This window comes from Nicotiana tabacum, chromosome 13 (genome assembly GCF_000715075.1).
Source record: "Nicotiana tabacum cultivar K326 chromosome 13, ASM71507v2, whole genome shotgun sequence".
Taxonomy (NCBI): Eukaryota; Viridiplantae; Streptophyta; class Magnoliopsida; order Solanales; family Solanaceae; genus Nicotiana; species Nicotiana tabacum.
Window position 1 is genome coordinate 9,401,130 of NC_134092.1, and position 72,089 is coordinate 9,473,218.

The 72,089-nt window shown below is 38.4% G+C and overlaps 4 protein-coding genes across 5 annotated transcripts in view; 3 read left to right on the forward strand and 1 right to left on the reverse strand.

Moving 5' to 3' along the window:
* Positions 1 to 33,100: 33,100 nt before the first annotated feature.
* Positions 33,101 to 36,678, forward strand: LOC107828319 (proline transporter 2). Of its 2 annotated transcripts, none has more exons than XM_016655596.2 (7): positions 33,101 to 33,307; positions 33,775 to 33,999; positions 34,129 to 34,223; positions 34,708 to 34,897; positions 35,118 to 35,242; positions 35,583 to 35,798; positions 36,205 to 36,678. In XM_016655596.2, the coding sequence occupies exons 1-7, from the start codon at positions 33,208 to 33,210 to the stop codon at positions 36,580 to 36,582; spliced, it is 1,329 nt and encodes a 442-aa protein (XP_016511082.1). In that variant the 5' UTR covers positions 33,101 to 33,207; the 3' UTR covers positions 36,583 to 36,678. The 2 variants fall into 2 exon arrangements, with proteins under 2 accessions (XP_016511082.1, XP_016511084.1); XM_016655598.2 differs by having other exon boundaries at positions 33,107 to 33,297.
* A 1,459-nt stretch (positions 36,679 to 38,137) lies between these two features.
* On the forward strand, positions 38,138 to 40,804 carry LOC107828320 (large ribosomal subunit protein eL33y). Its single transcript, XM_075227715.1, has 5 exons — positions 38,138 to 38,266; positions 38,370 to 38,405; positions 38,500 to 38,740; positions 38,822 to 38,852; positions 40,548 to 40,804. The coding sequence occupies exons 1-4, from the start codon at positions 38,235 to 38,237 to the stop codon at positions 38,849 to 38,851; spliced, it is 339 nt and encodes a 112-aa protein (XP_075083816.1). The 5' UTR covers positions 38,138 to 38,234; the 3' UTR covers position 38,852; positions 40,548 to 40,804.
* Positions 40,805 to 65,402: 24,598 nt separating this feature from the next.
* Positions 65,403 to 69,573, forward strand: LOC107764628 (putative sugar phosphate/phosphate translocator At3g11320). Its single transcript, XM_016583238.2, has 4 exons — positions 65,403 to 66,412; positions 67,309 to 67,412; positions 67,537 to 67,765; positions 69,047 to 69,573. The coding sequence occupies exons 1-4, from the start codon at positions 65,963 to 65,965 to the stop codon at positions 69,191 to 69,193; spliced, it is 930 nt and encodes a 309-aa protein (XP_016438724.1). The 5' UTR covers positions 65,403 to 65,962; the 3' UTR covers positions 69,194 to 69,573.
* Positions 69,574 to 70,731: 1,158 nt separating this feature from the next.
* LOC107819250 (LIM domain-containing protein WLIM2b) overlaps positions 70,732 to 72,089 on the reverse strand; it is a 4,048-nt gene continuing 2,690 nt past the window's right edge. The window contains exon 6 of the mRNA XM_075227716.1: positions 70,732 to 71,174. Coding sequence (XP_075083817.1) covers positions 70,965 to 71,174 — 210 coding nt within the window. The 3' untranslated portion in view covers positions 70,732 to 70,964. The remainder of the gene's footprint in view (positions 71,175 to 72,089) is intronic.

The window sequence follows — 72,089 nt, forward strand, 5'->3', positions numbered from 1 at the left end:
GTCCACTCTTGTGGGCGATTCTGTTGTTGTGGATCGGATCTACCAGTCCTGCATTGTTACATTCTGTGGTTATGAAACTAGAGCAGATTTTCTGCTGCTTGAGATGACCGACTTCGAGATCATCCTTGGCATGGACTGGTTATCTCCATATCATGCCATCCTAGATTGACATGCCAAGACTGTTACCTTGGCGATTCCAGCATTGCCTAGGTTGGAGTGGAAGGGTTCGTCGGTCACCGCATCTAATCAGGTTATTTCCTTTCTGAAGGCTCAACACATGGTCGAGAAGGGTTATTTGTCTTAGCTAGCCTATGTTCGAGCCACTACTACAGAGACTCCGGCAATTGATTCAATGCCTGTAATTCGAGAGTTCTCCGATGTATTTCCTTTAGATCTTCCAGGCATGCCACCAGATCTTGATATTGATTTCTGTATTGAGTTGGCTCCAGATACCCACCCTATATCTATCCCACCATATCACATGGCTCCGAAATAGTTGAAGAAGTTAAAAGAATGGCTTGAGGAGTTACTAGCCAAAGGGTTCATCAGACCGAGTGTGTCGCCTTAGGGTGCACCGGTATTATTTGTGAAGAATAAGGATGGAACTATGCAGATGTGTATTGATTATCGACAATTGAATAAAGTTACCTTTAAGAACAAGTACCCGTTGCCGCGTATCGTTGATCTATTTTACCTGTTACAGGGTGCTAGGGTGTTCTCTAAGATCGACTTGAGGTCGGGGTAACATCAGTTGAAGATTCGGGATTTGGATGTTCCGAAGACTGCTTTCCGGATGAGATATGGTCATTATGAGTTTCTGGTGATGTCCTTCGGTTTGATTAAAGCCCCGGCGGCGCTTATGGATTTGATGAACATGGTGTTTAGGCCATATATTGATTTGTTTGTCATTGTCTTCATTGATGACATCTTGATCTACTCACGCAGTAAGTAAGAGCACGAGCAGCATATGAGAGTACTTCCCGTATGTGCTTCTACGATTTTATGACTTGCGGGGATGGTTAGTTCAGGATTTGGAGGGGTTCGGGTTGAAATCGGAACACTTGGTTCCTTAGTTGGCTTTAAAAAGGCTAAGTTTGATTTCGGTCAACATTTTGAGAAAACGACCTCGGAATCGAGATTTGACGGTTCCAATAGGTTCGTATGATGATTTTGGACTTGGGCGTATGCTCGAATCGGGTTTTTGGACGATCCGGGAGCGTTTCGTCGCCTAACAGTGAAAGTTGGTTCTTTAGTAGTTTTAAAATTCTTTAAATTTGGTTTGGAGTAGGTTTCGTAGTAAATGAGGTCCATTTGTAATTCGGAGCATAGGAATAGTTCTGTATGGTGATTTAAGACTTGCACGTAAAATTTTATGTCATTCCGAGTAGTTTAAGTATGTTTCGGTGCGTTCGGAATAAGTTTGAAGAATTTGAAATTTTTAAGTTGAATCAATTTGGTTTGGGGTATGATTCTTAGTTTTGATGTTGTTTTATGCGTTCTGAGAGTTCGAGCGAGTCCGTTTTGTGATTTCAGACCTGTTGTTATGTTCGTACGGGGCCCCGGGGGTCTCGGGAGTTAATCGAACGAGGCTCGGACCAAGTTCGGACTTAGGAGCAGCCAGCTTCCGCTGCAATTGCACCTGCGCTTTGCTAGCCACAGGTGCGAGCCACGAGCCGCATAAGCGAACCAATAAGGCAGCCCAGTCATCCGCAGGTGCAAAAATTTTGGCGCCCGCAGGTGCGAAGGCAGCGACCGCAGAAGCGAAAAGGGGCGCAGGCGCGGAGGGTTGGTCGCACACGCGGACGCGCAGCAGTGGTCCTTTTGTCTGCAGGTACGGTGTCTGGACAGATGGGAAAATTCGCACCTACGAGGAGTTTTCCGCAGGTGCGGTAGTACCTCCGCAGGTGCAAAAATCACAGAAGGCAGAACCTTCATATAAGTTCGGTGTTGTGTAATTTTTGCCCATTTTTCTTCATTCTTGGGCGATTTTGGAGCTTCTCGAGAGAGTATTCACCTAGAAACTTGGAGGTAAGTTAATTCTACCTATTGTGAGTTAAATATATAGATTATGGGTAGATTATAACATGTAAATTGTGAAAATCAAGGGATTAGATGAAAAATCTAGGTTTTGACAAAAATGAGATTTTAACCACGAAAATGGTTATGGAATGGGATGAAAATTGTATATTTGAGTTCTTGAGATTATGGGTGATGATTTCCTCCGAAAATTTCCGAAATCCGGGTACGTGGGCCCGGGGTAAATTTTAGAAATTTTACCAATTTGGGTTGGGTAATTAATCTAAAACTTTAATTTCAAATTGTTAGGCATGTATTAATTATTTTATATCACATTTGGCTAGTTTCAGATTTTTCGGCACCAAGTTGAGGCTTTAACGCTAAATTGTGATCGGAAAGTGAACTTTGAGACGAGGTAAGTCTTTTGTCTAACCTTGTAAGAGAAAATTTACCCCACAGGTTTTGTAAATAAATATTTGCTTCTAATTGTAGTGGGCTACGTACGTACGAGGTGATGAGAGTCCGTGCGTAGCTACTATTATGCTATTGTTCGGGTAGTTTTAGGACCCAATTCATGAACTATTTGAAAATTCTTGTACTATACTTGTTAAATTAAAATGCCTAATTTTATTAATATTTGTTGGAGAAATTGTGAAAGACTACTAATGAAATTCCTATTATTTTTTGTATAAAACCTCATTAATATTTAAGTCAAATGCTTATACAATATTTTTTCTCTTCTTGTGGAGCGAGCTGAACGCCTCGACAGTAGATAGATGCATCTATGGATCGTGTCGCACGTCCCTCGCCAGTGTACACGATACTCTAGATCGGGCCGTACGACCTCGGTATAAATCGTGCTTAATAATAATAATTACACGATGCCTTGACATTTTATTGTAGCTTGTGAAGATAAATGATTAACTGAAAATTTTTGAAATTTGAAAGAATTATTTATCTCCGCTTGTGAAGAAACTTTTTGTTATTCACATAAACCATGTTTATTCAAATAACTCTATTTTAATATTATTAACCCATAGTGAGTGTCAAAGTCGACATCTCGTCACTACTTCTTCGAGATTAGACTTGATACTTACTGGGCACACATTGTTTACGTACTCATGCTACGCTTGCTTCACCTTTTGTGCAGGATCTGAGACAGGAACTTTAGGCAGTCCCACCGATGCGCATCCACGTTATCCTGAGGCCTAGAGGTGAGCTGCCTTTCTGAGCCGTTCTTCAGCAATTAGTGCCTCTTATTGTATTTGTATTCTATCTATTTTATTTCAGACAATATTTAGAATTTTTGTAAAAACAAAATCTACTAGATGCCCATATACTTGTGACACCAGGTCTTGGAACACACACTAGTAGAATTATCGTTTGAATTATTTTCTTGGTTTTTATTTAATCAGAACCTTTTATATTTTTCTTAAATTTTGCAAGTAAAAAGAGTTTAATTACTCTGAAATTTATTAAATGAGGAAATATATATTTAATTCACTAGTTGGCTTGCCTAGCTGTGATGTTGGGCGTTATCACGACCTATAGGTGAAATTAGGTCGTGACATTATGGCCATAACATGCTATGCTTTATGTGCTCGTTTATGTGAGATGTGCAACTGTGGATGCTAAAATTCCACAAGTTAAATAGAAATACATCAACAGGGTATAACTATATTATTTTGTGAACAGTCCCCCAACCTTTATAAATTACAATTGTGCGTTGTAGCAGGAAAGATCACTACACCAGCGAAAGAGCATAGTTTTACTACCATGGTTGTTAGACTTGTAGTGGCCCAAATTTCAGGCCTGGCTATTCAATTTTTCAGTTCCAGGACCATGTATAGTACATGGTAGGATTTCTATAGTAGGTAGTTAGCTCTTTTCTTTTATGTTACATGGTGCACGTTCTTATTTGATGATTTCTTAGCTTTAGCTTGGTTATAAGAATCTTTTTATATCATTCATTGATGCCCAATTTTTTCTTTTTTGATTTGTACTTGTATACTTTATAGTTTTCTTTTATAAAAATTATAATTATAATTTATCTTCCTTTGTAGGATGAGGATGAGTAAACCAACATAGCTTACAATATGGTTCATCTAAAGGTCAAGCTACTGGAAGAAGATTTACTTTTTGGGTTGTTATTAGATTTGAAATTATGACCCTGTAGATGCTCTTTTTTAAAAAAAAGTAAGAACATGTGTTTTAGTAGTATTTAGTTTTTAAAAGTATGTAAATACTTGGTGCATCAGTTGTATTGACCTTTGCAAATATATATCATATATTAATTTTTATATATATTTGTGATATTTTAGAAGAAAATGTGAATTGTGTATGTAACAACTACACATTTATTATTGCTAATTGTACAACAGAAAATATAATTGTCACGACCCAAACTAACCCTCTGTAAGGTGCCGTGATGGCACCTAGTCTTTACAAGTAGGTAAGCCTAATATTACGAAAAATATAAAGAAAACGCAACATCTTAAAGATAAACAGCATATTATGAATAGCCAAGAGTAGTACCACTCGGCATATATAAAATAATTTTTCCAAGACCCGGAATATCACTAAGTCACAAGCTGCTATAATCTATGTAGCTCTATACAAAAGTCTGAAGATAATAAAAAAAGTATATAGGCGAGGGAGTAGAAGGGGACTCCGAAGATCTGCGGACGCAAGCAGAAGTACCTTGACGTCTCCTAGAATCAGCAGCACGCACTAACCCCAAGGCTGATAACTCGTACCTAGATCTGCACACGAAAACATGTGCACGAAAGGGAATGAGTACACCACAATGGTACCCAGTAAGTGCCAAGCCTAACCTCGGTCGAGTAGTGACAAGGTCAGTCAAGGCCCTACCAGAGTAAATATAATAAATTAAACAGTAAAAGATATAAGCAAATTTTACAGTAACGTAGTTAAAGAAATTCTAGAAAATTTAACAGTTAAGGGAGCCCTCGGCTCAGAACAAAGTAAACACAATGGGGAATCTCCCGGGATACCGTCCCGTAGTTTCGAATGAATATGCAGTACAAGGGGATCTCCCGGAATACATCTATAGTCCCAAAGTAAATATGCAGTGCTGGGGGATCTCCCGGAATACGTCTGTAGTCCTAAAGTAAATATGCAAGACAGGGGGATCTCCCGGAATACGTATGTAGTCCCAATTTAAATATGCAACGCAAGATGAAATGACAGGTATGGCATCGAGTTATACAGTTTATACTGAACATAGACAAGGAAAATAAGGATTTAACTAAGCATGGCGCACGGAATGTCAAATAGGCAGTTAAAACACATAAGCATGCTTTTCTAGTCTAAACTAAATAATTAAGCATATTAGTGCAATTTAATAAGGGAAGCAATTTATGATTTAAAAAGGATAAACAGGATTTTTGCAATAACAGCCCGTGTACGTATTCGTCACCTCACGTACATGGCGCTCACACACCAAATAATATCGAAATATCCTAAGGGAAAAGTCTCCAACACAAGGTTAGGCAAGCCACTTACCTCGAACCACTCAAATCAACTCGATATCACGTTCTTGCCACGAGTATCCGACTCCAAATGGCCTGAATCTATTCAAATAAATTGTATAATATAAATATAACTACATGTAACTAATTTAGCTAATTAATTCGAAGCTGAAGCGTGAAATTAGGGAAAACGCCCAAAAAGTCACCACGGGCCCACGTCCCGGAATCGGGTAAAAATTACAATTTATAAACACCCATTCACTCACGAGTTCACTCGAATAAAAATCATCTAAATCCGACGTCAAATTCCCATTCAAATCTCAGATTTTCAATTGGGGAACCTTTTCCCCCATTTTCAAACTTCTACCCTCAATTTTCTTAATTAGACGAGGAAAACAACAATAGATTATTGTATTATAATCAAAATAGAGTTAGAATTCGTTACCCAATAGTTCTCCTTCAAAATCCATCGAGAAATCGTCTCCCACCGAGCTCCAAATCGAATTTTGTGTTATGAAATTTTAAACCCTCGAAATCCCCTTTTCAGCCCAACGATTTCCGCATTTGTGCTCATGGGGCCGCATCTGCGGTCTCGTACCTACGAAAAAATCAACGCAGGTGCGGAAGTCACTTATTGGGTTGGGTCCGCATCTGCGACCCCTGGGTTGCATCTGCGGCTCCGCTTCTGCGGATGACCAGCCGCACCTGCGAGCCCAGCATGCCCTGTCCATTTCTGCATCTGCGAACTCTCAAACGCACCTGCAAGTCCGCACATGCAGACTCCCCTCCGCAGGTGCGAAATACCAGAACCAGCAATGCACTATATTTTCTTAAGTCCAAATTACTTCCCGTTAAGCATCCGAAATATACCCGAGGCCCCCGGGACCTCAATCAAACATACCAACCACTCCTAAAACACCATACAAACTTTATCGAGCCTTTAAACCATGTCGAACAACACCAAAATCATGAATTAAGCATGGATTCAAGCCTAAGAATTTAAAATTTTCCAAATTCTACAAACGACGCCAAACCACATCAAATCTAGTCCGAATACCCTCAAATTTTACAGACAGGTCACAAATGACACTACGAATCTACAGCCACTTTCGGAATTCCATTCCGAGCTCGATATCAAAATTTCCAATATCGGCCGAAATCGCCGAAAAACTAACTTTCGCCAATTCAAGCCTAAATCTACTACAGACCTCCAAAACACATTCCGGACACGCTCCTAACCCCAAAATCACTCAACGGAGCTAACGGAGTCGACTAAATTCCATTCCGGATCCGTCTTCACTCAGTTCTGACTACGGTCCAAACTCTAAGGCTTAAACTCATAACTAGGGACTAAGTGTCCCAAAACTCCTCGAATTCCATAACCAAACACTCCGGCAAATCCCAAAAGCAGAAACAAATATAGGGAAGGCAGATATTAGGGGATCAGGGTTCTAATTCTCAAAACGACCGGCTGTGTCGTTACATCCTCCCCCTCTTAAAACAATCGTTCGTCCTCGAACGAGTATAAAGACATACCTGAAACTGTGAAAAGATGAGGGTACTGGCTGCGTATATCCTGCTCGGTCTCCCAAGTCGCCTCCTCGACCGGCTGACCCCTCCACTGGACCTTTACTGATACAATGTTCTTTGACCTGAGCTTTCTGACCTGCCTGTCCAAAATGGCTACTGGCTCCTCAACATAAGATAGATCTTTGTCCAGCTGGACTGAGCTGAAATCCAATACATGAGTCGGATCACCGTGATACTTTCGGAGCATAGACACGTGGAATACTGGGTGAACTCCTGCTAGGCTGGGAGGCAAGGCAATCTCATAAGCAACCTCCCCAACTCGCCGCAATATCTCAAAAGGACCAATGTACCTCGGGGTCATCTTGCCCTTCTTCCCGAACCTCATGAAACCCTTCATAGGCGATACCCGAAGCAAGACCCGCTCACCAACACTAAATGCCAAATCACGAACCTTATGGTCTGCATAACTCTTCTGCCTTGACTGGGCTATGCGAAGTCTCCCTGAATCACCTTCACCTTATCCAGGGCATCCTGGACCAAATCTGTACCCAATAATTGGGCTCCGTCCGGCTCAAACCATCCCACTAGGGACCGGTACCATCTACCAGACAAAGCCTCATAGGGTGCCATATGAATGTTGGACTGGTAACTGTTGTTGTAGGCAAACTCTGCAACTGGCAAGTATTGGTCCCATGACCCTCCGAACTCCATCACACAGGAACGGAGCATATCCTCAAGAATCTGAATCGTGCGCTCGGACTGCTCGTCCGTCTGAGGGTGAAAGGTTGTGCTCAACTCCACCCTAGTACCCAACTCCTGCTGTACGGCTCTCCAAAACTGTGGTGTGAACTGTGTACCTCTGTCTGAAATGATGGATACTGGAATATCATGAAGGCGGACAATCTCTCTGTTATAAATCTCAGCCAATCTCTCTGAAGAGTATATAGTCAATACTAGAATGAAATGGGCTGACTTGGTCAGCTGATCCACGATCACCCCAATAGCATCGAACTTTCTCAAAGTCCGAGGAAGTCCAACCACAAAGTCCTTGGTGATATGCTCCCACTTCCACTCTAGGATCTCTAACCTCTGAAGTAATCCACCCGGTCTCTGATGCTCATATTTAACTTTCTCACAGTTGAGACTAAGGGTGGCAAGTGAGCCGGGCCCGATCCTAAGTGGGCTTCGCGGGCCCGGTCCTAAGTGGGCCGGTCCTATGCGGTCCGGTCGTAAACGGTCCCGGGCTTCGCGGGCTTATTGCTGGAACCGGCTCGGGACCGGGACCACGAACTAACGGTCCCGGGTTAAGTGGGCCAGTCCCGGGCCTAAACGGGCCCAAACGGGCCTAAACGGCCCAACAGAAACTTTGTATTTTTAATTTTTTTTTATAGAAATTAGAGAAAAAAATAGTAATAAAGATATATAAGCTATATTCGATTTATATACTATATATACATCTTAATATATATATATATATCTTAAGATGTATATATAGTAGATCTTAAGATATATATACATCTTAAGATATATAAGCTATATATATATATATATAGTAAGATGTATATATAGTATATCTTAAGATGTATACTATCGAATATGACTTATAAACTATGTATATATATATTATAGTATATATATAGTATATTATAGTATATATATACATCTTAAGATATATATATATATATAAAGCAATGCGTTATAATATATATATTATACTATACTATATATACATCTTAAGATATATAAGCTATATTCGATTTATATACTATATATACATCTTAAGATATATATATATATATATATATATATACACACACACACTATACTATATATACATAGTATATAAGTCATATTCGATAGTATACATCTTAAGATATACTATATATACATCTTAAGATATATATATATATATATATATATATATATATATATATATATATACACACACATACTATACTATATATACATCTTATATATATACACACACTATACTATATATACATAGTATATAAGTCATCTTATATTTATATACTATATATACATCTTAAAATATATATATACTATATTATATATATACATAGTATAAATCTTAAAATATACTATATATACATCTTAAGATATACTCTATATATATAGTATAGTATAGTAGATCTTAAGATATATATATATACATCTTAAGATATATAAGCTATATATATATATATAGTAAGATGTATATATAGTATATCTTAAGATGTATACTATCGAATATGACTTATAAACTATGTATATATATTATAGTATATATATAGTATATTATAGTATATATATACATCTTAAGATATATATATATATATATATATACACACACACACACACACACACACTATACTATATATACATAGTATATAAGTCATATTCGATAGTATACATCTTAAGATATACTATATATACATCTTAAGATATATATATATATATATATATATATACACACACACACACACACACACACACACTATATTATATTTTTTTTTTTAAAAAAAAAATAGCCGTTGGGCCCGCTAGGCCCGCTAAGGGACCGGCCCACGAGACCGGACCAGGCCCGCTAAAACCGGACCAAACGGTCCTGGACCGTTTAGCCGTTTGGCCCGCGGTCCCGGGCCTGAACCGGCCCACTTGCCAGCCTTAGTTGAGACACTTATCTACAAACCCAACTATATCCTTCTTCATCCTCCTCCACCAGTAGTGTTGTCTCAAATCCTAGTACATCTTTGCGGCACCAGGATGAATGGAGTACCGCGAGCTGTGGGCCTCCTCGAGAATCAACTCCCGAAGCCCATCTACATTGGACACACAGATCCGGCCCTGAATCCTTATCACACCGTCATCACCAATAGTCACATCTCTGGCATCATCTCGCCGAACCCTGTCCTGAAGAACTAGAAGATGAGGATCATCATACTGGCGCTCCCTGATATGGTCATAAAGAGAAGACCGAGCAACCACACAAGCTAATACTTGGCTAGGCTCTGAAATATCCAATCTCACGAACTGGCTGGCTAAGGCCTGAACATCCAAGGCTAAGGGCCTCTCAGCTGCTGGAAGATATGCCAAACTCCCCAAACTCTCTGCCCGGTGACTCAAGGCGTCGGCCACTACATTGGCCTTCCCCGGGTGGTACAATATAGTGATATCATAGTCTTTAAGTAGCTCCAACCACCTCCGCTGACTCAAATAAAGGTCCTTCTGCCTGGACAAGTACTGCAAACTCCGGTTGTCAGTGTAAATCTCACAGGGAACACCGTACAAATAATGGCGCCAGATCTTCAGGGCGTGAACAATAGCTGCTAACTCGAGATCATGAACAGGATAATTCTTCTCATGCACCTTCAATTGTCTAGACGCGTAGGCAATCACCCTACCGTCCTACATCAATACCGCTTCAAGGCCAACCCTCGAGGCATCACAATAGACAGTGTAGGACCCCGAACCTGTAGGCAATACTAATACTGGGGTTGTAGTCAAAGTTGTCTTGAGCTTCTGAAAGCTCTCCACACACTCCTCGGTCCACATGAACGGAGCACCCTTCTGGGTCAGCCTGATCATAGGTGCTGCAATGGATGAAAATCCCCCCCACAAAGCGACGGTAATACCCCGCCAAACCAAGAAAACTACGGATCTCCGTAGCTGATGACGGTCTAGGACAAATCTGCACTCCCTCCACCTTCTTCGGATCTACCTTGATCCCATCACAAGACACTATGTGGCCCAAGAATTCCACTGAATCAAGCCTGAATTCACACTTAGAAAATTTTACATACAATTTCTTCTCCCTCAAAGTCTGAAGCACGGTCCTCAGGTGCTGCTCATGATCTTCCCTAGACCAGGAATATACCAGGATGTCGTCAATAAACACAATGACGAAGGAATCAAGATAAGGCCGGAATACACTGTGCATCAAATGCATAAAGGCTGTTGAGGCATTGGTCAGCCCAAATGACATGACAAGAAACTCATAGTGACCATATCTGGTCCTGAAAGCAGTCTTCGGGATGTCCGGCTCCTGAATCTTCAACTGATGATAGCCAGAACGCAAGTCAATCTTGGAAAACACCCTGTTACCCTGTAACTGATCAAATAAATCATTGATGCGAGGCAAGGGATACCTGTTCTTCACTGTAACCTTGTTCAACTGCCGATAATCAATACACATACACATAGAACCATCCTTCTTCTTCACAAATAAGACCGGAGCACCCCAAGGTGATACACTGGGCCTGATGAAACCCTTATCAAGTAACTCCTGCAACTGCTCCTTCAACTCAGGAGGAGCCATATGGTAAGGAGGAATATATATAGGGTGAGTGCCCGACAACAAATCAATGCCGAAATTAATATCTCTATCGGACGGCATACCCGGAAGATCAGTTGGAAACATATCTGAAAAGTCCCTCACTACTGGAACTGACTCAACTGTAGGGGTATCAATACTGACATCTCTCACATAGGTCAAATACACATCACACCCCTTCTCAACCATTCGCTGAGCCTTAATAAATGAAATGACCCTGTGGGGAGTATACTCTAAGGTACCTCTCCACTCTAATCTCGGCCAACCTGGCATAGCTAGCATCACGGTCTTAGCGTGACAATCAAGAATAGCAAAATAGGGCGACAACCAGTCCATGCCCAAGATAACATCAAAATCTACCATACTGAGTAATAACAAATCGGCTCTGGTCTCAAAACCACTAAGAGCAATCAAACACGACCAATATACACGGTCCACAATGAGAGAATTTCCCACGAGAGTAGATACATAAACAGGGGAACTCAAAGAATCCCGAGATATCCCCAAATGTGGAGCAAAATAAGAGGACACATATTAATACATGGAGCCTGGGTCAAATAATACTGATGCATCCCTATGACAGACAGGGACGATACATGTGATGACTGAATCTGAAGCGACGGCCTCTGAACGGGCTGGAAGGTCATAGTACCTGGCCTGGCCTCCCCATCTAGGGTGACCTGGACCTCCCCGACCTCCACCTTGAGCTGGCTGCGGAGGTGGGGTGGCAGCTAGTGCTGGAAGAATGGCCGGAGGACCCGATGGAGCATGTGGAGGCTGATAAATCTGTGGAGGTGCACCCCTCCTGGCTCTGGGCAATCTCTAACCAGGTGACGAGTCTCACCACACTCAAAACAACCTCTCGAAAAACGTGGCGGCTGAGACTCACTCGGACCTGGCCTGCTGGACTGGCCGGTAATAGCACCTCGAGTAGGAGGCATGCTGGATACTAGCGGTGCATAATAGGGCTCCTGAGGTCTAGGAGGAGCTGGAACACCGCTGGCTGCTCGAAGAGCTGAATGAACAGAGCGACTCACAAAACCCCTACCATAGTGTGTTGCTGGTGCACGAGCTCCTGAATAATGACCAATTTCTCGAGACCTCTTGGCCTCTCTCTCCTCTCTATCCCGGGCAAGCATGCCCTTCACCCTCCTGGAAATGCTCACTGCCTGCGATAAGTGATGTCCATCTCCAACTCCCTAGCCATACTGGTCCGAATACTTGGGTGGAGTCCCTCAATGAAGCGACGAACCCTCTCTCCGACTATAGCAACCAAAGTCGGTGCATGGCGAGCTAGCTCACTAAAATGGACTGCATACTCCGACACAGTCATAGCACCCTGACGCAACTGCTCAAACTCTGCGCGCCAAGAATCCCTAAGGCTCTGAGGAACATACTCACGCAAGAACATCTCTGAAAACTGAGTTCAAGTGAGTGAGTCTGCCTCATCCGGACTACTCAGCTCATAGGCACGCCACCACTGATATGTCGCTCCCCTTAGTTAAAAAGCGGTGAAAGAAACCCCACTCATCTCCACAATGCCCATAGTGCGGAGAATACGATGACACTCCTCAAGAAAACCCAGAGCATCATCTGAATCTAGTCTGCTGAAAGTAGGTGGGTGGTACTTCTTGTACCTCTCAAGTCTGAGCTGATCTGCCTCAGAAGCAGCTACCCTGGTCTCATGCTTAACTGGAGCCACTGCGGGCATATGAATATACTCTGGGGCCTGATCAACATGGACCCTCTGCTCAGGAGTGCAGGCTGTGGGAGTCTGTGCCCCTCCCCCGGCCTGAGATATAGCGGGAGCTATCGAAAATATTCCAGCCTGAGCCAGAGTGCTGAACATGCTCAAGAACTGAGCTAAAGTCTCCTGGACGGCTGGAGTAGCAATAGGGATCTCCGGTGCTAGCCCTCCAGCTATAGCTACTGGGGGCTCCTCTGACGCAGCTCTCGCACGTACTCGGGATGCACCGCGTGGTCGTCCTCTACCCCGACCCCGGCCTCTGGCGGCTCTGACAGGGGGCTCGGGTGCCTGATTGTCGGTCTTCCCAGTACGGGTCCTCACCATCTGTGAGAAAGAATAGAATAGAATCTTAGAAGTTTTGGTGTCAATAACTCGCACGACAAGGAAATCAAAGAAATATGATTGTTCTTAACAGTTACATAGCCTCCCGAAGATAAGTACAGACGTCTCCGTACCGATCCGTGAGACTATAATAAACCGGCTTGTGACTCGCGACTCCAATGAACCTAGAGCTCTGATACCAACTTGTCACGACCCAAATTAACCTTCTGTAAGGTGTCGTGATGGCACCTAGTCTTTACGACTAGGTAAGCCTAATATTACAAAAAATATAAAAAAATACAACATCTCAAATATAAATAGCATATTATGAATAGCCAAGAGTAGTACCACTCGGCATATACAAAATAATTTTTTCAAGACCCGGAATATCACTAAGTCACAAGTTGTTATAATCTATGTAGCTCTATATAAAAGTCTGAAGATAATAAAGAAAGTCTATAGGCGAGGGAGTAGAAGGGGACTCCGAAGATCTGCGGTCGCAAGCAGAAGTACCTTGAAGTCTCCTAGAATTAGCAGCACGTACTAACATAGCTCGTACCTAGATCTACACACGAAAACATGTACAGGAAAGGGCATGAGTATACCACAATGGTACCCAGTAAGTGCCAAGCCTAACCTCGGTCGAGTAGTGACGAGGTCAGGTCAAGTCCCTACCTGAGTAAATATAATAAATTAAACAATAAAAGATATAAGCAAAATTTACGGTAACGCAGTTAAAGAAATTCTCGAAAATTTAACAGTTAAGGGAGCCCTCGGCTCAGAACAAAGTAAACACAATGGGGAATCTCTCGGGATACTGTCCCGTAGTTCCGAATGAATATGCAGTATAGGGGGATCTCTCGAAATACGTCCGTAGTCCCAAAGTAAATATACAGTGCTGGGGAGATCTCCCGAAATATGTCAGTAGTCCCAAAGTAAATATGCAGTGCTGGGGGATCTCCCGGAATACGACCGTAGTCCCAAAGTAATTATGCAGTGCTGGAGGATCTCTCAGAATACGCCCGTAATCCCAAAGTAAATATGCAAGATAGGGGAATCTCCCGGAATACGTCCGTAGTCCCAATTTAAATATGCAACGCAAGATGAAATGGCAGGTATGGCATCGAGTTATACAGTTTATACTGAACACAGACAAGAAAAATAGGGATTTAACTAAGCATGGCGCACAGATTGTCAAATAGGCAGTTAAAACACGTAAGCATGCTTTTCTAGCCTAAACTAAACAATTAAGCATATTAGTGCAATTTAATAAGAGGAACAATTTATGATTAAAAAGGGATAAACGGGATTTTTGCAATAACAGCCCGTGTACGTACTCGTCACCTCACGTACACGGCGCTCACACACCAAATAATATCGAAATATCCTAAAGAAAAAGTCCCCAACACAAGGTTGGGCAAGCCACTTACCTCAAACCGCTCAAATCAACTCGATATCACGTTCTTGCCACGAGTATCCGACTCCAAATGGCCCGAATCTATTCAAATAAATTGCATAATATAAATATAACTACAAGTAACTAATTTAGCTAATTAATTTGAAGCTAAAGCGTGAAATTAGGAAAAACGCCCAAAAAGTCACCACGGGCCCACGTCTCTGAATAGAGTAAAAATTACAATTTATAAACACTCATTCACTCACGAGTTCACTCGAAAAAAATTTATCTAAATCCGACGTCAAATTCCCATTCAAATCTTAGAATTTCAATTGGGGAACCTTTTCCCCCATTTTCAAACTTCTACCCTCAATTTCTTTAATTAGACGAGGAAAACAACAATAGATTATTGTATTATGATCAAAATAGAATTAGAATTCGTTACCCAATAGTTCTCCTTCAAAATCCCTCGAGAAATCGTCTCCTATCGAGCTCCAAATCGAATTTTGTGTTATGAAATTTCAAACCCTCGAAATCCCCTTTTCTGCCCAGTAATTTTTGCATCTGCGGCCTCGCACCTACGAAAAATTCAACGCAGGTGCGGAAGTCACTTATTGGGCTGGGTCCGCATCTGCGACCGCTAGGCCGCATCTGCGGCTCCGCTTCTGTGGATGACCAGCCGCACCTGCGAGCCCAGCATGCCCTGTCCATTTCCGCATCTGCGAACTCTCAAGCGCACATGCGAGTCCGCACCTGCGGACTCCCCTCCGCAGGTGCGAAACACCAGAACCAGTAATGCACCAGATTTTCTTAAGTCTAAATTTCTTTCTGTTAAGCATCCGAAACACACTTGAGGCCTCCGGGACCTCAACCAAACATACCAACCACTCCTAAAACACCATACGAACTTAGTTGAGCTTTTAAACCACGTCGAACAACACCAAAATCATGAACTAAGCACGGATTCAAGCCTAAGAATTTAAAATTTTTCAAATTCTACAAACGACGCCAAACCACAGCAAATCTAGTCCGAATGACCTCAGATTTTACACACAGGTCACAAATGACACTACAAACCTACAGCCACTTTCGTAATTCCATTCCGAGCTCGATATCAAAATTTTCACTATCGGCCGAAATCGTCGAAAAACTAACTTTCGCCAATTCAAGCCTAAATCTACTACGGACCTCCAAAACACATTCCGGACGCGCTCCTAACCCCAAAATCACTCAACGGTGCTAACAGAATCGACGGAATTCTATTCCGGATCTGTCTTCACAGAGTTTCGATTACGGTCCAAACTCTAAGGCTTAAACTTACAGCTAGGGACTAAGTGTCCCAAAACTCCCCGATTTCCATAACCAAACACTCCGGCAAATCCCAAAAGAAAAAATAAATATAGGGAAGGCAGATATTAAGAGATCGGGATTCTAATTCTCAAAACGACCGGTCGAGTCGTTACAATAATATTGTTGGCAAAAAGTGGTTTGTGCCCACAACAATACTTGTTGCTAAAAGCCTTTATAACAGATTATTAACTACCCTCCCACCAATTATTTGCAACAAGTAATATTGTTGCGAAAATAATAATAATTTATCGCAACAATAACTTTTGTTGCTAAATGTTTTTATAAGCTACAAGTGTGTAACCAAAATATAATTTATGGCAACAATATTTCTTGTTGTGTTAAGTTAGCTTTTGCAACAATATTTAATATATGGCAACGAAAATATATGGCAACGGCATGCAACATCTGTCTTGTTGTTGCCAAAAGTAACTTTTGCAACAATATTCAATATATGGCAACGAAAAAAGTGTTGCAAATTTCATACTTTCTTGTATTGCTGAAATCTAGAGATATTATTATCAATATGAATTCTAAAGAGAAAGTAGCTTTGAAAAAATTGCCCAAGAGCGTATTTGTAATCTTCGTGTTTGTGTAGCTCTGTGTGTGATTGGAACATTGATGAAAAATTACTGCCAAGCTTCATATCAATTACTTCTAACTTAAATAGAAAAATAACTTTTAATGATTCCCAACTAAAAAACGTTTGACAAAATATTAATTACATATTTACATCACTCCTAAGATACTTGGACACCTAATGTTCCGACTAAAATGTCAAATAACTTTTACTTTAGTACTTAAGTCCTATGCATCTTAACTTGAACTTGGATTAACTTATTGAAAAACTAATTTGGATAAGAAATAGGTGCTTTTATAATAATTAGTTTAAAGCCATATAATTAACTAAAGAACTAAAGAAAATTTCAAGAGTCAATTCATGTAAAAGCAGAAATAAAAACAATGATGTCATAAATATAATTAGCTATATATGAATATACTTATATAAACATGCAGAAAAGAACCCACATCGTTTGAAGGTGTTTAGGCAAATAGGAGTGGCAATATATGTACTAAAAGATTGATTTATGAAGTGTAGATAAATTATAAGCATTGCAGACCCACATACGTCATCGCCAACTTTTATTTACAATTTATATTTTTTTAATATAAAAAATCTTATAAATATAAGCACATGCAAGATAATAATCTCCAATAAATCAACCACAACGAAAGAATTACATAATATAAGAACTAATTGTACGAAAAATGAACATAGCAACAAAAAAATGATGAATTGCACAAGCTTTATTGATTTTTAGTCATCATTTAAGAGACTTACCAGCTCTATATGGATAGCAAGACATTACCCTAGTTGAATAGCAAGAAATACAAGCATAAGCTAACTTTCCTTCCAAAAGTGCTACTGGAACCGTAATCATTAACCTTTCAATTTGCAATTCTTAATCAAGCATGCATATATGAGACGTACGTCCTATAAAATCTATAATTGATAACCTTTCAATTTGTAATTTTTTTTTAAATCAAGAATGCATGTTTATTATTACATAACTTCAAGAAGAGATTACATGTAGAAAATTTACCTCAAATCTCAAGTTAGTTCACCTCTGAATGTTGGCGCTATCAAGATATAGAAATAAAGTGAATGCTAAACCTATACAAAGACAAGTAACATGAATTAATTGGTAATAAAGAACCAAACAAACAATAACGAATAATAAATAGAGAGAACTTAAAAAATCCTAAACCTAGTGAAAAGCTATACCACAATAAAGAATCCTAATTCTACATAAATAAAGGAGAGCCTAAATAATAATAAACCTAAATAAAGTAAAGTCCTATCCAACAGAAAACACTAAACGAGAGTATTTACTTTTTGAAAAATAAAATTTCTGATTACAATTACAATTATATCCAACGTAGAATCCATATAGGAAGGATAAAAAAGACGAACAATACGATAGGGGCTTCGTGCTTTTATTATAGTATATATATATATATATATATATAGATAGGTATAGATATAGATAATGTAACCCGGCACAATATTAGTGCATATGCTCTTTGCCAGAAAGAATAAACTCTGTGATGACCCAAAATGTCATCTTTAAATGTAATAAGTAATTCTGTGTTCTAAGCTCTAGAAAAGAACTATTTATCATTCATCGACTTGCGTGCGTAGCCCGTAAATTTTTTCGAAAAGTTTTTATTTAAAAAATGGATTAAAATGTGAATTAGAGCTTTAAAACTCAACTGAGTTGACTTTGATCAATATTTTGAGCAAACGGACTTGGATCAGTGTTTTAACAGTTCCGGTAAGTCCGTATCGTGATTTGGGACTTGGGCGTATGCCCGGAACCAAATTTCGAGGTCCCTAACACGAGATATAGAATTTTGATGAAAAATTAAAAGTTTGAAAGCTTAATATTTTTTTAAGAAATTACTGATGTTGAATTTATAGACACCGGGTCCGCATTTTGGTTCCGGAGCCCGGTATAGATCCACTATAATATTTATGACTTATCTGCCGAATTTAGTGAGAAACGGAGTTGATTTGACGTGATTCGGACGTCCGGTTGTGAAATATAAGTTTTAAAATTTTCTAGAAAATTTCCTTTAATTTGGTGTCCGATAAGTAATTTTAGGTGTTATTTGGGAAATTTGATCGTGCGAACAAGTTCGTATAATGTTTTAGGATATGTTGGTATATTTGGTTAAGGTCCCGAGGATCTCGGGTGAGTTTCGGATGGTTAACGGATCAAATTCGGACTTAGAAGAAATCTTGGAAAATTTATGTCTTTTGGTGTAATCGCACCTGCGAGAAATTGACAGCAGGTGCGATGCCGCAGATGCGGCTCATGTTTCGCAGAAGCGCTTGTGTAGAAGCGAGAGGAAGGGCGCAGGTGCGGGCAGGCGCGCAGGTACGATGGAATTTTCCGCACCTGCGAAGGCGCAGATGCGGTCCAAGGCTCGCAGAAGCTGTGGCAGCTGGCCTGAGTAATTTTCGCAAAAGTGGGACCGCAGGTGCGAGAATTATGTCCGCAGGTGCGAAAGCACTGGGCAGTGTACAAAACAGAAGGGTCCAAGAAATTTTGTTATTTTTGATATTTCCAAAAGCGGGTGAGACGATCTTTGAGCGAGAGTGTCACGACACAAAATTTCCCACTGACGGGACCGTGATGGCGCCTAACATTTCACTTGCTAGGCAAGCCAACGTTAGAAAATCGTTAAACTAATTCCTTATTTCCATTGAGTAAATAACAATGATTAACTAAGATGAAATATAAGAGGTGCAGAATTTTATAAAACTGTATTAATTACTACCACCCAGATGTGGAGTTACGATTCACGAGAATTCTAAAATTTGCTACAAGTAATAGTCTAAAAGAAATATAATTTTTTGAATGAAATAAAACAACAGTGACATAAAAGGTAAACAGGGACTTCAAGGTCTGTGAACGCTGATAGATCTACCTTGAGTCTCCGGATAGCGGACCAATAGCAAAATCTCGATCAACCTGAGCCGGTATCAAAGTTTGTACAGAAAGTACATAGTGCAGCATCAGTATAACCGACCCAATGTACTGGTAAGTGTCGAGCCTAACCTCGGCGAAGTAGTGACGAGGCTAGGACAAGGCACCCACATATAACCTGAACAGTATAATCATGCTAGTGGAAACAACAGTAAATAAAGAAATAACGCAAAAATAATGGGAAGGGAACATACAGTGGGGGAATACAACATAAAGAGTGAGAATAATGAAAAGACAGAATTAAACCGAAAATCCTTAAACGAATTGAGCAATTAAAACAGCAAGGAAAACTGCACGGCATCACCCTTCGTGCTTTTACTCTCAACCTCACCAAATAAATAAATAGAACAGCACGGCATCACCCTTCGTGCATTAAACCTCTCATAATATACACGACATCACCCTTCGTGCTTTTACACTCTTCCTCACAATATAAACGGCATAATCCTCCGTGCATTAAACCTCTCATAATATACACGGCATCACCCTTCGTGCTTTAAACCTCTCATAATATACACGGCATCACCCTTCATGCTTTACACTCTTCCTCACAATATAAATAATGCATGCACGGCATCACCCTTTGTTCTTTACACTCTTCCTCACCATATAAATAAATCACGCACGACATCACCGTTCGTGCTTTACACTCTTCCTCACAATTCACATAATCAATATCAACGTATAGAGAGAAGTTTCACAAAGAAATCAATATTTCATCAATGATTACTTTCACAATTTAACATCTCAACCTCGAATCAATATTCACAATTTTATCAACCTTGGTGGAACCGGATACAAGTCTCCCAACATTTTAACAACAACAATAAGCATGGATAACAAGATTAAAGACTACAAATTTGCAAGAATGGAATTTCATTCGCATGCTATGACTTGAACACAACGCATAGATGCTCGTCACCTCAACTATACATCGTATTCAACAACAAAACATGTAAAAATTACTCACACAATGCCTATTCCCTCAAGTCAAAGTTAGACACAATATTTACCTCAATTCCGCAAGCCACTCACTGCTCAAGTACCACTTTCCCTTTAGAATTCACCTCCAACCCACTCGTATCTAATCATAATTAGTTTAATATCATCAATTATCGCTAAAGGAATCAACTTTAATACATAATTACAGTTTTCCTAAGTTTTCCCAACAAAAGTCAAAAACCGACCCCGGGCCCGCTTGGTTAAAATCCGAGGTTTGGACCAAAATCCATTTACCAATTCACCCCGAGCCAGAATATGTAATTAGTTTTGGAATCCGACCTCAAATTGGGGTCTAAATCCTCAAATTTTTGAAATCCCTAGTTTCTACCCAAAACCCCTAATTCTACCATGAAAACCTTAGATTTTAGGTTGAAATCTTGTCAAATGTAGTGAAAGATTGAAAGAAACCAATTTAGAATCACTTACCTATGATTTGGGAAAGAAATGGTCTTTGGAAAATCGCCTCTTGTGTTTTAGGTCTTGAAGATTGGGGAATGAATGAAAATTCCCGTCCAAAAGTCATTTTGATGAGTTGCACATGTCTCATTTGCGACCTGAGCTTCGCAAATGTGAAGGAGTTATCGCAAATGCAAATCCCTTCACACTTTTGTTGCCTTCGCAAATGCGAAGATAAGTTCGCAAATGCGACCCTGAATCTTCGCAAATGCGACTAAATGATCGCATTTGCAATCACTGCCCTTCCCCGACTCCCTTCGTAAATGCGAAAGAAAACTCGCAAATGCGAAAACTATTGGCCCAGCTTCTCTTCGCATTTGCGATGAGAAGCTCGCAAATGCGAACTTCTCAGAGGTCGCAATTGCAATGCCTGATCTCGCAAATGTGAGATCAAAGGCCTGCAATAATATCAGATGCCTAGCAGTGTTTTCCAAGTCAAATCTCACTCAGTAGCCTATCCGAAACTCACCCGAGCCCTCGGGGCTCCAAACCAAATATGCACACAAGTCTAAAAATATCATACGGACTTACTTGCGCGATCAAATTTCTAAAATAACACCTAGAACTACGAATTTAGCACCAAATCAAATGAAATTCTCAAGAACACTTTAAAATTCATATCTTCTCAACTAGACGTTCGAATCACGTCAAATCAACTCCGTTTCTCACCAAATTTCACATACAAGTCTTAAATATCATAATGAACCTGTATAGGGCTCCGAAACCAGAATACGGACCCGGCATTAACGATGTCAAACCTCAGTCAATTCTTAAAAACAAATAAATTTTCAAACTTTTAATTTTCATCAAAAATTCATAACTTGAGCTAGGGACCTCCGAATTCGATTCCGGGCATATGCCCATGTCCCATAATTCGATACGGATCCATCAGGGCCGTCAAAACATGGATCCGTTCCTGTTTACCAAAAATATTGACCGAAGTCAACTAAAATCAACTTTTAAGGCATAAATTCTTATTTTCATCAATTTTCAACATAAAAGCTTTCCGGAAACCTGCCCGGACTGTGCACGCAAATCGAGGAGGGTAAAATGAGATTTTTAAGGTTTAAGAGCGCAAATTTGAGTTCTAAAACATAAGATGACCTTTTGGGTCATCACATTCTCCACCTCTAAAACAACCATTCATCCTCGAACGGACATAGAAAAGTACCTGGGATGGTGAAAAGGTGGGGATATCTACTCTGCATATCGGACTCGGACTCCCAAGTAGCTGCCTTAATAGGCTGACCTCTCCACTGCACTCGAACTGAAGGGTAACTCTTTGATCTCAAATGGAGAACTTGTCGGGATAGAATTGCCACCGGCACCTCCTCGTAAGTCAAATCCTTGTCCAACTGGACAGAGCTGAAATCTAACACGTGGGACGGGTCACCATGATTTTTTTGGATCATAGACACATGGAATACCGGATGAACTGAGGATAACCCTGGAGGCAACGCAAGTCTATAAGCTACCTCCCTCATTCTCTCGAGGATATCAAATGGCCTGATTTACCTAGGGCTCAACTTGCCCTTCTTCCCAAATCTCATAACACCCTTCATGGGCGATACCTGAAGCAATATTCTTTCTCCAACCATGAATGCAATATCACAAACTTTACGGTCGGCATAACTCTTTTGCTAGAGTGAGTTGTGCGAAGTCGATCCTGAATAATCTTGACCTTATCCAAGGCATCTTGTACCAAATCGGTACCCAATAACCGAGCCTCTCCCGGTTCAAACCAACCAGCAGGCGATCGACATCGCCTTCCATATAATGCCTCATATGGAGCCATCTGAATGCTCGACTGGTAGCTATTATTATAAGCAAACTCTGCAAGTGGCAAGAAATGATCCCAAGAACCTCCAAAATCTATAACACAAGCGCGGAGCATATCTTCCAATATCTGAATAGTGCACTCTGACTATCCGTCTGTCTGTGAATGAAATGTTTTACTCAACTCCACCCGTGTTCCTAACTCACGCTGTATATCCCTCTAGAAATGTGAGGTAAACTGCGTACCTCGATCAGAAATAATAGACACGGGCACCCCGTGAAGGTGGACAATCTCACGAATGTAAATTTCAACTAACCTCTCTGAAGAATAGGTAACTGTCACTGGAATGAAATGTGCTGACTTGGTCAACCTATCCACAATGACCCAAACTGCGTCAAATTTTCTCTGAGTCCGTGGGAGCCCAACAACAAAATCCATAGTGATACGCTCCCACTTCCACTCAGGAATTTCTAACTTCTGAAGCAAACCACCAGGTCTCTGATGCTCGTACTTAACTTGTTGACAATTCAGACACCGAGCTACATATGCAACTATATCCTTTTTCATTCTCCTCCACCAATAATGTTGCCGCAAATCTTGATATATTTTGGCGGTACCTGGATGAATAGAATACCTGGAACTGTGTGCTTCTTCAAGAATTAATTCACGAAGCTCATCCACATTAGGCACACAAATACGACCATGCATTCGTAGAACCCCATCTTCCCCCATAGCAACCTGTTTGGCATCACCATGCCGCACTGTGTCCTTAAGGATATGTAAATGAGGATCATCATACTGCCTCTCTCTGATGCGCTCATATAAAGAAGACCGAACAACTGTGCAAGCTATAACCCGACTGGGTTCTGAAACATCTAACCTCACGAACTGATTAGCCAAAGTCTGAACATATGCAGCTAATGGCCTCTCACCAACCAGAATATACGCAAGACTGCCCATACTCACAGCCTTTCTACTCAAAGCATCGGCCACCACATTGGCCTTTCCGATGTGATACAAAATGGTGATATCATAGTCTTTCAACAACTCCAACCATCTTCTCTACCTCAAATTAAGATCCTTTTGTTTGAACAGATACTGATTGGCTACGATGATCAGTAAATACCTAACACGAGACACCATAGAGGTAATGCCTCCAAATCTTAAGCGCATGAACAATGGCTGTCGATTCTAAGTCATGAACAAGATAATTCTTCTCGTGAACTTTCAATTGCCGCAACGCATATGCAATTACCTTGCCATCTTGCATTAATACTGCACCAAGCCCAATGTGAGAGGCGTCACAATATACTGTATATGATCCTGAACATGTGGGTAATACCAACACTAGCGTTGTAGTCAAAGCGGTCTTGAGCTTCTGAAAGCTCAACTCACACTCGTCTGACCATCTAAATGGGGCACCCTTCTGGGTCAATCTGGTCTTAATAGTTGTTCATAATCAATTACAGAATCGTCAATTAACTTCATGTTAACAAAAATCTCATTTCAAACCTTCACAATACTAATAACGAGATGCGAGGCATGAAGACCTCATAATTATTTACTCGAATTAATGAGTCACATATAACGTCACCTGGGTGGGCACCTACCTCGTAGGTTACAACTCAATATTACAACACGAATTTGGCAAGTATGCACAGAGAATTTCATACAAAAAAATTTCAAATAAGCCTAGCAGGCATGACTCCCTATTAGTACTATAGTACAAATTTAATTTTCACAAGGGAGAATTTAAACACAAGAATTTTTATCACAAGGATCTCGTCCTTATATAACTTTCACCACAGCTCATAGCCCGGTTTAAACATATCAATTTATTTTAAAATACGAGGACTTCACCCTCAATTCTGAATCACAAGTAATATGCACATCTTACCAATTGAAACTTTCCATTTTCTCCTTTTAAATAACTTTCGTTAAACAAAATCATAACACATAATGAACCTCACACCGGTAGGGCATATAATTCATAATTTGTAATTAATTATCTGGAAATACATCAAAACATACCGAAATAAGTACCAAAAAGGCACTTTTAGCCTCACATATCTTATTAAAGTCCATCATGGAATGATAGGTGTACTTATCTCCATAAAACCTCCCAACAGAAGTAAGCACATAAGTAGATTATAGAATTACGAAGCTCACTCATAAGTGGAGCACAATAGGAGGACTCGTCTTGATACTCATAACCGAATCAAGTTAAGGAAATTATTACTTTATTTTAAATCGAGTTCGTACCTATAACGACACCATCTGATGTAACGACCTCCATCATACCATAAAACATATATAACAACGGCTGGTTCTCCACCTCTAGGACGCCTTCTACCCGCCTGTCCTCCACCCTTAACTGATCGTATGGGTGGTGTAGAACTGCAATGGCGCACGTAGCCTGAGTGCTTTGATGAAATATGCCTCTCCCAAGTTTGGGAAAATTTTCTCATGATGTTCCTAGTATCACCGTATTCATAACAACCCCTTTGCGGGTTTGGCTGCTCATATTGAGTCTGTGCCAGATAACTGGAATAACCATTGTAGGAAACTCATGTTAGGGGTGCATTAAAAGAACTTACTGGAGCACCTCGATTAATCCGATGTGCGAACTGGGCTGGCCGACTACCCGGGCCCCCGCCATAATAATTTATACTCGCAGAGTAGAATCCACTGAATCCCCCAGAACCTCGAGACGTCTTGGTCTCCTTAGTTTCTTTTTTTTCCTCACCCCGAACACGTTCTAATATCTTGGCAATTTCTACCACTAGTGGAAATGAAGTATCAGTCTGTAACTCCCGAGTCATACAAAATTTTACGATCATAATTAAGTCCTTTAATGAGTCTGTGGACTCGCTCTCTGGTTGTAGAAAGCAAAGTAGGAATATGACGGGCTAACTTATTGAACCTGATGGCATATTATGACACCGTCATGGTGACCTGACGCAATCGTTCAAACCCTATGCGCCATGCATTACGGAGAGTCGGGAAAACAAACTCTTTCAAAAGTATTTCTGAGAACCGAGCCAAGTGGGCGGTGTTGTATTGGCTGGTCTGCCCTCTTCATAGGCTTGCCACAGACACCTGTGGAGAATTATCTCTCCCAAGGCCAATTTCTTCTTTTGTTATGCTGACTCAACACTGTTGAGCTTACCCATTTCTTAACATACTCTTCGATTCTTCTTTGGGGTAAACTTTACCCCTATTTGTATACAATGATCACAAAAGTAGAGCTCCATACAGATAATTCTTAGTCCCGAATCTCGTCAACCACTGTACTTCCTCCGAAGCACCCCAAAATCCGCAACCGTGACGTCCACGCTGAGTAGACCTTATGTAAATTTAATGTTGTTTCTCTAACTCCTTTGGTACTGAAGTATAAAATTATTATGGAGGCGGACATACCGCAAGTCCCAACCTTATCCTCTACAAAATATCAGGCCTTAAACACATGTAAATTTTGGGAGAACCTTTCAGTATCACATATATACATTTTAGGCCAAACCTGATATAGCACATGACTCGCAATCCATTCATTGATAGTGGACTCCCCCACTCGGCGCGAAGTCATAGTTCACCACGTCCGATGGTCCACAATATTAACCTTCACAACTCGTATAAATCAACCAGATGCCAAGGTATGTTCCCCCTCCCCCCCCCCACATATTATTCATTGGGTGATCTCTTTATACGTCTGCATCTTCAGTCGGAATCACACGTTGAGGCAATGTTTGCGCATCTCTAGCTCCCTCGTAGTTCATCTGCGGCATCACGAACCATCGACACACAACTGATACCTGGTGCGTAATGTCATACACGAGTAGATACAAAGGAATGTGAGATATAGGTTTCAAGCAAAATCAATGCCGCATGATAAGGAATGAAAGAGGTGATATTGTTCCTAAACTTCATAGCCTCTGAGAGATAAGTACAGACGTTTCCTTACCGATCCTTCAGACTTTACTAAGCTTGTTCATGACTCGTGAGACCTAAGCAACCTAGTGCTCTGATACCAACTGTCTTGACCCGAAATTTCCCACCAACGGGACCGTGATGGCGCCTAACATTTCACTTGCTAGGCAAGCCAACGTTAGAAAATCGTTAAACCAATTCCTTATTTCCATTCAGTAAATAACAATGATTAACTAAGATGAAATATAAGAGGTGCAGAATTTTATAAAACTGTATTAATTACTACCACCCGGATCTGGAGTCACGATTCACGAGCATTCTAGAATTTACTACAAGTAATAGTCTGAAAGAAATACAATTGTCTGAATGAAAGAAAACAACAGTGACATAAAAGGTAGACGGGGACTTCAAGGTCTGTGAACGCCGACAGATCTACCTTGAGTCTCCGGACAGCAGACCAATAGAAAAATCTCGATCAACCTAAGCCGGTATCAAAGTCTGCACAAAAAGTGCAGAGTGCAGCATCAGTACGACCGACCCCATATACTGGTAAGTGTCGAGCCTAACCTCAGCGAAGTAGTGACGAGGCTAGGACAAGACACCTACATATAAGATCAACAAGATAATCATGCTAGTGGCAACAACAGTAAACAAAGAAATAACGCAGAAATAATGGGAAGGGAACATACATTGCGGGAATACAACATAAAGAGTGAGAATAATGAAAAGACAGAATTAAACCGAAAATTCTTAAACGAATTGAGCAATTAAAACAGCAAGGAAAACTGCACGGCATCACCCTTCATGCTTTTACTCTCAACCTCACCAAATAAATAAATAGAACGGCACGACATCACCCTTCGTGCATTAAACCTCTCATAATATACACGGCATCACCCTTCGTGCTTTAAACCTCTCATAACATACACGGCATCACCCTTCGTGCTTTAAACCTCTCATAATATATACGGCATCACCCTTCGTGCTTTAAACCTCTCATAATATACACGGCATCACCCTTCGTATTTTACACTCTTCCTCACAATATAAATAATGCATGCGCGGCATCACCCTTCGTGCTTTACACTCTTCCTCACCATATAAATAAATCACGCACGGCATCACCCTTCGTGCTTTACACTCTTCCTCATAATTCACAGAATCAATAACAACGAATAGAGAGATGTTTCACAAAGAAATCAATATTTCATCAATGATTACTTTCACAATTTAACATCTCAATCTCGAATCAATATTCACAATTTTATCAACCTTGGTGGAACCGGATACAAGTCTCCCAACATTTCAACAACAACAATAAGCATGGATAACAAGATTTAAGACTACAAATTTGCAAGAATGGAATTTCACTCGCATGCTATGACTCGACCACAATGCATAGATGTTTGTCACCTCAACTATACATCGTATTCAACAATAAAACACATAGAAATTACTCACACAATACCTATTCCCTCAAGCCAAAGTTAGACACAACACTTACCTCAATTTCGCAAGCCACTCACTGCTCAAGTACCACTTTCCCTTTAGAATTCACCTCCAACCCACTCGTATCCAATCATAATTAGTTTAATATCATCAATTATCGCTAAAGGAATCAACTTTAATACATAATTACAGTTTTCCTAAGTTTTCCCAACAAAAGTCAAAAACTGACCCCGGGCCCGCTTGGTCAAAACCCGAGGTTCAGACCAAAATCCATTTACTCTTTCACCCCCGATCCCGAATATGTAATTAGTTTTGGAATCCGACCTCAAATTGGGATCTAAATCCTCCAATTTCTGAAATCCCTGGTTTCTACCCAAAACCCCTAATTCTACCATGAAAACCTTAGATTTTAGGTTGAAATCTTGTAAAATGTAGTGAAAGATTAAAAGAAACCAGTTTAGAATCACTTACCTATGATTTGGGGAAGAAATGGTCTTTGGAAAATCGCCTCTTGTGTTTTAGGTTTTGAAAATTTGGGAAATGAATTAAAATTTCCGTCCAAAAGTCATTTTGATCAGCTGGAGATGTCGCATTTGCGACCTGAGCTTCGCAAATGCGAAGCCCTTCACACTTCTGCTGCATTCGCAAATGCGAAGATAGGTTCGCAAATGCAACCTTGAATCTTCGCAAATACGACTAAATGATCGCATTTGCAATCACTGCCCTTCCCCGACTCCCTTCGCAAATGCGAAAGAAAACTCGCAAATGCGAAAACTATTGGCCCAACTTCTCTTCGCATTTGCGATGAGACGCTCGCAAATGCGAACCTCTGAGAGGTCGCAATTGCGATGCCTGATCTCGCAAATGCGAGATCAGATGCCTGCAATAATATTAGATGCCCAACAGTGTTTTTCAATCCAAATCTCACTCTGTAACCTATCCGAAACTCACCCGAGCCCTCGGGGCTCCAAACCAAACATGCACACAAGTCTAAAAAATATAATACGGACTTACTCGCGCGATCAAATCTCCAAAATAACACCTAGAACTACGAATTTAGCACCAAATCAAATGAAGTTCTCAAGAACACTTTAAAATTCATATCTTCTCAACTGGACGTCCGAATCACGTCAAATCAACTCCGCTTCTCACCAAATTTCACAGAAAAGTCTTATCATAATGAACATGTACCGGGCTCCGGAACCAGAATACGGATCCGGCACTAACAATGTCAAACCTCAATCAATTCTTGAAAATAAATAAATTTTAGACTTTTAATTTTCATCAAAAATTCATAACTTGAGCTAGGGACCTCCGAATTCGATTTTGGGCATATGCCCATGTCCCATAATTCGATACGAACCCACCGGGACCGTCAAAATATGGATCCGGGCCCGTTTACAAAATATATTGACCGAAATTAACTAAAATCAACTTTTAAGGTATAAATTCTTATTTTTATCAATTTTCAACATAAAAGCTTCCCAGAAACCTACCTGGACTGCGCACGCAAATCGAGAAGGGTAAAATGAGATTTTTAAGGCTTAAGAGCGCAGATTTGAGTTCTAAAACATAAGATGACCTTTTAGGTCATCATAGAGAGATCACGGGAAATCTTGAGGTAAGTCACATGTGATCATTGTTAGTCAATTATATTGGATTATCATTGAATATTTCGAATAGATTACATGTTTTTGAGGTGAAATTAGAGGATTTGGGCCTAGGGATTTGAAAATGAGAATTTGAGATTTGAAGGTCAAGTTGATGTCGGATTTTAGTAAAAATGATATGGTTGAACTCGTGGTTGAATGGGCGTTCATATTTCGTAACTTTCGTCGGATTCTAATACGTGGGCCCCACGGGCAATTTTTGAGTCAATTTCGGATTTTATTGAAAAATATAGTATTTTCTTATGGAATTGATTCTCTAATTTTTATTGACTGTATCGAATTAATTATGACTAGATACGAGTCGATCGGAGTAGGAAAATCGAGAAAAAGACATTACTACTTGGTTAAATTGGAGCAAGTCGAGGTAAGTGACTTGTCTAACCTTGTGTGGGGAAAATTTTCCCTAGGATTGGTATTAATTGTAATGTGATGAAAGTCGTGTACACGAGGTGACGAGTGTGTACACGGGCTAAATGTGAAGGATTATATTTTTAAATTGTGTAGATCATTGTTGCATATTAATTAAATTATTCTACCTTGTTATATTCTCCATCATTGATTTGATTTATATACTTTAAATTTGCTTGACATTTTCCTACTATTTGTTTTACCTGTTTAGTTGAAACTTGATTTTTTTATTCTGTACATTATTTGAAGTTAATTTTCTTTAAATTAAATATTATTAATATGAAGTATTTGACATTTTTAAATTTGGTATTGAAGCAACGTATTAAAGATTTTAAAATATTATTTTGCTGAATTATTTATTCCTGAATATTTTTGTAAGATTTTCGTACTCATTGCGATGGAGCCGTGAGCTCTTTATTGTGGAAAAATATTATTGATGATTTATTTTGGCATGAGCCGTGAGCTCTTTATTGTGGAAAAATATTGTTGTTGTATTATTTTGGCAAGTTAAATTATTTGAGCACTTGAGGTGCAAAATTGTGATATATTGTGATATTGATACGCATGCGGTAGTATAAGGTCTGGGTATTGAAACGTATGCGGTGAAATAAGGGTGGCTTGATACGCATGGATAGTAGGGGGAACTACTAGAAGTCATGCGGTGTGATAAGCATGGCTAAACCGCGGGATGCTATTTCGGAAAAAATATTTTCTTTAAAATAAATTGTGAAGGCTCCCGCGGTGAGATAAGGGAAATGAGATATTGTGAATTTATTTATGATTTGAGACTACGAGGCGGTATCTCGGGAGTGCCCTTGTTGATATTGATTAATGGCCGTAGTTGCCTTTGATTTTGTTGTGATTTTTCTTAAAGTTGAAAAAAAAAATCTGTTTTGTTCCACGAGGTATTATTTGCCATTATTTGTGTAATTAAATTGTGGCCTACTACTTGATTCATTTTCATTGTCATTTTATTTTATTATATTGTAAAATATTTTACCATGCCATTTATTATTATTTTTCAGTAGGGCCTGACCTGACCTCGTCACTACTCTACCGAGGTTAGGCTTGGCACTTACTGGGTACCGCTGTGGTGTATTTATACTACGCTTCTGCATATCTTTTTGTGCAGATCCAGGTACTTTTTACCAGCCCAGACATCAAGTGAGTACCTGTGCACGGAGACTCCGAGGTATATCTGCCAGCGTCCGCAGACTCCGGAGTCCCCTTCTATTCTTGTTATGTTGCTTCCTTATTTTCTTAGACTCTGTTATATAGAGACATTGAGGATAAATTCTTAAAAGCTTGTGACTTATTTCTACCGGATTTTGGGAGTTGTAATTATTTGAATTGTAGTTTATTTATTTAAGATATTTATGATTATTCCGCATTGATAGGCTTACCTACTCTTAGAGACTAGGTGTCATCATGACCTCCTACACCTACAGAGAGAATTTGGGATCGTGAAAAACTCATGATTAATATCCTTCCTTTTACTATAGCGTAGCATCTTAATTATAAAAACTACGTCCGGACTACAAGAATAAATGCTTAAGCTCAGACATTTCCATCTGAGAATCAACAAAAAGGAAAAGTTATATGTTAGCGAAGTAGTGATCTCTCTGTTTGGTATTTGAACGCACGATTAATTCTGATTCTCATAGTGTAAGATTTATTAAAGGAAAAGCGCTCTCTTCTCAGAATTTCCCCTTTCTCCGTGCTCAAACTCGAGATCTCTTATCAGTAATAGTAGTTGTTATTATTGTTTTTGAACACAGAAAAAGAAGTATTTTAAAACACTTTCTTTTATAACTTAAAATATAACACATTTAAAATTGGAAAAAAATAATGAATTAACTGGTTAGGCGTGATGTTACTATCACTTTGCCAACACTGACATGGGAAAAAGTAGTTGAATTTTCTCTAATTTATGCTTTTTTGATTGTGAACCATTGCTAAAATGTTATCCAGCTGGAATATAAATATTTTTTTTAAAGTATTCTCCAATGTACTGTTCCCAATATTATAATTTATGTAACGTAATTTGATTTGGTGTGAAATTTACAATAACAACATACACAGTATTATCTCACACCGTAGGGTCTAGGGAGGATAGTGTGTACGCGGACCTTACCCCTACTTGGTGAGTATAGAGAGGTTATTTTCAAGAGACCCTCGGCTTATGAAAACATAAACACCACATTAATGAAAATATAGACAAGAAGGGACAACACCAAAAAAATATATAAAAGCAGAATAAAAACAATAAGATAGTAAGGTGATCAACAATGATTTCGGTGCAAAATTTAAGAAAAAAATAAAAAAATTGAAACTTATGGTTTTAAACGTACCATAATATTTGTGTGTTTATAAAAGTTTTTATTAAAGTAAAAGTCTAAGTTAAATTATTTTCAAATGGAAGGAGTAATTATTTCTAGAAGAAAAAGATATTTGTTGCCACCCCCAATAAATTGATATCAGAATGCTGTCCTATTCGACAAAAAATTGTTTCTTTCTTATTGGATCCACTGTGAACGAATCTTTACTAACCTAATCAAAATAACTGAAAAAGTGAAAGATAACGACATAAGCAATCACCCATTACTAGCCAATCATGCATGGGACAAACAAGTGGGACAGTTGCACTCCAAAATATATCTGCAAGAAATAGAAACTTATTAATATCTGTTCAGAATTCATATTACAGAGGAGAAGTGCCATAGCAAAAGAGGCTAAAGAGTAAAGTGTATTTTGCTTTGCTCTTAGCCTTTGTGATTCTGTGAAGGATGTCAAAGACTTCATTGAACCAACCCCTTCTCCCAAAAATTCACACTGATGGCAAATTGGCCGTTGATATTCCTAATACTGCCCACCAAGTTAGTAATGGTCTCTTTCTCTTTTACTCCATAATTCGTGAATTTTTGTTTCCAATTTCCATTAGTAAAATCGTGACACACTTTCCTTTTTAGTACCATTTTCATAGATGTCGTATCATCATGCCCCATGTGATCGTGGTTTAGTGTAGAATTATCAAGTATTTTTCTGATGTTTATGAGGTACTAAAAGATTCTAGTTGCAGAATTTGAATTATTTTCCTTGCAAATAAGTTGATTTTGTTGGCTAAACGTTGAATGTATTACTACTATTGTTATCTACATTCCCATTAAGATGTATTGAGCGAAAAGGCAGTGGTGGAGCTAGAAATTTTATTAAGAGGTATCAAATTATAAAAAGGTAATAAAACAAAAAAAAAATTGGGATTCAACGTACAGTATATGTATATAAAATTAAATTTTGAGCAAACTAAACAGTGTAATTTTCTGGCTTCTCATTCACCTGTGCGGAAACTGCAGATTCATGGTTTCAGGTGGGAATTGTTTTGGGCACTGGTGTCAACAGTGCTTTTGCTCTCGGGTATGCTGGAATAATCATGGTTCCTTTAGGTTGGGTTGGTGGTGTGGTTGGTCTAATTTTATCATCAGCTATATCGCTATATGCAAGTACGCTTATCGCTAAGCTCCACGAATACCGGGGAAAGAGGCATATCAGATATAGAGATCTTGCAGGATTCATATACGGTACGCGTTGTTGAAAATTTATCAAACACATAGTCAAGTTTGCATTTCAATTTCAGTTGATTTTTTCTCCTTTGTGACTTATCTGGTTTTGATTCCATTGGTCTTAAAATGGGATTTTGGCTACTACAGGACGGACAGCCTATTCGCTTGTTTGGGCATTACAGTATGCAAATCTTTTCTTGATAAATAGCGGATTTGTCATTTTGGGCGGACAGGCCTTAAAGGTAATTTGCTTTTGTAACTTTCCTGGTCCAGAAGGGGAGCCTCAGAGGAACGGTTAAGTTGTTTCCGTGTGTTAGAGCCGTGGAATCAGCCACTGATACTTGCATCAGGGTAGACTGCCTACATAATAACCCCTAGGGGTATGGCCCTTCCCTTGACCCTGCGTGAACATGGGATGCTTTGTGACCCGAGCTGCCATTTAACTTTCTTGGTCCAGTGAGGAAAAAACAAGGATAAATGAGTGGAAAGGAAAAGGAAATATGAAAAGAAAATGTGTTTTGTCAAGTATAAATGCAAGTTTCATTGCTTTGTTCTTCTTGCTTTATATGACACGAGCTTGAAGAAAGAAGTGAGGATTCATATCGCCGACCCAAACTTGCTTAGAACTAAGGCGAAGTTGTTGTTGTATAGAAATTCTCACTTTTTGATTCTATCTTTAAGCTTCATTGGTTTTCTGATGGGATGATTCCAATTACTTGATTGCAGGCTTTCTATATTCTCTTTAGGGATGATCATCAGATGAAACTGCCATACTTCATTGCGCTAGCTGGATTCGCCTGTGTCTTTTTTGCAATTGCTATACCCCATTTGTCAGCTTTAAGGGTTTGGCTGGGGTTTTCAACATTCTTCAGTCTAGTGTATGTTTGTATAGCGTTTGTGTTGTCTCTTAAAGACGGTATGCTTCTGCTTCCTTAATCTCTTGAGTCAAAACACATTAAAATTTTCAATGTACGCATACTGTTAAGTTAACTACAGCATTTTCGGAAATTTATTCCTTTCTGCTGTACCTTATTAATAAGTAAAATTGATCATATCTTAGTGTATGAAGATGTGGTTTGCCACTAGGATTCCCAATCCTGTCTTGTTTCATCCTTTCTAAATATCCTGAATTGCAGGTCTTGAGGCACCTCCTCGCGACTACAATATTCCAGGAACCAAAGTTAGTAGGATTTGGACAACAATTGGTGCTGCTGCAAACCTTGTTTTCGCATATAACACAGGAATGCTTCCAGAGATACAGGTAGCTGACCTAGAATTTTGATTACTTTATTTATGTATATGATTTTTTTTTGTCAACAGCCTGACTTATTATGAAGTCAAAGGTAGTGAATTTCTTGACATGAGTTGGTTTTTTGCATTTTATGGTATGGCAATGTTTTGGTTGTCTATTGATTACCTTTGCTTCTTGAATCTAAACTTAGTACAACATTCCACTGAAGAGACTCTTTTTAAGTTATGATAGAAGAATGACAATTATTCTTAAGTCTTATCGTCGTCCTTACATACAGATACTTTGATCATCTTTTGAATTTGTTTTCTCCATTGTTTTTAATTCTCACAATCTCGCGTCTTTCTTGTAGGCTACTGTGAGAGAACCAGTTGTCAAGAACATGATTAAAGCCCTCAACTTTCAGTTCACTTTAGGCATTGTTCCAATGCATGCTGTTACTTATATTGGATATTGGGCTTATGGATCCAATGCATCTTCCTATTTGCTGAACAATGTCAGTGGTCCAGTTTGGTTGAAGGGAATCGCTAACATTGCTGCTTTCTTGCAAGCTATCATCGCGTTGCATGTAATTATCACTCTGCTCTTATTTTAGTGCGTTCAACTGAACTCATTGCTTTCAGCTCGATCCATAAATATATATGCAAAAAGTCTATGCTTGTGTATATATGTATATACTAGAGTCATTCTGAATGAAGGGGAGCCTTGACGTAACTGTAAAATTGTTTTCATGTGACCGGGAGGTGTGGAAACAACCTCTTGCAGAAATGCAGGGACTGCGTACAATAGAGTCTTGAGGTCAGGCCATTCCTCGAACCCCGCGTATAGCGGGAACTTAGTGCATCGGACTGCCTTTTTACTAGACTCATTCTAAACTCACTAACTATAAATCTAGATTTGTGTTTGCGCATATACCTGCTATATCTCTAATTGTGCTCTAGTACACTGAATGTTGATTCTATTTATGATTCTAGATATTTGCGAGTCCGACGTACGAGTTCTTGGACACAAGATATGGAACTAAAGGGAGTGCATTGGCTATTAAAAACTTGGGATTCAGAATTATTGTTAGAGGTGGTTATATAGCCATTACAACTTTCCTCTCTGCTCTATTGCCTTTTCTGGGAGATTTCATGAGTCTTACTGGGGCTATTAGTGTATTTCCACTCACATTTATTCTTCCAAATCATATGTACCTTGTTGCTAGGAGAAAGAAATTGTCATTATTACAGAAGAGTTGGCATTGGCTTAATATTTGTTTCTTTAGTTGTATAGCAGTTGCTGCATTTGTAGCTGCTTTGAAGCTCATTACAGTTGACTCTAAAACTTACCATGTCTTTGCTGATTTATAATTTTATTTTTCAGTGTTCTCATCTTTGGGAATCATTTATATGTAAATGTAAATTATTCAGATAGAATAAAAGTCTTCTGAATTTATCATTAGAAAATTTTAAATATCTATATTGAGTACCATAATTTCACCCTGCATTGAATCTAAGATTTCAAGTTTCAAGCAAGTGAATAGTTGCATTCTTAAATTTCTCTACCTTTGAAAATTATCCAATACTAATACAATTGTAATTGTTATTCAATCATAATTTATTCTTCCTAAGAATTTTAAACTTTTCCAAAAAGATTATCCAAACGTCACCTAAAACTTTCAAGAAAGTAAGGGATAGACAGATGATTTATCTGCCTTCATGGGTTGTGAACCTTTCATGTACCAACTTATCTGCCGCCAAAGATACAAGATTTAAGGAAAAATATCACCGTCTGGCCGCTGTAAAAATAATAGCCGAAAAATATATAAAATTTGTATATTTTATATATATATATATATATATATATATATATATATATACATATTCTGTGTGTTATATACAAAAATTATACAAATTTTATACACTTTTTCGGCTACCAGATATAAATAGTTTCTGGCACGAGCTAAAAGTAATAATACTCCAAGATTTAACTGGAGTTTCACATGTAGTGAGTTTTAAATGTGCTGGAGTTTTACATGTAAATGTTTGAAACTCATCAAACTATATTGAAGTTTAATATCAAGGGGAGATTTTGAATTCCAATTCACTATAATAGAGTTTCACGTATAAAAGTTCGAACATTTGTCACACTATGTTGGATGAGAATTTTTGAACTCCAATATAGTATACTGGAGTTTTACTTGTAAAAGCTTTGGCTCCAACACACTATGCTCGACTTTTTTGTATTTTAATTAGAGGTAGTTTTGTTCAAATTTTAATTTTGCATTAAAAAGTGACTTTTTTTCAATTACATTAAATAGTGGCTAAATATTGAAAAGTAACTCTAAAACTGGCCATCTCACACCATTTGTACTACTTATAACGGACCTGACCTTCCTTAGGCGATTTACAAGAATGATTTACGAAGTGGACAATCTTGAACTTTTGATCCTGCATACTCTATGGGCAAGCCTTCAAGTTTAAATTTGTTTTACCCACGGGTGAAACTTTTAACTATTGACCTTGAAAGTTTGTCCATTGAACAAGCAGGGGACAAATATGTAGAAATGACACCAGTTAGCCACTCTAAAAAGCTGATATTTAGGAATTAATCAGTGCGTCCTGAATTTTAATTTTTCAGTTTAATTTTTCGGGACAAAAATGCCTTGACTTGTCCTGATGTTAAGATTTTCAGTTTAAAATTTTAGGACAAAATAAGTACTAGCTAATCTTTAAATTTCGTCCCTAAGAATGACTGTTTATGCACCCACCCGACAAAAATTCAAGACCGCCCCTTATGATGTCTATTCTTTGCAATTTTTTTGACCTTCTTTCTTCTCAATCCGGCCCAAATTATAGTCGAGCCCAAAGAATTATATAACTGGGCCTCAAGCCCATCCGGTGTTTACTAATTTACTAGCCCCGCCCAATAATATAAATAACTCTCCTCTACTGCACTCTAGGGTTTTAGCTTTAGATTTTTTGCCGGCATATTCGTCTGTTGTGCAACTCCCCAGTCGAAAATGGTGAAGGGACGCCAAGGAGAGCGTGTAAGGTATATATTGTCTCATTTTCAGCTACAATCTCCATCTCCTTTTCATAATATCCTCTGTAAAAATCACATTTTCACTTTCTCTTTACTTCTTTTTTCAATTCAGACTCTATGTTAGAGGAACCGTTCTTGGTTACAAAAGGTAAACTTAATTTTTCTCACTTTTTCCTTTAACTTATGTTTTTGTAATTAATTTTGGGCACGAATAATTTTTTTTTTTAATTTTTGATTTTAAGGTCGAAGTCGAATCAGTATCCAAGCACGTCATTGATTCAGATCGAGGGAGTAAACACTAAGGAGGAAGTTGATTGGTATTTAGGAAAGCGTATGGCTTATATTTACAAGGCCAAAACAAAGAAGAATAATTCACATTATCGTTGTATTTGGGGTAAAGTTTGTAGGCCACATGGTAACAGTGGTGTTGTTAGAGCTAAATTCAAGTCCAATCTGCCACCTAAATCCATGGGAGCTAAGGTTAGAGCTTTCATGTACCCAAGCAACATATAATCAAGTTGGACATAAATTGTTAAGTTTGTCATTTCCTAAGAAATACCAAGGAGAGTTTTCATGTACCCAAGCAACATATAAGGTACTCTATTTTTTATTTAAATCTTTTATTATGCTATGGTATGCAGTTATTAGTGTGCTACTTGTTTCTGCATTTTTCTGAATTGCCCTGCTATAGGATATAGATTAATGAATAAAGATTCATTTTGTTTGGTTTTATAATTGGTCTAAAAATTCGTAAGAATTGATTTTTTTTGTTTTGCGTTAGCGTAAGATCGTCGGACAATTGCAGTATTATAACATTGAATACTTTTACCTGATAAAATGAAAGATCATTCATAACACCTTGTTGTCAAAGGCTCATTTAAGGCACGCTCAATCCCTCAAGCGCAGAAAAGCTCAGCCTTCCGTGTAAGGCAAGGCACTAATGCATACACCACATTCCCCTTGAGTTCCATCTTGAATCAAGAGGCACTAAACAACAAATATACTCGGCAAATAAGTGTATTGGTTGATAAGGAAAACATTATGAATAAGTTTGTTATTATTTTCTCGAATTACATATATATTTTTATTTTTTCCTTCGTTGCACCTTTTTTTTACTAAAGGGCACACATTAGTTGAAAGCCCGAATAGACCTGCAACTCATTTTAGAGAATTACATATATATTTTTATTTTTTTTCCTTCATTGCGCCTTTTTTACTAAAGGGCACACTTTAGCTGCGCTTTGCGTTTAAAGCCCGAATAGACCTGCAACGCATTTTAGAGCTTTTTGTTTTTGACAACATTGCATTAACATGCCAAGCTGGCCTGAACAATTTGCTCAAAGTATGTGTGGCACTCAACTGCAGTTAACACATGATGCCAAGCATCTATACATGCTGGTATTTTTCTTACGCCCAAAAAGTGCGTGAAACAGAGATCTTCTTATACTTCTTTTGTTCTTATGGATCAATGTCCTGTTCTTTCATTCCAATGTTAATCAAAACACACAAAGAAGCACTTCTCTGTGGTGTATTTTTTTCCTGCTTTAGGAAATATTTGTAACCTGTGTTTACCATTTGCGTGCAAAAGTTATGAAAAACTAAGGCCCACAACATGTAAAATGATGGTTATGTCTCCTGTTCCAGGTTAATTATAGGGTCTTTATTGAAGGAGAGTCTTGGTGCAACTAGTAAAGTTGCTGCCATATGACCAAGAAGTCGGGGGTTCGAGCCGTGGATACAGTCTCTTGCAGAATTGCAGGTTAAGGCTGCATACAATAGACCCTTGTGGTCCGGCCCTTCCCCGGACCCCGCGCATAGCGAGAGCTTAGTGCACCGGGCTGCCCTTTTTTAATTGACTTTAGCTCCAACGGAAATTAGCTCCAACTTCCATCCTTTTGAGGAACACATTTCAATGAAGATATGTGCATAAGCTTTAAGCAGATAACTAATTGCAAACTTATGCTTGAGCAGCGGAGAAAGGGAAAGGGTGTTCTAACAGAGCCACGCAATTTGTCGTAGATATGACCTTAGATTTGCTTTGTGGCATCATCTTGGTATCACATGTAGCATTTAATCTGAGCGCGGGTAGAAGATGGATAATGATGCTATGATTATTAGATGTTCTAGCCTGTTCAAAATACCCTTATTATTGTTCCATCAGGTTATGTGGAATCGGTTTGTTGTTACCTTGATGTTGTGCTCTGTGAGTGTCATTTACAATTTCCTTCTTATTATCTTACCTGTTGACCTTATGTGAAGTTGGTGATGTGATTTTTGTTTACTCTTGCAGCAAGGTATTGTGTCGGTGCTTGCTTTGGAGGCGTTACGTCTATCTGATCAAGGTCATTTAGTGATCAAGGACTTGAATCTTTTTTAAGTAATTGGACATACATTGTTAAGTTTATCATTTCCTGAGAAATACCAAGGAGTGAACATCTGATTAGATGTCTAATTTTGTTCTTGGAGTTTCTATGTGCGACTATTTGGTATTCATTGCCCTGAAAATCTTGATATTTCTAAAATGTGTTATTGTTTGCTTGTCTCAAATGAATGTTTTTGCTGGTTTTAATTGTTATGTTGAGAGGGAAAAACAAGGTCGGAGTTTTGAAAGGTCGGAGCCAATAGTTGAGTGAACTTTTGGTAACAACCTGCTGAAAAAAAGGAAAAGGTACTCTTACACTAAAGAAAGCAGTAAAATTCATAACTTCGTAAGAGGCAAAGTTGTAGAACGTTAATTTAGCTCCACTAGGGAATTGAAAGACGTTAATAACGAAAAAGGTAAATACATAGAACCCCATCCAATTATTTCCAAGAAAGAGTTTCAGATCATGGTAAATTCCTACAAGTTACAAGTGACATACAAAGCATCTAGTCAACAACCAGATATTTTGGGTTCGGGTCCTATGAATGGAAATATTTTTAATTTTACTAACGCTTTTCCCTTTGCGAAATCTGAATTAGTCGGGGTCTTAAAGCTATACGGAACAACTGGTAAGCAACAGAACATGATCAAAAAGCCTTTTGGTAAGAGAAAAATAGAACAAATTGGAAGTGTTTTTCTTCTTTTGAAAACAATGTCCACGTTTAAAAGTGAGATGAGAATGGCAAGGTACTGTTACTAGTTTTCAAGTAACTCTCCGTCTCTCCCCTTCTATTGGTTTTATTTTATGAAAAGCAAAAGAATCTTATTTTCAAGTTTGGTTTATTTTTACTAAATTAGAGTTGCTCCTTTCTTGAATTTGTCGTAGATCAACAACCTCAATGGTTGACCAGGTTGTCTAATTCCTACTTTCACACCATATATGGACCACTTTTTCTTGTTTATTCGGCAGTTGTATTTTTCTCCATTGACTAGGAAAATGCATGAAAATGTACTAGATTTTAATGATATTCTAATTAACTTACACATCGGACAATTCGTTAGGTATTTTCGCTTAACATCACCTTGTTATGAAAATTGAAGATGCTTTTATCTCTAATCTTGATACCTAAAAACATGTTTTTCAAGATTTTCTCCTTCTACTTAAATTTTTACTAAACAAATTAAAGGCCGAATTAATTAAAGTACTCAAAAGTGTAAATTTCATTCATCACACTTTAAGATTGATTGCTTTTTTGGGGGGAGGGGGGAGGGGGTTCCAAATCTGGGTAATCTACCAAAATCTTGTGCTATTTCTATATAGTTTTAAAGAAGATAATAGAAAGATGAAAAGGAATAAACAAAACGAAAACGCAAGTTGAAAATGAACTACCACCACAAAAGCCGGCAGGATTTAATGAAACACCAACTATTATTTTCTTTTTGGTATTTATTATAATTTCTTTTATTTATTTAAAATTAATGAAAAAGCAAATCTTGAATTTAATATTACAGAGAATAATAAAGATACTCTACTAAAAGTCAAACAAAGTGCCCCTTTACATCCACAATACAACTATACAAATCCAGCAAAGCATCTCAGCTCAAAGATCAAGAAACTATAATGTTTTTCAAGATCAAGTCAAGATACTATAGATTACAGTATCACAAGTTCCACTTCAAGAAAATGAAATTGCCCCCTTTTTTTTTTTTTTTTTTTTTTAATTGAATGGTTCTTATATTTCCATTAATTTTGTGAGGAAAGATGAGTTGCTCTAGTGGTAAGCACCCTCCACTTCCAATCAAGATGTTGTGAGTTCGAGTCACCCCAAGAGCAAGGTGGGAAGTTCTTGGAGGGAGGGAGCCGAGGGTCTATCGGAAACAACCTCTCTATCCTAGGGTAGATGTAAGGTCTGCGTACACACTACCCTCCCCAGACCCCACTAGTGGGATTATACTGGGTTGTTGTTGTGAGGAAAAAAGAATGTTCATCTATTTCGAAATATTTCTTTATCAAAGAAAAAAAAAATCCAACAAAAATGTACTCTCTTGGACTAATTTATATGTGTTATAAATATATTATATTATGGATATTCATTTAGTACTCCGTTGTAAATAAGCTTCCTGAAGAAACTTATCTATATGAGACTTCACCGTAAATATGTTTATCTATTTAGTACTCTATTGGAAATAAGTCTCCTGAAGAAGCTTATCCTTTTGGTACCCCATTATGGATAAACATCACCCCTAGTAGAAGATTATCTATATCTGGTGAAATGAGCTTATCCTTTCAGTACCCCGTTATGGATAAACATTACCCCTGGTAGAAGATTATCTATATCTGGTACAATGGGCTTATCCTTTCAGTACCCCGTTATGGATAAACATCACGCCTGATAGAATATTATCTATATCTGGTACAATGAACTTATCCTTTCAGTACCCCGTTAAGGATAAATATCACACCCGGTAGAAGATTATATATATCTGGTACAATGAGCTTATCCTTTCGGTACCCCGTTATGGATAAACATTACCCCCGATAGAAGATTATCTATATCTTGTACAATGAGCTTATCCTTTCAGCACTCAGTTATGGATAAACATTACCCCCGGTGGAAGATTATTTATATCTGGTACACTAGCAGCTTACACATCAGCTTACAGAAGTAGCTTACACAACAACTTGCTTTCTTCTATAAATAGAGGAGATTTCAGTTCATTATGTATATAAGTTTGAAGTTTGAATAATATATTAGTTTCTCTCTATACTTGTCTTTACTTTACAGTCTTTATTTTATAACACGTTATCAACATGAAACTGCCATCTCGAGCAAATACTTTGAAAGTATCAGAGGTACGAACTTTCTTTTTCTAAATAATGTCAAATATTTCTAAACTTAAATTTGTAGCCCGGGATATATTGGGGCAAAAGCTACATGTCTTGGGTGCTTGACGCTGAAATTCATCTTGATGTGATGGGTCTGGTACACACCATCAAGGACAAAAATCAAGCATCAAACCAAGACCGTACCAAAGTAATGATATTTTTACGTCATCACCTTGATGAAGGCTTGAAAATAAAATATCTCACTATTAAAGATCCATTCATACTATGAAATAATTTGAAAGATAGATATGACCACCTGAAGATGGTCGTTCTTCCACAGGCACGCTATGATTGGACTAATCTAAGGCTACAATATTTTAAATCTATCAGTGAGTATAATTCTGCTATGTTTAGAATTATTTTCCAATTGAAATTATGTGGTTATAATATTACTGATCATGATATGTTGGAGAAAATTTTTACCATTTTTCATGCATCGAATATGCTCATGCAACAACAATATCGAGAGATGGGATTCAAAAAGTATTTTGAACGTATCTCACATCTTCTTGTAGCCGAGCAACATAATGGGCTATTAATAAAAAATCATGAAAGCCGACCTACTGGTTCTTGTCCATTCCCTGAAGTGAATGAGACGAACTTTCACCAAGCTAAGCGTGGAAGAGGACGTGGTCCCAGTCGTGGTCATGGTCATGGTTGGGGACGAAACACTAATCATGGTAATAATAATGTACCAAAGAACCCTCCTTACCACCAGCAGTGGAAAAGGAAGGAACAAAAGCATGAAGCGGTGCAAGCAGCAAAGGCAGAAAATGAATGTTATAGATGTGGAGAAAAAGGGCATTGGTCGCGTACATGTCATACGCCAAAGCACCTGGTTGAGCTGTATCAAGCCTCCCCGAAGAAGACAGAGAAAAATGCTGAAGCAAATTTTATTTCAAGATAATTTAGACTTCATGCATTTAGATGTAGCTGATTACTTTGCATTCCCGGAATGAGAAACAAGTCATGTGATAGGTGATAAATCTGTAAAAATATAAATATTTTAATTATTGTTGTTTGTAGTAGATAATATGGTTATATAATTGTTGTACATAAATAAAAGTTATGCTTTGATAATGATGTTTACTATCATATTTATTTTTTTTACGTCATTTTGAAGAATATGGATAATCCTCAAATTATGTTTGGATCAAAGACCAATCATGAAGATATTTGTGTGATTGATAGTGGAATAACTCATGCCATATTCAAAGATGAGAAATACTTTTCTTATTTGCATAAGGAAAAAGCAAATATTTCAACAATTTCTGATAATATAAGTTTGATTGAAGGAAGAACCACTATATTTATGTCTAAGGGAACAAAACTTATAATAGACAATGCGTTATTCTCCTCCAAGTCCCGAAGAAACTTGTTGAGTTTTATAGATATCCACCGAAATGGGTATCATGTTGAGATGATAGATGAAATGAATATGGATTATCTTTGTATTACAAAGAATGTTTCTGACGAGAAGTGCATTGTAGAAAAGTTACCAACTTTATCTTTTGGCTTATACTATTCAAAGATTAGTACTGTTGAAGCACACTATATCGTAAACCAGAAGTTTACTGATTTAAATATTTTTGTGCTTTGGCATGGCCGTTTGGGCCATCCTGAATCAATGATGATGAGACGAATTACTGAAAATTCGAGTGGGCATCCATTAAATAACCTAAAGATTCTTACAAATAATGAATTATCTTGTGATGTTTGTTATCAAGGCAAAATGATCACTAGACCATCATCAATGAAGGTTGGCATTGAATCCCCTGCCTTTTTAGAACGTATACATGGGGATATATGTTGACCTATTCACCCACCAAGTGGGTTGTTTAGATATTTTATAGTTCTAATAGATGCATCTTCAAGATGACCTCATGTGTGCCTACTATCATCTCGCAACCTGATATTTGCAAAGCTATTAGCCCAAATAATTCGATTTAGGGCACAATTCCCAGATTATCCTATAAAGTCTATTCGCCTTGATAATGCTGGAGAATTCTCATCTCAAACTTTTGATAATTATTGTCTATCAGTTGGAATAAATGTTGAACATTCTATAGCTTATGTTCATACTCAAAATTGCCTTGCAGAGTAATTTATTAAACACCTGCAATTGATAACAAGGCCACTACTTATGAAAACAAAATTGCCCACTACTGTTTGGGGCCATGCTCTCTTGCATGCAGCATCACTTATCCGTCTCAGACCGACACATTATAATAAATATTCTTCGTCACCATTAGTTTTTGGTCATGAACCAGATATTGCCCATCTACAAATTTTTGGATGTGCTGTATATGTGCCAGTAGCACCACCACAACACAGTAAGATGTGCCCACATAGAAGGTTAAGAGTATATGTTGGGTTTGAATCACCCTCTACTATTCACTCTCTTGAACCATTGATGAGAGATTTATTTACTGCTCGATTTGCAGATTGTCGGTTTGATTAAACAAATTTCTCACAATTAGGGGGAGAGAAAAAGGAAATCAAAAGAGAAATTGTGTGAAAAATTTATTCATTATCTCATTTTGACCCGCGTACCCCTATATGAAATCAGGAATTCTAGAAGATTATCCATTTACAAAATATAGCAAATCAAATGCCAGACGCGTTTACTGATTTGAAAAGGATAACTAAGTCACATATCCTTGTAGAGAATGTGCCTATCCGAATTGATGTACTAACATGACCATCTACTAGCATGAGAGCTAGTGAACCTAAAACACACCTAAAGTATAGTAGACCTTTGTGTTTTAAGGATCGAAATAAAGAAAATCGATAAATGATCAAAACGATACTATGAAAGGATCCCCTGAAGAGACCCAAGATCTGATTAGTTCTGAGATTCCTGAAGAAATCAATGAACCTAAGACTCAAGTGAGTGAGAAGCTTTTAATAAGTTCTACAGGTGAAAGGATTAATTTAAATCGATCTGAAATAATGGTGGATAATATTTTTACATATAATATTGCACTTAACATTATGCAAGATAGTGAGGATCTTGAACCCCGATCTCTCGAAGAATATCGACAAAGATCTGATTGGCCAAAATGGAAAGTGACAATTCAATCAGAATTGAACGCACTTACTAAAAGAGAGGTCTTTGGACCAGTAGTCCAAACATCTGCTGATGTAAAACCAGTTGGTCATAAATGGGGTTTTGTGATGATCCAAAATGTCATCTTTAAATTTAATAAGTAATTCTGTGTTGTAAGACCTCGAAAAATACCATTTATCATTCCTCGACTTATGTGCGCAGTCTTTAAAATTTTCCGAAAAGCTTCATGTGAAAAATGGATTAAAATGTGAAATAGAGCTTTAAAACTCAACTGAGTTGACTTTGGTCAATATTTTTAGCAAACGGACCCAAATAAGTGTTTTGATAGTTCCAGTAGCTCCGTATCGTGATTTGGGACTTGGGCGTATGCCCGAAATTTAATTTGGAAGCCCCCAGCTCAAGTTATGACCATTTAACGGAACTAGCAATTTAAAGGCTAAAGACTTTCAAGTTTGACCACGGGGTTGACTTTTTGATATCGGAGCTGGAATCCAATTCTGGAAATTCGAATAGCTCCGTTATGTCATTTAGGACTTGTGTGCCAAATTTGAAGTCATTCGGGATTCATTTAATATGTTTTGGCACGAGATTTGCAAATGGAAAATTTAAAACATAAAAGTTCGAATCGAGGTGTGAATTGTAATTTTGATGTTGTTTGGCGGGAATTGAAACCCCGAGTAAGGCCGTATTAAGTTTCTGGACTTGTTGGTATATTCGGACGGGGGCCCGAGTACCCCGAGTGTGATTCGGATCGAAATCGGATCGAATTGTGAACTTAAGCCAATTCAGGAAATTTCCGCCTCTGATGTAATCGCACCTGCAAGGGTCTTGGCCGCGGGTGCGGCGGAATTGCGCAGATGCGGGCCTGGCCTGGCCTGGGGTCTTCGCAGGTGGGCCATTTTGCACAGAAGCGGATGTTGCAGGTGCGACAGGAATGTCCGCAGATGCGGAACTTCACCTGGCAGCCTGGCATTGCAAATGCGAGCCTTGTCTCGCAAATGCAGAACTTTTATCTGCAGATGCGAAAATGACTAGGCAGAGCCCATAAATTCGGAAGTCGCCATTTTTACTCATTCTTGAGTTTCAAGTCTCGGATTTGGGAGATTTCAAGGGGGATTTTCACGACTTTGAATTGGGTAAGTGTTCTATAACCAAAAGTGATTATATTTCATCATTTATTTTGGATTTAGATGAAAGAAATTGGATTTTTTGTAAAACATTCCAAAAAACGAAAATTTAGATTTTAAGGTCCATTTGACATCGGAATTGGATAATTTTTGTATGGTTGAACTCGTAGCGAAACGGGCGTTCGGATTTCATGAGTTTTTCTGGGATTTGAGACATGGGTCCCACTATCGAATATTTTAATAAATTTTGAATTTTTATTCGGAAAATTAGTAAATTCATATGGAATTAATTCCTATGATTAGTATTGAATGTATCGAATTGTTTGTGAATAGATTTAAAGCTTTTGGAGACAAATTTAAAAGGAAAAGTTGTGATAGAGTAATTGATTGGAATTTGCAAAGCGAGGTATGACTTGAGGGAATAAAACCCTTAAATTATTTGTTATATGAAATGCATGTGAACGACGTATAGGCAGGGTGACGAGTGTATATATGTCGTCAAATTAATTGCTTGCCTGCTTACTTGAAAAATCATAAATTGTTTTAAATCATAATTTAATTATTATAATAATTATTTCTCTCCTATTTTTTGTCAAATATTAATTATTGAATTCCTTCATTAATTGTTACATGCTATTTGAATTATGTGTTTTAATTGTTATTTGACATTTAACATATTAAATATTAAACTGCCTATTTTCTGCCTGATTTCCATAATAATTTGCTATTTGTTATTGTTTATTTCATAATTAAATCGCAATTATTGTATACTTGTTGTTTTATAATTTTATATTAATTATTACATTTATTGGAAAAATACCTTCTATAAGAATTGGTAAATGGATATATTGGAGGATCGGGTTGCACGCTGCAACATACTTATTAAAAGTCAATATTGGGGGATCGGATTGCACACCGCAACAGACTTATTAAAAAGTCTATATATACTTGATTGAAATAAATATACAACAGACTTATTAAAAGTTAGTATTGGGGATCGGATTGCACACCGCAATAGACTTATTAAAAAGTCTATATATACTTGATTGAAATAAATATACAACAAACTTATTAAAAGTCAATATTGGGGGATCGGATTGCACGCCTCAACGGACTTATTAAAAAGTCTATATATTGGGGGATCGGATTGCACGCCGCAACAGACTTATTAAAAGTCAATATTGGGGGATCAGATTGCACGCCGCAACAGACTTATTAAAAAGTCTATATATACTTGATTGAAATAAATATATAACAGAACTAAATTAAAAGTCAATATTTGGGGGATCAGATTGCACGCCACAATAGACTTATTTAAAAGTCAATATATATATACTTGATTAAAAATAACTATATGAGGATGGAAAATGAATATATTGTGAGAGCGGGTTGCACGCTGCAACAGAATTGAATATGAAGGTATTGTGAGAGCGGGTTGCACGTTGCAACAGAATTGATGGAAATGATAATTGGCTATAACTGTTGAGTTGGCTTCAATTATTATAAATGAGTTACCTGATTTATTTCTATTATTGTTGTTGTTACTAATATTGCGTACAAGTAATGTAAGTGACCCGTCTTAACTTCGTCACTACTTCGTCGAGGTTAGGCTCAACACTTACCAGTACATGGGGTCAGTTGTACTGATACTACACTCTGCACTTCTTGTGCAGATTTTAGAGTCGGTCCCAATGGCGTACCATAGACTTGCTCGGATTTTAGCTACCAGAGGAGACTTGAGGTATAACTACATGGCGTCCGCAGTTCTGAAGTCCCCATCTATTTTACTTTAGCTGTGTGTTTATTTTCAGACAGCTTTATTTTATTCAAACCTTTATTTGTATTTATTCTAGAAGATCGTGCACTTGTGACACCAATTCTGGGATGGTATTTAGACACCGTTATTTTTAAGGATTATTCACTATATTTTAGACTTTACTTCCGCATTTGTTCTTTGTTATTAATAAATTTTAAAATTGTTTTAAAAATGGATAATATTATTCTAACGTTGGCTTGCCTAGCAAGTGAAATGTTAGGCGCCATCAAGGTCCGAAGGTGGGAATTTTGAGTCGTGACAGTTGGTATCAGAGCACTAGGTTACATTGGTCTCACGAGTCACGAGCAAGCTTAGTAGAGTCTAAAGGATCGGTACAGAGACGTATGTACTTATCTCTCATAGGCTATGAAGTTTAGGAACAATATCACTTCTTTCTTATTTTGTAGTGCGATTTTATTCTATCATCGATGATTGAACCATTCTACTCTTATTCCCTCGCAGATGGTGAGAACACGTAATACCTCTACCGATGGAGAGGGACCAGAACCCCCGGTGGCAACTATGGCCAGTGGTAGAGGTCGAGGTCGAGGTCGAGCTAGAGGTCGAGGTAGAGCTCAGTCTAGAGCTCGAGCATCTGCACCTGTTGTAGAACCTTAGGTGGACCTTCAGGAGGAGGTTCCAGTTCAGAATGTACCAGTTGGACCAGTTCAGGTCCTAGAAGGATTCATAGCTACTTTAGTGCTTCATGATGCTCTAGTCCGTTTGGTGAGTCTTATGGAGGGTGTGGCCCAGAATGGTACATTTCCAATGGCATCAGCCATTTCACAGGCTGGGGGAGGAGTACAAACTCCCACCACTCCTGCTCCGAAGCAGATGGCTCCCCAGAATCAGGCTCCAGCAGCCCCGCAAGTTGGGGTAGTTCAGCCAGTTGTTGCGGCATAGACCGGTGATAGGCCCGCCATGTCTTCTGAGGCCTTATTGAGACTGGATAAGTTTACCATGCTCTTTCCAGTTCACTTCAGTGGTACACCTTCTGAGGACCCACAGGATTATTTTGAACGATGCCACGAGGTGCTGCGGAACATGGGTATAGTTGAGACCAATAGGGTTGATTTTGCTGTATTTCATATGACGGGTTCCGCCAAGAGATGGTGGAGATATTATACATTGACCAGACCAGTTGGATCGCCTGCACTTACATGAGAGCAGTTTTCTCAGCTATTTCTGGAAAAGTTCCTCCCTATCACACTAAGAGAGGAATTCCGCAAGCAATTTGAGCGTCTACAGCAGTGCACTATGACTGTTACTCAGTATGAGTCCCGTTTTATGGATTTGGCCCGTCATTCTCTCCTTTTACTACCTACGGAGGGAGAGAGAGTGAGGAGGTTTATTGAGGGACTCACTCACCCTATCAGACTTCAGATGGACAAGGAGACCGGAAGTGAGATTTATTTTTAGGCGGTTGCTAATGTCGCAAGGAGGATCGAGATGGTTCTTGCACATGAGAGAGGGCAGAGGTCCGATAAGAGGCCTTGTTAATTCAGTGGTTTCAGTGGTGCCTCGTCTGGAGGCAGGTGTAATTTTGGTAGGGGTCATTATCCCAGACCATTTCATTCATCACTTCATGCATCTCCTAGTGCTTTAGGGAGTCACGGTCCTATTATGCCTTACTATGGATAGCCGGCATTCAGGGCACATTCAGCTCTTATCAATGCTTCACCACTCCAAAGTTATTACAATGGTTATCCGGTCCATTTGGGTCAGCTTCAGCAGCCACGTCAAATGGATGAGTGTTATGAGTGTGGGAACATTGGTCACATTAGGAGGTATTGCCCTAGATTGGCGAGTAATAGATCTCGGCAAGATTCTCGTGCCATCCTAACGGCACCGGTTGCTTAGCCAGCTAGAGGGGGAGGTCAGGCCATTAGAGGTGGAGGTCAGACCGTTATAGGTGGAGGCCAGCCAGTTAGAGGCCGTCCCAGAGATGCAGTTCAGAGTGGTGGGGCTCAGCCCCGATTTTATGCTTTTCCAGCTAGGCCTGAGGCCGAGTCATAGGATACTATGATCACATGTATTATTCCAGTTTTCCATAGAGATGCTTCAGTTCTATTTGATCCAGGATCTATTTATTCTTATGTGTCCTCCTATTTTGCTTCATATTTGGTTGTGCCTTGTGATTCTCTGAGTGCTTCTGTGTGTGTATCTACACCGGTGGGAGACTCTATTGTAGTAGATCATGTCTATCGTTCGTGTGTGGTTACTATTGGTAATCTTGAGACTAGTGTGGATATTCTACTTCTTGATATGGTAGATTTTGATGTCATCTTGGGTATGGATTGACTGTCCCATTATCATGCTATATTGGATTGTCATGTCAAGACAGTGACCCTAGCTATGCCGGGGGTTACCTCGGTTAGAGTGGAAAGGAACTCCTGGTCATTCTGCCAGCAAGGTTATTTCTTATATGAAAGCTCGGCGTAGGGTAGAGAAAGGATGTCTAGCCTATTTGGCTTATATTCGCGATCCCAGTGCGGATGTCCCTTCTATGGACTCAATAGATGTCCTTTCTATGGACTCAATACCAGTTGTTCGTGAATTTTCAAAAGTATTTCCTACAGATTTGCCCAGGATACCACCCGATAGAGATATTGACTTCTGTATTGATTTGGCTCCGAGCACTCAGCCCATTTATATTCCACCATACCGTATGGCCCCGCCAGAGTTGAAAGAATTGAAAGAGTAGTTACAAGACTTGCTTGATCATGTATTCATTAGACCCAGTGTCTCTCCTTAGGGTGCACCGGTATTATTTGTAAAGAATAAAGATGGCTCTATGCGGATGTGTATAGACTATCGGTAATTGAACAAGGCCACTATCAAAAACAAATATCCGGTGCCAAGAATTGATGACTTATTTGATCAGCTTCAGGGTGCCAAGGTATTTTTGAAGATCGATTTAAGGTCTGGCTATCATCAATTGAAGATTAGGGCATCTGATGTCCCTAAAATAGTTTTTCGAACTCGGTATGGGCATTACGAATTCCCAGTGATGTCATTTAGGTTGACAAATGCCCCAGCAGCATTTATGGATTTGATGAATCGGGTGTTCAAGCCTTATTTGGATTCTTTTATGGTTGTATCCATTGATGATATCTTGATTTACTCCAGTAGTTGAGAGGAACATGAGCAGCATCTTCGAAGTGTGCTTCACACCTTGAAGAATAATCAGTTATATGCCAAGTTTTCAAAATGTGAGTTTTGGTTAGACTCGGTTGCCTTTTTGGGGCATGTTGTATCGGCAGAAGGCATAAAGGTGGATCCTAAGAAGATTGAGGTTGTTCAGAATTGGCCTAGACCTACTTCAGTTACAGAGATTCGAAGTTTCCTGGGTTTTGCAGGTTATTATCATCGGTTCATGGAAGGGTTTTCATCTATAGTAAGCCCATTGACCAGATTGACTCAGAAAGGTGTCTCATTCAGATGGTCAGATGAGTATGAGTTGAGCTTTCAGAAGCTCAAGACCGCTTTGACTACGGCGTCGGTGTTGGTATTGCCCACATGTTTAGGATCGTATACGGTATATTGTGACGCATCTCACATTGGGCTTGGTGCAGTATTAATGCAAGATGGCAAGGTAATTGCATATGCGTCGCGACAGTTGAAAGTTCACGAGAAGCATTATCATGTTTATGACTTAGAATTAGCATCCATTGTTCATGCGCTGCAGATTTGGAGGCATTACCTCTACTATGTCTCGTGTGAGGTATTTACTGATCATCATAGCCTTTAGTGTCTGTTCAAACAAAAGGATCTTAATTTGAGGCACAGAAGATGGTTGGAGTTGTTGAAACACTATGATATCACCATTTTGTATCACCCCGGAAAGGCCAATGTGGTGGCCGATTCTTTGAGTAGAAAAGCTGTGAGTATAGGCAGTCTTGCGTATATTCCGGTTGGTGAGAGGCCATTAGTTGCAGATGTTCAAACTTTGGCTAATCAGTTCGTGAGGTTAGATGTTTCAGAACCCAGTCGGGTTCTAGCTTGCACAATCGCTCTGTCTTCTTTATATGAGCGCATTAGAGAGATGCAGTATGATGATCCTCACTTACTTGTCCTTAAGGACACGGTGCAGCACGATGATGCCAAACAGGTTGCTGTGGGGGAAGATGGGGTTCTGCGAATGTAGGGTAGGATTTGTGTGCCTAATGTGGATGAGCTTCGTGAATTAATTCTTGAAGAAGCACACAGTTTCGGGTATTTTATTCATCCAGGTACCGCCAAAATGTATCAAGATTTGCGACAACATTATTAGTGGAGGAGAATGAAAAAGGATATAGTTGCATATGTAGCTCGGTGTGTGAATTGTCAGCAAGTTAAGTACGAGCATTAGAGACCTGGTGGTTTGCTTCAGAAGTTAGAAATTCCTGAGTGGAAGTGGGAGCGTATCACTATGGATTTTGTTGTTGGGCTCCCACAGACTCAGAGAAAATTTGACGTAGTTTGGGTCATTGTGGACAGGTTGACCAAGTCAGCACATTTCATTCCAGTGGCAGTTACCTATTCTTCAGAGAGGTTAGCTGAAATTTACATTCGTGAGATTGTCTGCCTTCACGGTGTGCCCATGTCTATTATTTCAGATCGAGGTACGCATTTTACCTCACATTTCTGGAGGGTTGTACAGCGTGAGTTAGGCACGCGAGTGGAGTTGAGTACAATATTTCATCCACAGACAGAGGGACAGTCAGAGTGCACTATTCAGATATTGGAAGATATGCTCCGCGCTTGTGTTATAGACTTTGGAGGTTCTTGGGATCATTTCTTGCCACTTGCAGAGTTTGCTTATAATAATAGCTACCAGTCGAGCATTCAGATGGCTCCATATGAGGCATTATATGAAAGGCGATGCCGATCGCTAGTTGGTTGGTTTGAACCGGGAGAGGCTCGGTTATTGGGTACCGATTTGGTACAGGATGCCCTGGATAAGGTCAAGATTATTCAGGATCGACTTCGCACAACTTACTCTAGGCAAAAGAGTTATGCCGACCGTAAAGTTCGTAATATTGCATTCATGGTTAGAGAAAGAATATTACTCCGGGTTTCACCTATGAAAGGTGTAATGAGGTTCGAAAAGAAGAACAAGTTGAGCCCTAGGTATATCGGACCCTTTGAAATTCTTGAAAGGGTGGGTGAAGTAGCCTATAGGCTTGCATTACCACCTAGTTTATCAGCAGTTCATTCGGCGTTCCATGTGTCTATACTCCGAAAATATCATGGTGATCCGTCCCATGTGTTAGATTTCAGTTCAGTCCAATTGGACAAAGATTTTACTTACGAGGAGGAGCCGGTGGCTATTCTAGCCTGGCAGGTCCGACAATTGAGATCTAAGAGTTATCCTTCAGTTCAGGTGCAATGGAGAGGTCAGCCGGTAGAGGCATCTACCTGGGAGTCCGATTCGGACATACGGAGTAAATATCCAAACCTTTTCTCCAGCTCAGGAACTTTTTCTAACTCCGTTCGAGGACGAACGTTTGTTTTAGAGGTGGAGAATGTGATGACCCAAAATATCATCTTTAAATTTAATAAGTAATTCTGTGTTCTAAGATCTCGAAAAGCACCATTTATCATTCCTCGACTTGCGTGCGCTATCTGTAAAATTTTTCGAAAAGTTTTCATGTGAAAAATGGATTAAAATATGAAATAGAGCTTTAAAACTCAACTGAGTTGATTTTGGTCAATATTTTTAGCAAACGGACCCAGATCAGTATTTTGACAGTTCCGGTAGCTCCGTATTGTGATTTTGGACTTGGGAGAATGCCCGAAATTTAATTTGGAGACCCCTAGCTCAAGTTATGACCATTTAACGGAACTAGCAATTTAAAGGCTAAAGATTTCCAAGTTTGACCACGGGGTTGACTTTTTGATATCGGAGCTAGAATCCGATTCTGGAACTTTGAATAGCTCCCTTATGTCATTTAGGACTTGTGTGCCAAATTTAAAGTCATTCCGAATTCATTTAATATGTTTTGGCACGAGATTTGCAAATGGAAAGTTTAAAACTTAAAAGTTTGAATCGAGGTGTGAATTGTAATTTTGATATTGTTTGGCGGGAATTGAAACCCTGAGTAAGTCCATATTATGTTTCTGGACTTGTTGGTATATTCGGACGGGATCCCGAGTACCCCGAGTGTGATTCGGATCGAAATCGGATCGAATTGTGAACTTAAGCCAATTCTGGAAATTTCTGCTTCTGATGTAATCGTACCTGTGAGGGTCTTGGCCGTAGGTGAGATGCCGCAGGTGCGGTGGAATTGCGCAGGTGCGGGACTGGGCTGGCCTGGGGTCTTCGTAGGTATGACCATTTTGCGCAGAAGCGGATGTCGCAGGTGTGACAGGAATTTCTGCAGATGCGGAACTTTACCTGGCAGCCTGGCATCACAAATGCGAGCCTCTTCTCGCAAATGCGGAACTTTTATCCGTAGATGAGAAAATGACTGGGCAGACCCCATAAATTCGGAAGTCGCCGTTTTTATTCATTTTTGAGTTTTAAGTCTCGGATATGGGTGATTTCAAGGGGAATTTTCACGACTTTGAATTGGGTAAGTGTTCTATAACCAAAAATAATTATATTTCAAAAATCCATGTCTATATTCATCATTTATTTCGGATTTAGATAGAAGAAATTGGATTTTTTGTAAAACTTTCCAAAAAACAAAAATTTAGATTTGAAGGTCCATTTGATATCGAAATTGGATAATTTTTATATGGTTGAACTCATAGCGCAATGGGGGTATGGATTTCGCGAGTTATTCCGGGATTTGAGACGTGGGTCCCACTGTCGAATATTTTAATGAATTTCAGATTTTATCCGAAAAATTAGTAAATTCATATGGAATTAATTCCTATGATTAGTATTGAATATATGGAATTGTTTGTGAATAGATTTGAAGCTTTTGGAGACAAATTTAAAAGGAAAAGTTGTGGTCGAGTAATTGATTGGAATTTACAAAGCGAGGTAAGTGTCGTGGTTAACATTGACTTGAGGGAATAAAATCCTTAAATTATTTGTTATGTGAAATGCATGTGAACGACGTATAGCCAGGGTGACGAGTGTCTATACATCGTCAAATTAATTATTTGCCTGCTTACTTGAAAAATCATAAATTATTTTAAATCATAAATTAATTATTATAATAATTGTTTCTCTCCTATTCTTTGTCAAATATTAATTCTTGAATTCCTGTATTAATTGTTACATATTATTTGAATTATGTGTTTTAATTGTTATTTGACATTTAGCATATTAAATATTAAACTGCCAATTTTCTCCCTGATTTCCATAATAATTTGCTATTTGTCATTGTTTGTTTTATAATTAAATCATAATTATTGTATGTTTGTTGTCTTTTAATTTTATATTAATTATTGCATTTATTGGGAAAATTTCTTCTATAAGAATTGGTAAATGGATATATTGGAGGATCGGGTTGCACACCGCAACAAACTTATTAAAAGTTAATATTGGGGGATCGGATTGCACGCCGCAACAGACTTATTAAAAATTCTATATATACTTGATTGAAAGAAATATACAACAGACTTATTAAAAGTCAATATTGGGGGATCGGATTGCACATCGCAACAGACTTATTAAAAAGTCTATATATACTTGATTGAAATAAATATACAACAGACTTATTAAAAGTCAATATTGGGGGATCGGATTGCACGCCGCAATAGACTTATTAAAAAGTTTATATATACTTGATTGAAATAAATATACAACAGACTTATTAAAAGTCAATATTGGGGGATCGAACTGCATGCCGCAACAGACTTATTAAAAAGTCTATATATACTTGATTGAAATAAATATACAACAGACTTATTAAAAGTCAATATTGAGGGATCGTATTGCACGCCGCAACAGACTTATTAAAAAGTCTATATATACTTGATTGAAATAAATATACAACAGACTTATTAAAAGTCAATATTTGGGGGATCGGATTGTACGCCGCAATAGACTTATTTAAAAGTCAATATATATACTTGATTAAAAATAACTATATGAGGATGGAAAATGAATATATTGTGAGAGTGGGTTGCACGTTGCAACATAATTGAATGTGAATGTATTGTGAGAGCGTGTTGCACGTTGCAACAGAATTGATGGAAATGAAAATTGGTTATAACTGTTGAGTTGGCTTCAATTATTATAAATGAGTTACCTGATTTATTTCTATTATTGTTGTTGTTACTAATATTGCGTACATGTAATGTAAGTGACCCGCCTTAGGCTCGTCACTATTTCGTCGAGGTTAGGCTCAATACTTACCAGTACATGGGGTCGGTTGTACTGATATTACACTCTGCACTTCTTGTGCAGATTTTGGAGTTGGTCCCAACATCGTACCATAGACTTGCTCGGATTTCAGCTACCAGAGGAGACTTGAGGTATAACTGCCTGGCGTCCGCAGTTCTGAAGTCCCTGTCTATTTTTCTTTAGTTGTGTATTTATTTTTGTAACTACCCGACCGGTCGCTTTGACATTTGCACTTCGCTCGGTTGTTTGAGGGCATAAGTAGCTCCGTATGATATATTTTGACTTGTGTGAATCGTCGGTTTTGGGTTGCAGGTATTTCGGTATCGAATGTAGAATGTTCCGAGGTCGTTTCTTCGAGAATAAGTGGTATCACATTAAGAAAATGAGTTCCAAATTAATAATTGATTGAATAATTAGATCCGTATTGAAATTTCGGAGTCATACCAAAAAGAATCGTCGAATTCGGACATCGTATGAGAGAGTTATGCCCATTTCCGTATCGGAAAAGATTTTTCCGTCGCCGCGAGCACCCAGGGTAGCGTGGGGCGCTAGCCCTGGGATATTTAAGGGTACTGGAAATTGCGCCACAGGCAGCGCCTCACGCTACCTGTGATGCTCGAAAACATCAGAGGCTCTATAAACGGGTCTTTTGGCCATTTTTGACATAAAAATAGTTGGGGAGCTCGGTTTGGGCGATTTTCAGAGGCGAACTTCACAAATTGGACCGGAGTAAGTGATCTTAACTTGATTTGGTCCGTTATTCATGAATCTAACATTATTTCCAGCACTTATTTCATGATTTGGGGGATTAGAATAGAAATGTTTCAAAAATTGATATTCAAAGTTTTACGAGGTGGCACTGAAGAATGTTTTTTAAGTATTTCTCGTAGGATGATTGTGTATGAGAGCGGTGTTAGGCATTCAGACAGTGGTGGTGGAATCAAATATGGTGATTCATGTATTCTATGGAATTGGAGATTGGGAGTTCTCAGGAATAAATTGTTTCATGGTTGTGGACTGTGAAGTTGTGGTCGGAACTAGCCAGATATAGAAGGTATTATGATTCCATCATTGTGGACTTTCGGAGGTTGTTTATCTATTGGTGGCTGACCATAGTTGATTTGGGGCCCATTGGTAGGCCCCATTAGGATGTGTATTCTACACCGAGCGATTGATTGGCTCCATACTGCTATTGTTGAAGGATGTGCCATTCGGTTGATGTGAAGCTTATTCGTGCTCTGAAATGATGGGTGAGTTACTCTTTTATGCTACGAGGAGTTGGGATTCGTGGTTATATGCACATATGGCGCGGTTCTATTGTGGCCTTATAGCGGAAATTTGAGCGAGAATAGTATTGGATATTACTTAGTTGATGACGTATTGGTCGTGTTCTTTCGGGTTTTATGTGGCATGGTATCGTTTGCTTCTCTGTGGTTATGGTAATGCACTTTGGGTACTTGATGTCGAATTGCGCATGGTTATTGATTTTTAGCAGGGTGACTTGAGGTGTTTCATATGGACCAGTATTTGGATAGGGTCACGTATTGCAGTAGAGTTATGTGGAAATATGATCCCTTGTGTAAGATTTGTATGTTATGGTTCTGCGGTGTGGGATGGGTTCTTAACATTGTGTCGGGATGTTACTCGTCAAGCTTGCGGAACGGTTCTCCTGTTTGGGTCATTGTTACGATTAGGTACACTTGGAATGTTGCTATCTGGTGCACGGATTGCACGAGTTGTGGCTTTAGATTGTAGTGATGTGTCATGTCACTAGAGTGGTCGCGTGGGATGAGACGAGGTCATTGGGCCTAGAATGGATGCTATCGGATTTGATTGTGGTATAATTGGGAGGATAATATCGGAAGTCGGCTTTGAAATTGGCTATAGTTCTTGTAGAAAGAACGGAAGCTCCATGACCTGTTGGTCTAATGAATGGCTATGAATTTGGTATGTTTCTTTCATCATCGGCAGTGTACGAAGGTTTTGAAAAAGAGGTATTGTCTAATATGAGGTTATTACCGGCACTGGTTGATTTGAGTCGATACTGTGATTAGAAATCATTTCTTTGAGCATTCGAGCTATGCGGTATTGAATTTGAGTATTTGAGTTATGGTTACGACTTTTGGTTGAGAGTGTTCGGACTTATATGGTGTGTAGATGCAAACATCTCATCTTATAGGAAATTTCGGAAGTTGGAAATTTGATTCGAAGGCTTGTGGGCTAGGTTGAATTGAGAAATTTCGGTTATGCTGTGCTATCGAACCTTTATGGGATAGGGTGACGTGGGATCACCCCTGCGTATGTGCATGGGGTAGTTACACAACGAATTGATGGCTTTTGGAACAACTCTGGGCACGTTCGAGGACGAACGTATGTCTAAGTGGGGGAGGATGTAACGACCCGACCGGTCGTTTTGAACATTTGCACTTCGCTCGGTTGTTTGAGTGCATGAGTAGCTCCGTATGATGTATTTTGACTTGTGTGAATCGTCGGTTTTGGGTTGCAGGTATTTCGGTATCGAATGTAGAATGTTCCGAGGTCGTTTCTTCGAGAATAAGTGGTATCACATTAAGAAAATGAGTTCCAAATTAATATTTGATTGAATAATTAGATCCGTATTGAAATTTCAGAGTCATACCAAAAAGAATCGTCGAATTCGGACATCGTATGAGAGAGTTATGCCCATTTCCATATCGGAAAAGATTTTTCCGTCGCCGCGAGCGCCCAGGGTAGCGTGGGGCGCTAGCCCTGGCGCTGGGATATTTAAGGGTACTGGAAATTGCGCCACAGGCAGCGCCCTACGCTACCTGTGACGCTCGAAAACATCAGAGGCTCTATAAACGGGTCTTTTGGCCATTTTTGACATAAAAATAGTTGGGGAGCTCGGTTTGGGCGATTTTCAGAGGCGAACTTCACAAATTGGACTGGGGTAAGTGATCTTAACTTGATTTGGTCCGTTATTCATGAATCTAACATTATTTCCAGCACTTATTTCATGATTTGGGGGATTAGAATAGAAATGTTTCAAAAATTGATTTGAGGGTTTGAAGGCCGAATCGAAGTCGGAATTTAGAAAACTTTGTATGGTTGGACTCGTGGTTGAATGAGCGTTCATATTTTATAACTTTTGTTGGGTTCCGAGACGTGGACCCCACTGTTGATTTTTGAGTTAATTTCGGATTTATCTGTGAAATTTAGCATTTTCATATGGAATTGATTCCTACACCTCGTGTTGATTGTATCGAATTATTTTGACTAAGATTCGAGGCGTTTGGAGGCCGAATCGTGAGGAAAAGACTTATTGGAATCAAGAATTGCTTGGATTGAGGTAAGTAACGATTGTAAATCTAGTCCTGAGGGTATGAAACACCGAATTTTGTATCATTCTACTATTTTTAGTGACGCACATGCTAGGTGACGGGCGTGTGGGCGTGCACTATTGGGGATTCGTGACTTGGTCCGTCCCGTAGCAATTGTAAAGTTGCATACTTTGTTGAAACTATATGATACTTATATGTTTTAGAAAGAATTTCTGTAAATTGGGTTGAATGCCATGTTTGGGCCTTGCGCCAATGCTGTTTGGACCCTTCGGGGCTGTTTCTTACCATACTCTCATTATTTTTGATTGAAAATCTATACTCAGTCATGTTTATACTTATTTACCGCATAACTCAGTTTATGACTCTATTTTGACGCATATAAATGTTTTGGGCCGAATGCCCTATTTTATTGAAATGCCCTAGTGGCTTGAGATACTTATAACTGAGTGAGGCCGAGGGCCTGATTTGTGAGGATGAGTGTGGATCGGGGCTGCCCGCCTGCAATATACTTGTGACTGAGTGAGGCCGAGGGACTGATTGGTAAGGAATTGTGTGGATCGGGGCTGCCCGCCTGCAGCATACTTTATTATTATCGCACGTGAGTTGTCCGTGCAGATTATAGTGCATGGGCTGAAGGAACCCCTTCGGAGTCTGTACACATCCCTAGTGAGCGCAGGTACCTACTGAGTGCGAGTGCCGAGTGCTGAGTGACTGGGAGGCACGAGTGACTGTGAGGTATGCCCGAGTGGCAAGAGTGATTGTGAGGTATGCCCGAGTGGCAAGAGTGACTGTGAGGTTTGCCCGAGGGGCTGTATATGAGCGATGTTTTGCCCGAGGGACTGTTTATGATTTCATCATTTTTGCTCACCTTTGCATTGAGCCTTTGTTTGAAAAAAAACTGTTGGAAAAATATCTTGAAATGATTTTTATTGAAACCGGGTTTAAACGAGATGATTTGATTCAAACATTGATTTTTAAAGCATGTTGTACTTTACTGAGATTTCATGATATGAACGTTATATATTTTATTGCTCGTCACTGCTGCTCAGTCTTTATTTATTGTTGTTACTTACTGAGTTGGTGTACTCACGTTACTCCCTGCACCTTGTGTGCAGATTCAGGTGTAGCTGGACACGGTAGCAGTTATTGAGTGTTCTGGTTGCAGATTTTCTTGGAGATAGTACGGTAGCTGTTTGGCGATCGCAGCCCTTGCTCTTCTCCCTCTAATCTTCCTCTAGTTGTATTTAGCTATTTTCCAGGCTGAGTTAGCCTTGATATTGCTAGACAGATTGTAGCAGATGCTCATGACTAGTGACACCCCGATGTCGGGATTTTTTTTTTCGCACTTTTATTTTTCTTTGATTTGAACTCCTTAAAAGAAGGTTTTATGTTAAATAATATGAAATTATCTTGGAAATGAAAATATCAGTTTTGCTTGGAAATGAGTCGGCTTGCCTAGTTCCACGATAGGCGCCATCACGACAGGTTAGGTTTTTAGGTCGTGATAATTTTCAGACAACTTTATTTTATTCAGACCTTTATTTGTATTTATTCTAGAAGCTCGTGCACTTGTGACACCAATTCTAGGATGGTATTTAGACACCGTTATTTTTAAGGATTATTTACTACATTTCAGACTTTACTTCCGCATTTGTTCTTTGTTATTAATAAATTTAAAAATTATTTTAAAAATGGATAATATTATTCTAACATTGGCTTGCCTAGCAAGTAAAATGTTAGGCGCCATCACGGTCCGAAGGTAGGAATTTCGAGTCGTGACAGGTTTTGTGCGAAAAAGGAATGATAAAAATAAAATTGAAAGATTCAAAGCTCGCCTTGTTGCACAAGAATTCTCACAACGACTTGGGGTCGATTTTGATGAAATATATTCACCTGCTATGGATGCCATAACATTTCGATATCTCATCAATTTAGTAGTACATGAAAAGCTTGAAATACGTCTAATGGATGTAGTTACATCTTATCTGTACGGTTCACTTAATAATAAAATTTATATGAAAATCCTCGAAGGACTAAAAATGCCTGAAGCAAATCCAAAATCTCGGGAAATATATTCAATCAGATTACCAAGATCTTTATACGTTTTAAAGCAATCTGGGCGTATGTGGTATAATCGCATTAGTGAATATTTGCTGAAAGAGGGTTATATAAATGATGTTATTTGTCCATGTATTTTTGTCAAAAAAATGGCATCAAAATTTGTTATACTTGTTGTTTATGTTGATGACATAAATCTTGTTGGAGCTTCAGAAGAGCTCCAAAAGGCATTTGAATATCTTAAAAAAAATCTGAGATGAAAGATCTTGGAAAGACAAAACTTTGTCTTGGTCTGCAAATTGAACATTTAGCAGACGAGATCTATATCTATTAATCTGCATATACATAAAGGGTCTTAAAACGCTTTTACATGGACAAAACGCACCTATTGAGTACACCAATGGTTGTTCGATCACTTGAAGTAAATAAGGATTTGTTCCGACCTCCAGAAGAAGATGAAGAACTCCTTGGTCCCGAAATACCTTATCTTAGTGCAATTGGTGTACTTATGTATCTTTCTAATGCTACAAGACCTGACATAGCGTTTTCTGTTAATTTACTAGCAAGATATAACTCTTCTCCTACACTGAGACATTGGAATGAGATTAAGCATATATTGCGAATTTAAAGGGAACACTTGATATGTGTTTATGTTATTCTAACAAAGGTAGTGCAGATCTTGTTGGTTATGCAGATGCAGGTTATTTATCTGATCCACATAAAGCTCGATCTCAAATCAGGTACATATTTACATGTAGAGGTACTGTCATATCATGGCGCTCCACAAATCACTCTATTGTTGCTTCTTCTTCAAATCATGCTGAGATAATAGCTATTCATGAAGCAAGTAGGGAATGCGTATGGTTGAGATCAGTGATTCATTTTATTTAAGGAAAATATGGTTTGGAATGTGATAAAAGATTCACAATTTTATACGAAGACAATGCTGCATGCATATTCCAATTAAAGGGGGGATTTATAAAAGGAGATAGATCGAAGCACATTTTACCAAAATTATTCTACACACATGATCTTTAGAAAAATGGTGACATTGATGTGTAACAAATCCGTTCAAGTGACAATCCGACAGATTTATTCACTAAATGCCAACTTCAACTTTAGAGAAGATGATATACAAGATTGGAATGCGGAGACTCAACTATTTGAAACAGGGTTTTTATCAGGGGGAGTAAAATACGCGCTATACTCTTTTTCCCTTACTAAGGTTTTTCCCACAGGGTTTTCCTTATAAGATTTTTAATGAGACAACAAGTTATGCATATTATTAAATATGTGTACTTTTTTCCTTCACTAGGATTTTTTCTGACGGGGGTTTTTCCTAGTAAGGTTTTAATGAGGCACATTATCTTTTAATGAACATCCAAGGAGGAGTGTTATAAATATATTATATTATGGATGTTCATTTAGTACTCCGTTGTAAATAAGCTTCCTGAAGAAACTTATCTATATGAGACCGCGCCGTAAATATGTTTATCTATTTAGTACTCTATTGAAAATAAGTCTCCTGAAGAAGCTTATCCTTTCTGTACCCCGTTATGGATAAACATCACCCCCGGTAGAATATTATCTATATCTGGTATAATGAGCTTATCCTTTCAGTAACCCGTTATGGATAAACATCACGCCCGGTAGAAGATTATCTATATATGGTACAATGAGCTTAACCTTTCAGTACCCCGTTATGGATAAACATCACACCTGGTAGAAGATTATCTATATCTGGTACAATGAGTTTATCCTTTCGGTACTCCGTTATGGATAAACATTACCCCTAGTAGAATATTATCTATATCTGATACAGTAGCAGCTTACACATCAGCTTGCAGAAGCAGCTTACACAACATCTTTCTTTCTTCTATAAATAGAGGAGATTTTAGTTCATTATGTACATAAGTTTGAATAATATATTAGTTTCTCTCTATACTTGTCTTTACTTTACAGTCTTTATTTTATAACAATATGACATTACTTTCTTTTTTAACTTTTCCAATTTTTTTATATTTATCAACAAATTAACTTTATTCTTTTTATAATTTTTAATAAGATGATTTATAACTATAAAAATATGTATAACTTGTTTTATTTTAAAAAAAATAAAAAATTGAGTTCAAGTGCATCACATGAAATGAGACCAATGGAGTATTTTTTGTTTTTATAAATAAAAATAAATTGATTACGTAATTAATTACTAATTCATGCTAGTGAGTAAATGACTAGTTCTAAATCGTATTACTAACACGCGTTTACCTTTTGCTCTCTCTATCTCTGCAAATCCTGCGTCGGTCGTCTTCTATTCTCCCACCATCAAACTCCTTTCTCATTTCTCACACTTCTACCCCACACCCCCACCCCGGTCCCCATCTCCCACCCCACCCCACCCCATTTATCTTTTTATATTTGCTTGAGCTTTCACATTTTAGCTTTATCTATTCAGTAACAAGTAAACTTGTCAACATATCTGCTGCTTTTTTCTTCACAATAAATTTACTTTTTTTTTTGTTTTGTTTCCTCAGATTCTTGCTAATGAGACTGAATCAGATCCAAGTAATGCTAAACGTGGTTTTAAAATCACTTCTTCTTTTGTGAACTTTTGGGTTTTTGGGTACCAAAAAGATCATTTTTTAAGTCTCAGCAGTGATGAATTTAGGCCTTAATTCTTGATTTTTTTGTGTTATACTTAATTCTAGAGAATTTTTCTTTGTGGGGTTTTATTTAAGGTAAATTCTTGATTTTTGGGTGTCAAAAAAGATCAGTTTTTTAATGTCAACAATGAAAAATTCAGGTCAATTCTTTACAATTGGGCTAGTTACAGCTTGGTATTCATCAAATATTGGGGTTTTATTACTGAACAAATATTTGTTAAGTAATTATGGGTTTAAATATCCAATCTTTTTAACTATGTGTCATATGACAGCTTGTTCTTTACTAAGTTATATAGCAATTGCTTGGATGAAAATGGTCCCAATGCAAACTATAAGATCTAGAGTTCAATTCCTGAAAATCTCAGCTTTGAGTCTTGTTTTTTGTACTTCTGTTGTTAGTGGAAATATTTCACTTAGGTATTTGCCTGTATCATTTAATCAAGCTATTGGTGCTACTACACCTTTTTTTACTGCTATCTTTGCTTATTTGATGACACTGAAAAGGGAGGCTTGGTTGACTTATATCACTCTAATTCCTGTTGTCACCGGCGTAATCATTGCTAGTGGGGTATGCCCTTTTGTATATTTTGTTGAAATTTTAGCTGAATTGTGGTATTATTGTATAATGATATTGGTCTGTTTTGGTTGGTTTTTTTATATTAGACTTTAAATTCGTGCTCCTTTTAGTGTAATCGTCTGAACTTTGGAAATCATAGTGGTGATTCAGATGCGAACCGGGTTCTTAGATCATCAAGTCAGGTTGTATATTCAATAGCAGCATAATAATTAGGTTGTGCCAAAAGAAATATCTTCTGAGCTAGAGTTATGAAAAGGAGTGCATTTATATATGACTAAATTTTATTGGCATTATAGTTTTTCGTAGTGTAATGCTGTGGAAGAGAATCAGTCTAGTGGCTACTTAGCAGATTGACATGGTTTTTATTGCAATTCATTTTCTTTATCGCTGTTTTTTTATGAATAGAAATTGTTTTTTTTTGTGTGTGTGTGTGGGGGGGGGGGGGGGGGGGGGGGAAGGAGGGAGAAATTTGGGAATATAAAGAGGGGAGTCTTCTTGTTAGCTATGAAGATATTGTCCATGAAGCCGTCCTTGATATTTCACGATCAAAGGTGTAATGCTCTTTGTAGAAGCGGTCATTATATATTGTGGTACCATGATATGGTCATATAAGCTGTGTTATGATGAATGAATTTGCTAAAAGAGAAGTGTTTTAGCATTTATTTCCTAGTTAGCGTGATGGTTTTGGTCAATTTGTGATTAAGAACAAATTCTTCTTCACTAGCACAATGTTTAGGGCGTGAAAGAAATATCTTCTGAGCTAGGTGTATGAAAAGCACTGCATTGGTATTCTATATGACTAAATTGTATTAGCAGTTTCATGTTACTAATGTAATCCTGTTGGAGAAATCTATTTGTTTCTGATTCATTTCAATTTATCTTCTCAGGGTGAACCAAGTTTTCATCTATTTGGATTCATAATATGTGTCGGTGCAACAGCTGCAAGAGCACTCAAGTCAGTGCTTCAGGGGATTTTGCTGTCTTCTGAAGGGTAATTATTACATAGATTTATGTGTTCTGTATACGAATAAATCTGTAGTCAAGTTTTGTGCTTTTTGATGTGAACATTTTGGGGTGTAGGATATGAATGCTGAAACGTTTTCTTTTGAATCAAGGGAGAAGCTGAATTCCATGAACCTTCTACTCTATATGGCTCCTATAGCAGTTGTGTTTCTATTACCGGCGACGCTTATGATGGAAGAAAACGTAGTTGGCATCACATTGGCACTTGCAAGAGATGATAGTAGAATAATCTGGCTTTTGCTATTCAATTCTGCCCTTGCATATTTTGTAAATCTCACCAACTTTCTGGTGACAAAGCACACCAGTGCTCTAACACTTCAGGTACTCTTCTTCATTCACTAGTCAGATTTCTTTTCATATGAATTAGTCTTTTATATTGTCAGATAAGGTTGACTTATGCCAAATATCTCCATTAAAAAAATTAAAGAAATTATGATATGATCTTCTCTCTATGTTGTGAAAATGTCTGTCATTGAATGTCGGGATAACTCCACGAATTATGCATGGGCCTATTTATGCTTATTCGAAAATCTTGTCTCTTTCCTGCTTCATCAAATATAGCTCTTTTATTTAGTTTGATCATTTGATTTTCTGGGAGTTGCTTTTCATTGTCTTCCTTGCTAGTAAACAGTCTTCTTAAAGCTTCAATGTTTTCATCTATTATATCTGTCTGATGTTTGGTTTACTATCAATTTGCTATTCAAACATTTTGGAATCTTTGTATATGCTGTTTTCAATTGATTGTTCCAGACTTATATACTAGGGATTTTATGTGCAATTGAATGAACTTGCATTTCCTCCCCTTATTCATCATAGATACCATGAAGTAAGGTATCAGCCTATCAAGTAGATGAATCAAATACTTGGAAAAATTACACAAAAACGCGAAAATAATAGAGATTATGGGAGTGTTGCAAGGCACCTACTTGTAGTTTGGACTTTGGAGAGGATTAGAAGTACTCAAGCTTAGCCCTATATAGGAAATTTTCTCTTCCAGTGACAAACCTGTTAAGGAATGGAGATAACTTCTCATTTCACAATGTTTGTATGTTTACTAAAAAGGGAAAAAACGGAGTTGCATTTCAAGACTCATCCTCTTAGAAATGGCTGGGGATTTATCACATAAAATCACTTATGTTATTTTACCGGATGTTTTAGGCCACAGATTAGAGCCTTGCACCAAGTGAACTAACTCTGTATTTAAGTGGAGAAGGGTAGAGGGGAGGGGGGATCATCCCCGAGTTTCGAAGGCTGCGGTTGGCCCAAAGGATCGGCTCCAGATGGATTTCTCGGTCATGAAAAAAAATGTTACATTTTGGAAATGAAGAACTTTTTAATTTGAAAAGAGGTGTCGGCTAATTTTGATGGAGCAGATAGGAAATTGAGTAAATTAAAATTGGGATGGAGAGAGGATAAATCCTTGAATGGTCTACCTTACTTATATTTGTTCCGTTCAATTATCATGGTTTCGTAATTTCTCTACATTGGGTTTCGCTGTTCGTTGTTATTACCTTATTCTTTTTGGTTAAGGAGCAATGCGCGTTCTTTTGATCTCTTCTATTGATTCTTTGTCCTTACGACAAAAATTGCTTGCTTTCACAGGTCCTGGGAAATGCGAAAGGAGCTGTAGCTGTTGTCATCTCAATCTTAATATTTAGAAACCCGGTGTCAGTCACAGGGATGCTCGGCTATGCACTGACAGTTTTTGGGGTCATACTCTATAGCGAAGCGAAGAAACGTAGTAAATGAACATTGAAAAATCTTCAACTTGCAACTTCTGACATTAATTGTCTGTTGAAGAAACAATAGTTCAACTTTCAGAGGCAAGTTGGATCATGCTTTTGCAATTGTTGTCACAGATTTTTTCCTCGAATTTGTATCTTTTTTCCCGGAAACCTGGGAAACAGACTTTCCATCTGTATCGGCCAAGAGATAAAATAGGCTGAATAGAAAGTCTTAAGAAGTTACTTGATCTATCTATCCATTCATTCCTGGCATGGATAGTATAGATATGTTTTGTTTTTGTTTTTTTCAGGAAGATTGTAAAACTGGGACTGCACAATATGTTACCTATAGTTGTCAAATTTTGATTTATTAATGGAAGGATCTCAAAATTGGAGATCTGCAAACGGCTATGTGATTTCTTTCTATCTACCAAAGTCTTGGTTGTTTGTGGGAGATAGCAGGTATTCGGTGGAATAGAGAAGGTGCAAGCAAGCTATCTTGGACACCACTATTAAAAAGAAGTGTGTTCTCACACGTTATGTTTTTAGGTTCATGGCGAATGTTTCGAAGAGTTCAGCACTTTGATTTGAAACCTCAAGCATTACATGCTCCTTTTTCTTGTTACAATTATGACTCCCCTTTGGACTTGGAAGTAGTCCAATCTGCTCCTCAGCTGATTGCCTGATTCAAACTCAGCAACTGCTGATTATCACTTGATTTCCCAATGGACTAGCTTCATGTTCCAAAAAGCAATGGTTATGGTACTGGGAATCTGCTGTCATGCCCGCACGGATTGGCTTTTTCGGCTACTCTACATCGAGCCCCAAAAGCGCGTGTATCATGTGAATTTATGTTATACTTCATAAAACTCTTCACTTTCCTCTCCTATTCCGATGAGGGATTCCTTGAAGGTGACATGTGTACTCCTTCTCCAGGTTTCTTGCCAACCTAGAAGCTTGTCAATCCTGCTTGACCTGTCCTCATCAGCCCGCTCTTCGCCATAGGCGTCACTTTTGCGTTCTGCATTTGTAGCTTCTTCTGCGCAAGCCCCCACTCGTACACACACATAAAACAGAGACTCCACGAATCTTACTAGTGGCTTAGCAGCTAAAGTTGGAGTCATGCATCAAAAAGTTTATCGATTCAAGAACTTTCTTAATTAGGACTGTAGCACCAGTCATAGTTCAACCACTGTGATCTTGCTCCTTTTCTCATTTCTTTTGCTGGGTTTTGGCACCACTTGAAGTATGCGTATTCGATTACTTATCGACGTTAACAATCTTTTACAATGCGACATGATTTATTGCTAGAGTTAACCTATTAGAGCAAAATCACAGCCACATACAAGCAGAAAACTCCACAGACATGCATTTTTTAGTAAAATGAATGATTATATGGACTAGCTTCCATTATTAGTTTCCTACTTTCCTTTAACATGTCTATGTTGGTACATAAGTCACATGGATGTTCCAACTAACTAGCTTAACCAGTATAAAGATATTTTCAATAACTGGAAAGTGCAATCAACAACCAAAAACAAAGACAGAACAATAGATGACTATGTATCAACACTCGTATGAACTGCACAAGTTACTCCAGCCAAAGTTGATGAGAAAACAGCAGGATCGCTTAACATCCAAAGGTTAAAGGAACAACAACAGGATATAGTTTTCACAATCGTGGAAAACAGATCACACAGTAAAATCAAGATGGTGCACCACACCGAGATACAAAGAAAGAGGAAGAAAACTTTCCAGTTAAAAAGACCAAGCCTTTCTCCTTTCAGAGATATAGTTTAAGAATCTGGAACAGTTGCTGCTGGACGCTTCACTGAAGCACACTTGATTAAATGATTGTAGCTGCCTTTCTCCTTGAAAAGCTGTGAAAAATGAGGTTTGCAGTATAAAATCCCATCTAGTGCAGCATAATTCGAAGGATTTAAAGAGCATCCGCCATGAGAACACTTGAAACATGACTTATGATAACTTTGGTTCTCCACTGTTACCTGAAAAACATGTGCAATCAACTTAGATACAAATCCAAAAGCTGAAATGTTGGGCAAGTGTGGCCTACGATTGAAGAGGAAAATATTGTCAACAATTAAAAATGATGAAAGGAACTCTAAGCTTAAAAGCTCTGGGATTTAAACAACAACAAACCAAATGTAATCCTACAAGTAGGATCTGGGGAGGGTAATGTGTACAACGACCTTACCCTTACCTTGAGAAGGGGGCTTTAAACAAGACAAAAAATAAGTTGTTCACTTTGATAACTGGTCCACAGATTTTTACACATTTAGATATCAAGACAAACACATAAGTTAACCACAATCAGATCAAACTAGCTTCCTGCTGCTGGATAAAAGAAGCATATGGAAGGTTCAGACGACACAGTTTTTTTTTTTTTTTGGAATTATTATATACCACACAGACTTTACCTTAATAAAGTTCAAGTTCTTTACTACCTTACAACTCAAAAGTGGAAGTTTACATACGTGAGGCAACTGAGAAGATGGGGTAGTATAAACAACTTACTAGCAGTGGCGGAGGCAGAATTTCCACTAAGGGAGTTAAAAAAAAAAGTTAAAAAATCAAAAGAGACTGTGGACAATGGGAGTTGAACCGGGTTTTGAATCCCTTTAACCGGTGAGCTATGCTTTTGCGCTGTGTCAGGGAGATTCAAAATATAATATATAGAGGCACAAAACTAGATTTTACATTATATGTATAGTGTAATTTTTCGGCGAAAGGGGTTCGGGTGAACCCTCTTCCGGCCCCCTTAATCCGCCCCTGCTTATTAGTAGCTCCGAGTTAGTATTCAGTGGGATGTCTAATGAGAAAGTAGAACATATTGTTCAGCATTAGATGATACTTCTCTTTTTTATTTCTAAGCCGCGGGTGAGTGAGAGGGGATACAATTT

Excerpts from the sequence above, each read along its gene's own strand:
- LOC107828319 (XM_016655596.2), top strand. The coding sequence starts at position 33,208 with ATGTCAAAGACTTCATTGAACCAACCCCTTCTCCCAAAAATTCACACT. Across the intron at positions 33,308-33,774 it reads TGCCCACCAAGTTAGTAATG|ATTCATGGTTTCAGGTGGGA; the intron begins GTCTCTTTCTCT and ends CGGAAACTGCAG. Across the intron at positions 35,799-36,204 it reads AAGCTATCATCGCGTTGCAT|ATATTTGCGAGTCCGACGTA; the intron begins GTAATTATCACT and ends TTATGATTCTAG.
- LOC107828320 (XM_075227715.1), top strand. The coding sequence starts at position 38,235 with ATGGTGAAGGGACGCCAAGGAGAGCGTGTAAG. Across the intron at positions 38,267-38,369 it reads CGCCAAGGAGAGCGTGTAAG|ACTCTATGTTAGAGGAACCG; the intron begins GTATATATTGTC and ends TTTTCAATTCAG. Across the intron at positions 38,406-38,499 it reads ACCGTTCTTGGTTACAAAAG|GTCGAAGTCGAATCAGTATC; the intron begins GTAAACTTAATT and ends TTTGATTTTAAG.
- LOC107764628 (XM_016583238.2), top strand. The coding sequence starts at position 65,963 with ATGTCAACAATGAAAAATTCAGGTCAATTCTTTACAATTGGGCTAGTT. Across the intron at positions 67,413-67,536 it reads ATTTTGCTGTCTTCTGAAGG|GGAGAAGCTGAATTCCATGA; the intron begins GTAATTATTACA and ends TTTTGAATCAAG. Across the intron at positions 67,766-69,046 it reads CCAGTGCTCTAACACTTCAG|GTCCTGGGAAATGCGAAAGG; the intron begins GTACTCTTCTTC and ends TTGCTTTCACAG.